Raw genomic sequence first — 72,089 nt, 5'->3', positions numbered from 1 at the left:
CCGGAAAAAATCAATGGCTGCGCTGTGCATCATGGCACAGGGGTGCAAATACTAAGCTGCAGCTATGTGAGTCTAATCCTGTGTAATTTACCCTGCCTTCTCTCCCTTTTGTCTGCAGATCAAGCTAGGCTCCCGCAGACTCTGTATGCTCATAGTGTACGTATAGATAACCTCTGAACTCAGCTGCCAGGCCCCGTGCCTGGTTTCACACTGGCAGAAGCTTGGAGTCATTTTACTGAAGCTAAGGAGACACTGAGCAGCAGCTAAAGAGGCAGCTGTGGCAGCCACAGGACCTGTCTGCTCATGTGGGGAGCTCAGTTCTCTGCGCTGCACCGGGGCTGACCAGACAACCTGTAACACCCGAGTCCAGATGGCTAATTGTCCTCTAGTGCAATCTCAGCCTGAATTTCCATACATCGAATTTTTTTCTCTATATTAAGCATTCAACCCTATGAGCAAAAATTCCACAAGTTCTTTATGCATGTGCTGGGCCCTCTGCCTTATGGAAATTCATGATGCATTATGAAATTACTAGCGGAAGCCATCCAGAATCAACAGGAACAACAGGTGAAACTCACTATTTCCCTTGTTTTACTGCTCTCTTATGATCTCTCCTTACTTTCGTGATTAACACTGCTATTGATCTCTTACTGGCTAGCATGAAGAAAACACTATTGGAGCTGGCAGGTTCTAGTGATATATTTGTCAGTCTGCCAAAAGCTCCGCAATAGAGCAAACCTACCAGGTTTGGGGTTTATAGTGGTTTTTTCCAGTGGTGCTAGCCCATACCCCATCAATGTGGTACCAGTAGGACAATAGTAACGATAATGCTGGGGAAGAGCACATTGACTAGAGACTAGTATAGGAATCATTTTTATATCAGTTGCCTTTTCTGCAGTCCTGCTTGTGAGGTCCTCAGCTGGTAGCAAAGGGCTCTGCTGGGGACCTGATGGCAGTGGTGTTGCTGGTGACAGTGAAGCCATGGAGCTGAGCAGCAGTGGGTGCAGAGCTCACTTCTGCAGCACCCACTGGGTCAGCCCCCCTCACTGCTCAGATAAATCTGTTTACAGGCTAAAACTTTGCAAGGTCCTTCTTCCTACAGGAAGGAGCTCACCAACTTGAGGTGCGTGCACTGACCTTCATCCAGGGTTTTCTTTCCTGCCGTCCTTCTGGTAATTCAAAAAATCAAATTCCAAGACATAAGTCTTTTTGTAGGATTGGAAGTTCACAGAAGTCTGTGTTCTCCATACTCCATAATCTGGGTGCGAAGGAGCTGCTCCAGCTGTGCAAGCTGCAAAACAAGTGCCAGGAATGCAGGAAGGTGCTGTCAGAGCATGTTTTCAGGCAAGGCTGTTTGTCTCCTCATGATTCCCAGGATGTAACTCAGTATCTCTCATTTCTTTCTTACATTCACTTGTGCCACAGAGGAGGTCTTGGCTGGGCCAGCTTTGAGATCAGGATGGAGCTTTTACACTCACTTCCTTGTCCTTCTCCATTGAGAAGCAGGACACTAGTCCAACTTTTAAACAAGCAAGATGAAATTATGCCTCATTATCACAATTCTCAATATATTATTCAGTATAAGGTAACATTACTGAAGTTGTTGCACTGAAGAGGAATATATGTGCGATTTTTTGACACCCAAGGCAAACCAGGAGAGAGACACATGGCTGGATGATTGAGAACTTTTGCTTTCTTACAGCTGTGGTGTCTTGAGCAGCTTCTTCCCCCAGAACCATTAGTGATCCACCTCCTTGGCTACATTTTGGTGGTAAGGGTTTGTTATGGCTGACAGCTGACAGAAAGGAATGGGGAGAGGTCTGTGGAAAGGAAAAGCCAGACAGCACATTTACAACACTGCTTTTAGAGCGCTACCTCCCTTATACACTTTCTGCATTGAAAAGGCCCAAATCTGCCCAATACAGCAACATCCAGCTAGCACCAAAAAAAACCCCACAAAGTTTTAGGCCTAAGCATCAGTCATACATTCATATAACATCATCATACCTCTTAGAAGCTTGTCAATAGAAAAGTCCAGCAACATCATAGAAACCCTTTTACCACAGCAACAGGAAAACTGTTAATAGATGTGTGCTCCAGAAGGTTCTATAGACCATCTGCTCCACTGTGTGATACAAGAACAGTAGTAAGTGGAGGAGGCTTCCCCATCAGGGTGGCCAGGCTGGGGTTAGTGTGGATTTCTCCTGCTGACATAGACTTTGTATCAAAGATGTTGTGGTATAGAATATGGTCCTGCTGTCATCAGTCGGTCCCAGTGCCCCTGATAGCTTTGATAGCTCACTGAAGTCAGCTTTAAAATGTGGCATGAAGGTGATTCCATGAGTGGTCCAGCCTGTTCCAATACAAACAGGTGGCTTCAAAGCAGTCAGAGGTCTGGTTTCATCCTCGGCTGTCTCATAGAATGAGAGTGCCTTCATGAGATATTCTTCAAGTAGCACGGATTTGTGCACCAGGTTGTGGAGGGGTTTTGATAGATAAAGATCTGTTGCTGAATTAGTCAGGCTCAAAGGAATCTCAAGGCTGCTTCAAGAAGCTGAGAACAGAATCTGCTGTGAGAAAGAGGGGCGTTCCTCAATCAGCGGGGTCCTGGCGTAGCGTGAAGCATCGGACGTATCATCAGTGAGACTCCAGTGCATGGACAGCCCATGATACTCATTTAGTGAATCCATGCTTGGAGCGTGGACGCGTGATTAGAATATAGTTGCATATATAAGGAGGCTTGTTTCTGTAATAAATGGCTTTGCGTGATTCACGTTGAATCGGAGTGCTGAGTCCTTTATCGCTCCTACACCAGGTGTGACATTCCTCAGCTTTTCCTTTCACCCCTTCAGTGGTTCTTCACAAAGGCACCCTGAATACCCACTTTTTTCCAGAAGGCACAATGTGCCAGGCCTCTGTGTTGCTGTTGGTAGAGATGGGTGGCATGGCAATTCTGGCAGTGCTTGCTGACAGGTTCGAGTGTGCTCTGATATGATGCTAAGAGCACACCACTGCCAACAGGCTGATCTGAACCCTGCACCAGCGTTTACACAGGGAACTGTCATCTGCTCAGCCTCAGCTCAGCGCGGCGCTGGCCACAAAGGGCGAGCACATGGGGCAGTCCTCGTGCAACGCTGGCGGGGCCAAGCAGCAGCTGGAAATGCATCTCCTGAGCCAGGAAGGTTGTAGTGGTCTTAATGTGCTTTGAAAGGTCAACATTAAACACATACCATGTTGCCAGCTAATGGCATTGTGGTGCCGCAGGGTCATTTCAACACCACAGAACTGGGCTGAGTAAACCCTCTGCCACCCATGCAGGAGAGCTGAGGAGGTTGGCTTTGGAGAAGTTGTAAAAAAATGCATCTTTGGAACGGTGTAACAGATTTACTCATGATCAGCATTTTTTATACAGTAACAATTTGGTTGCATTTTTTTATTGTAGCAGACACTACTCAAGCTCTAATTCTCACAATTTGTTGCAGACTTTTTAATCAGCTTGTGGAAATAACGGGCTCTGGACCCTTGGTGTTCCTCAGGCAATGAATGGCATTACAACAGACACAACATCACTCATAAAATCTAAGCCATGATCAGCTTCTGGCATACTATGAAAATGTTTGTCGATAGAAATATATTAATCTGTAGTAGTAAAACATTGCTTTGTACAGCCCAATATTCAGGATTATTTAAAAATATTAATAAATGCGGGATTGATGCAGGGAGGAAAACTACCCTCATTTCTTTGGAAATATTATGAAAGTTAAATTTTACTTTCCTGGGCTTTTGCTTGTTTGTTTTTTAAAAGACTGGGGGATTTTGATCCTTTATTTAGATCTTGATATTGAACCACAGAGAACCAAGGGATCGAGCCATTATTGCCTGGTGAATCAGTTCTGTACAGACAGATTTTTTTAATACAGTTAATTTTCTTTTTGCAGAAGCTACTTATGTCTCTCCTTGTGGGGTTTATTTGATTTTTGTTTTGGTTTTTTCCACATTCCAACTCCCCTATAAACCAACTTTATTTGCCCAGTATTACTGATATTCTACTAGTTCTGCAGTTGGCCATAGAATCTCTCAGGAATAGCAGGACAACTGCATAATTCTGTTTTGGATATAAAAATATGCAGGAAAGATCTACACCAAATGAAACATTTTTGTATTTAATTGTCTGGCCATAGCTCCTATAGCCATCATAAAATTTTGATCTCAAAAGAAACAGCTGGTGCAATAACCTTTAACTAAGTTAGAAAGGGGGAATGTGAATGCAGCCTCATTCTTAGAAAAGATGGTGTGAGAATTGTCCTGAAATTGTACACAGTGTTAAGGTATTTGTTTTTTTCCAAGTGTGAACCAAATGAAATATTTAATAAACATTCTTCCAGTCTCTCATGAAATCTGAATTTTGTTTGGAACAATTGAATAGACCCCTTTCCTGATGTCTGCAGAAGGAGAATAATCCAATTTTCTGACATTATAAAGAAGTGTTCACAAGCCTCTGGGATCCTAGGAAGATATTAGTTTCAAACAGGACCTTCTAAATCCTAGAAGTTCAGAGGGCATTGAAGTAGAAAGATCTGGGCACGAGCGCAGAATTCACCCTGTCAGTACAGTCAATTAATCCAGTGCTACAAAAACTCCTGTTTCTTTCCACTGACTTAAGGGATGCCCAGCACAAACATAGACATCTACACTAGAGATGGTAGATCAGATGCATCCCCACTGCAGAGCCGTGGGGCATGAATTGCCGACCCACCGTCGTGGCCAGCAGGTCCCAAACTGAGGATGTGACCCCACGGGGGCTGCAGCAGCCTCAGGGGGAGGCACCAGCCTGGCAGGAATGCTGGTGTTCACACTGGTGTTTTGTGATTCTGAACCTGACAGAAGTGGAGCTGCAGGTGGAAAAGTTGAGTACTGTGAATCCGGTCCCAAATAGTTGGTTACCCTGATCAAACACAATTGCCCCAACAAAAATGGGAATTTTGTGGCTAACTTAGAAAACAAAAAGCCTCAATTAGATTTCATTGTTGTCCGCTTTGTTCCTCAATGCTTTTGTGGTCATATATTACATGGAAAGAAGAAAACAGTGGCAGCAAGATGTTGAAGTGAGCTTTTGTCTAAAGGAAAATGTCTCCTCGCTAAAATATTCACACAAAGAAAGGGGAGGGAGGCATTTGAAAGCACACAGGGTACACTGAACATAGAATAATGGGACATAAATGGAAGAAAGAAAAGCCAAAGCTATTAAATTATGTTTTGTCTGTCCTTGATGTTGAAAATTGTTATTATTCAGCTGAGTCCAGTCCGTATTTGTTTTGTTTTAATGTCTGGAATACTTTGCGTTTCACCCTAATAATCCACTCTATTCTAAATGTTTATACAGCATGATTTACTACAATGTGGATGTGTAATTATAGCGATGATTAGACAAAACATCTTTGACAAGAAAGGAAAACAGTAGTTAATAATGTTTTCCATCTGTTTGGTAAAACCTCACTTAAAAAGAAGGAGCCCCTTAGCATATAGCAGGGTCCAAGGCAACACCTATGCGAGTACATGACAGCAGTATAAATGCCTAATGAATTCATTCTGATCATTGCTCACACATTTTTGAAAGCACTACCATCTGTTTTATAGATAAATATTACAGTAATTAATGTCAGCACATGTTTATATTATATCATTTCCAGAGTCTTATTTTAGAGTTAAGACCTTTTTCTTTTCAGGGAGAATAACAGCATATTTTAAACTATTGGCAGGAAATGCAATGTTATTAGGATAAAATGAGTGAATTTCAATAATGGCTCGCTTCTTTATTGGAAAACTTTAGAGCATTTAATGCTTCTGTTCTTCATTAAAGGCCAAATACTGGGTCAGTGCCTACTCATGGAAAGCCCAAAAGAAACTTAAGCACTGGTGAACGAGGCAAAACTAGAGTGGATAATACCATGAAACCCCTGAGCTCCTGAAACTGGTATTTTAAGTCCCTGTGGCACCCTCATGATGACAGGGAACCGAGGGTTTTCCGATGCATCGCACTGGGCACTCTGGCTGCGGATTAGCAAATAATCCAGGTTTAAATTAAATGCATGGATTAGCTCTGGTGGAGTCACATCCCCACAGAGCTTAATCATTTCTTGCTGTTTATAAGGTCCTGGCATTGTTTTCTTCATCACTAACAATGCATTTGCCTCTGATGCATTACAAAAAAGCAAAATATTTTCTTTAAAATGTTGCTGCTTCCCCATCCAAAATACTAGGATAGGTGTCTGCAACAGTGCAAGCCAAAATAATTAATCTGATTCTTATTTAAGGCTTCTGCTTACATGATGTGCCAGTCAAAGGCTTCGTGAAAAACCCACCGAAGTCAATGTAAAGGCTTCTGTTGACTTCTTTGGGCTTCAAATGAGGATTCATCTCTACTTGTACTCCAAGAAAAATATGTTCCAGTTGCACAAAAACACGGATGACAGTCCTGAAACATAACTGCTTTCATTGTGCTCATTATAACTTTCTCTCCAAGTAAAATTGAGTCACAGCTGAACTTCACTTGCTCTGTTGCCAATACTCCATGCACCTGTACAAGTACCTGCTATTTGAAAATCTTTGCTTAGTGACCAACATCGGTGAAATTTGTTTCTGATATGGTTTCAGTTACATCTCTTGTTCCCTTTCTAGATTCCATGCTGCCAGTCCCACCTTTTGTATGATTATTCACATTTCACTTTTGCATGGTTTATTAGCATCTTACATTTACTTGATTTTCTTTTTTTTCTTTTTTTTTTTTTTTGAGTTTTTTAACAAGAACCACAGCAGATGCTGCAGTTGCTGAATCTAGCTGAGATTTAACCATCTCTGGAGAGACTTAAATCTTCTAACACTACTCAGTACACTCTGAGCCGCCAATAGATTTTCCTGGATGTCTTCCACCATGGATTCCACTTAAGCAAGGTTCCTAAGTACCCATCTAAGTTTCCAACCAAGTCGTTGCTGCTAAGATGTCTTGCAAAGAAAGCTCCTCCATGCTTATTTCCATTAGAAATAAAGAAATAACTGGAAAGGGTGAAATAATCAGAGACTAAAAGGGGAATGAGAAGTAAATCGCAGCCCTCTCTACTTGGAGAGTGAAACAGTTTTCCCCTGAATATCAGTTACCTGCTGGCTAAACTGTCTCTAATTGCTGGGTGCTTGGAAGGGCTTCCTGTGGGATTATGTTCTCCTGGAGGACACGGTGTCTAAAAGTTCAGTAAGGTATGGCTGAAACACACAGAACTCAAAGCACTAAGTGGGAAAATACGCACAAGGATCTAATCTTCTATACTTGAAAAATCAGAAAAGTTACCATAATTTTTTTTTTAAAAAAAAAGGTCAAGAAATCTAGCAGCACTCTGCCAAAGGCCACTGAACTAGCCCATTGCTTTCATCCCTCTCACATGCAGTAAGAGAAAACAACCAGCTTCCTGTCCCTCTGTCTCTTCATTTCCATAGTGGTGATGGCGAGTTTGGAAGAATAAAGTCCAAAAGGACTGGAAAGCCAGTCTAAACTTCAGAGGGGCTTTGCTGTACAGGTACAAAGAAGCAACCAACATTATTTTGAAGATCATTTTACAGTCAAGACAGTGTGATGTGGTTACTGGTGACACCATGGGACTGGATTCCACGGCCTAGGTGTCTCCTTTTATTCTTCCTGTATTTGTGTGCAGAGAGACCAAACCACAAAATTCACACTCATACCTAGAGCTGACCTATTTTATCTTCTGAGGGAAGGTGAGGGAAAACGTCAAAGTTTCAGGAAATGGGCTTGTGTCACAACTGTGAGTCTTCTGCAACATTTTGCTCAAGATTTAAACTGCTGCCAGCCATGAAAAGCGTTCAGCTCTGGAGTTATGGAGCAAGCTTTTAAATACACATTCACCTACCCTTTATGTCCTTCTAAGTCTCTTTCCTTTAGAGGAAGTTGAAACATGAAATATTAAATGTTAGACAGTAGCCCCAAGAGTTAGGGACTCCCACCCCAAGACGGGGTGCAGCAGCTGCTTAACAACGAACAATTTTGAGCACAAGCTTAGAGCTGGGGTTAGAGAAGGGTGTCATGTACCACCAATACAGCTGGGGGATTTGGGTAGGTGGAAAGTAATGACATGCCTGGCTTTTGGCTACAGGACTGGTGTTGAGACTACAAAAGTAGTTTAAGCTCTCTGATAACCACAAGCAGGGAGGGTCTCGGTTTTAAGTCATCTAAAATACCGTGAGTGCCTTCCTCAGTACAGGGCTCCTGAGCATAGGCCTGGGATGCTCACTCAGGCTGCTCTGATGTTAGAGCTCCATCTGTCAAATCACCTGTGCCATTTCCTAAGCTTATTCTCTAGAGATTTTCCAGTTATGTAGTAACTTGGATTAACTCTGCCCATTGAAAAGGCTACTTAGAGACTGCATGTAGGGTCCCTTGGTTACAAAGGAAGTGTATTCCTTTGTTGATATCAAACAAGGTGCATGCAAAATGTATCACAATGATCAATGAAAATGTTATGGCCATGTTTTGCAAACAGTGTGTGCAAATGCAACAACTGTTATAACCTTTGGCACTCCTATGTTACACATATAAAAAGTAAAGCAGGTTAGCTTTTCTGACTATATGATTTTGAGCATCTCTAGTACATGAAAAAAAAAACAACAGAGAAGAAGCAGAGAAAACAGGGAATGTACTCAAATTGTAAGGAATAAAGGGTTGCTTCTATAAGTATATATAAACATATTAGGCATGAAAGCAGAGTCTGGAGTAGAAAATCCAATATTACACTTACAGATCCAGAAGACCTTACAGTTGTTTTACATGCTTGCTTCTATTTCAACTTCAGTTTCTCTAATAAAATAAAGACCTGGGATTGGAGTCGTAAGTAAAAACTCTCATTTAACAGAAAAGTCTCAACTATGAAAACCACTAAATGCAGCCTAAAAGAGTTGTCTTCTTGTTATTTCATTTCTCAAGTTAAAGAATGACAGGAGAATGATCCAGCAATTTCAAGGTTAGCATTACCAACTCTTCCTATATCACAGCTGCTCTCTCTTATTTTCTGAATAGGATATGACTGCGCACTTGTTACTGTTGTACTTCTGTATAAATCTGTTGATTTATTTTAACAGCACATTGAAAGAATAAGCAGGACATATGACAGTGTCTGAAGACCACAAATGTGCTGACACCATTGATAGAAAGGGTATTCACGTTGGTCTTTTACCCTTAAGTCACAGAAACAGGTTGTCTCGTAAACACAGCGGAAGGAGATCAGCAAGTTGATGAACACAGCAAATTAAAAGGCCATTTGCTGTAATCAGGTGAGAGGCTATTAAAAGGCGGGTGTGCAGTGCCAGAAAAGTGGGGCAGTTTGGAGCAGCCCAGCGTTTTTAGGGAAATACTTTTCTCTAAGGTGTTATTATGCCGCTATTGTTAATACAAAACGATATTCAATTAAAGCTGTCTGCTCCCTCTGTTCCTCGCAGTTCCTGCACGACCGAGGAGAAGAAGAGGGCTGAAACCAGAGGTGCTGCACCCTAAGCCAAGGGTGAGAGAAGAGCAGAAATTCCTTCAACAGAAGGGAGTGGAATCATCTCCCCAGGTCATCTGTTCAACTGAGCCCAAGCTGCCTTATGGTTCACACCACGTAGATGTTGGCAGGATGGTCTGGAGCAAATCAGGACACTCTCCAGGCAGGGAAAGGCAGGAGGAACTGCTTCAATGTTAACCTGATAGACGGAGTTCAGGTCTCCTGAACTCTGACATCTTAAATATTATTACCAAAGGATGGCTAAAGAGACCAAGAAGACAATGGAGTTGCTTCTGATCTTATACACATTGAACTTATTCCTCACAAAATATGGTATCATAGAATCACTTCGGTTGGAAGACACCCTCAGAATCATTGAGTCAACCATAACCTAACTCTAGCACTAAACTGTGTCGTGGTTGAGACGGACAAACGACATAGACCAAGTCCTTCCAGGATGAAAGTAGTAGATGCCATTTATTACCACAAGTGCGTTTTTATACAGTTTTGCCAATTAACGTGTCTCTTCATTATTGCTTACAAGTTACAGCAGTAACATCTCATTGGCTAGTTTTGCTATCATCAATGTTACTCTCCTACTCCCTTCTCTCTCACGGGTACATCCTTAACATCTCCAGATACTCCTTTACTCCCATCTTTCTCACAGGTAGGCCTTCATATCTTCAAGGCTAATTTCTGTTCCCATGCCCTCTGTCAGGGAATTCACGGATTCACCGTAGTCCCCCACAAAACCTTGTCTCTAAGAACCTTGTCTAAACATCTTTTTAAACACCTCCAGGGATGATGACTCCACTACTTCCCTGGGCAGCCTGGTCCAGTGCCTGCAACCCTTTCCATGAAGAATTTTTTTCCTAATATCCAACCTAAACCTCCCCTGGCACAACTTGAGGCCATTTCTTCTTATCCTATCACTTGCTGCTTGGGAGAAGAGACCAACACCCTCCATGTCACAACCTCCTTTCAGGTAGTTGTAGACAGCGATAAGGTGTCCCCTCAGCCTCCTTTTCTCCAGGCTAAACAGCCCCAGTTCCCTCAACCGCTCCTCATCAGACTTGTGCCCTGCTAAATTCATGCTGTCCCTGGCTCAGATGTCACAGACCTACTGTTTGTTGTAGAAGTAGATAAACTTAGTCTCGTTACTCTCAACTACCCTGATGGAAGAGTATATTCAGTCCTCAGCAAGCCTTAGTATGCTCGTAGTATTTTAACTGGACCGAATGGCACATACATCTATCTCACAATCTATGTGTGTGTGTCTTTATCAGCAGTTTGAGCCAAAGAATAAGACAGCCAAAAAAAAAATAAGCCTTCTACAGAGCAGGCATGTTCTAGAGATGGGAACAAGTGTTCCTGGAGCCTGTATTCTCAGAAGGATGGATAGTAAATCATTTAAGCCATCAAGGGAAGAGCTGAGCCAACTAAATCAGTCAGGATGGTAATGCTCATATTATCAAGCAGCCAAGAAAAGAATAGAAGATTGTGATTAAGCATTTGATGAATAATTTTGCATCCCTCATCATTAAAACAGACTTTTGAAATGGGGCTTTTCAAAACTTTTTTTGGGCGGGTACATTATTTTTAGACTGTACCCCCTAAATTTTCATACATTTTCAGGCTGTTCCCTCTCCGTCAGTGGAGATACCTCATCAGCAGAACACACATTCTCTTAATTCTCAGTATTAGAGTGTCCAAAAGATTTATATTGCCAATATTAGCAGTTGATGTATTTTTTTCCTCTTATACATTTTCCACTGGTTTTCATAAAAGTGGGTTTGTATTCTTCTACTAAGATCCTTTTCTTCTGCTGAGAGGAAGAGATTTAAGATAAAAAGGCTCAGCGTATTTTCATTTTCTGCAAATCACTTACTTAAAAAGACTTTGACACATGACTTTAAACTGCATGGAGGCATTCAAGTAATTTGTAAGAATTATAATCAGAGATATACATGAGCCTCAAGAAGAAAACGTGCATTATAAATACACAGTCTTGGTTCAATGGTGTTCTGAGCATCCAGAAAAAGCAGAGAGAACTTTGTACCCTGTGAATTATGCAAACACCATGTACCTGCTCTGACCTCAGACAAAGCATACAATACCCTATTTAAAAAGCGACAAATATTATTTAATATAAAAATACAGCTTTTGAACAGATTAAGAGTATTAGTGCTATCATTTTTTAACTAACCGGTTGCCTTGCTTGATTTTCCATTATTTTTACAGGCCTTCTGCCAATAAATCACTAGAAATAAAAATGAGGCACACTAGAAACCGTAGTACTATGCATCTATTTTGCCACTGTGTAGCAAATAGGTATAATCCATCATCTCCAATACCCCTTTCAATAGTATCCTTCATATTTCAAATAATTTAATAGTCCAAGTGACAGTCTAATTCTTTCCTTTGATAGTCAAGATATTTTCAAAGGTAAGTTTTTTCTCCTCAGTAGCACTTTCTGGATTCTCTACTAAAATAGTCTTTAGATACAAAATGCCTTCCCTTTTTTTGGCCAACTTGAGGAATGTTGGAAAGACCTGGAAAAGACATTTTCATTTTTCAGGTCTCTCCCAAAAATCTTCACAATCTTCTTGTCATTTCTATTCCTTTTCCAATCCATCTGATACTGGATCCTCATCAAATGCCTGAAAATATTTAGGTAAAATGTTTTGTCAGTGGCAGCCTCAAGACATTATTACAGGTTGTGGGCTGATTCTTCCCTCCTATCAAGATCCATTAATGGAAAAAGAGTATTTTTACTAGCAAAAGGCCATGTATAGCTGATTTGAGGGATCTGGGTGCCATCATCCTTGGTGGAAAGCACATGGAATGATCTGAGCATATGACCGCATACTTGAGTAGTGTCAGGACCTCTGTATTGCAAAGTCTCACTGCTAGTTTGTATAAATAACAAAAATCCCACTGCTTAGTTCTAGGAAAATAATCAAGAAAAGAAAAATAATTTAGCAATGGAGTATAATTTGCTCACTCAACACCATTTCAGCTCTCTCCTAGATCATTACTGTAAGCTGACCTACTTGAATCCTTCTGAACACATCTATGCCAAGGAGAAAAACTGGCCCTGAATCTATTGTTTGTAACTTCTCTTCATAGTGTAGGATGGTTTAATCAAGTGTGTTTGTAATTGTGTTAACAGTACGATTGCTTTGAAATGTTATACACAGCTAACATTTGTGGTTCAACACTGATACCCAGGGGACACAGAATGCTAAATACTTGTCATTCTCTCAGGAAAAGCAGATTCAGGACAGTGTGTGCTTCCCATCTGTGCCTTGGAGTAAAGTCGCTTTTCTCTATCAGTCATCAGCTCTCCCATGCCTGATAATCCAATACATTTTGCTGTTCTTCGCTTAGGCATGGTGATGATTGCAGCAAGCAAGAATTCAGTGAGAAAGTGAGAGATTCGTGTTTGTTGCTGTGGCACTTCATGTAGCTCGCCTTTATCTTCCTAGTGCTGCTGCCGAACGGGGATTTCACGTGGCAGCTCTTTTGAAACACCGTACTGGAAAAATCCTATGTATCCTATTTGTCAAGACCATTTCCTTTCTGCAGCTGTACAGTGTCAGTGATCCAACTGCAGCAATTGATGTTGATATAGCCGCACAGTGTATTGTATTTATATAATAACGGTTCAGTCCAAGAATCCCAATGATTCTCACACAGAGGCAGCAAAAGGAAAGCACTGGGAATTCGTTCTGAAGTTATATAAGTGGTCTGACAAAAACTTCACTGAATAAACAGCCCCTTTCAAGAAGGATGAGCTTGCAGTGCTTCTTGTATCAGATAGCAAAGCATCCAAGAGGACAAGAAGTTCAGCAGCACCAGAATGAAACGTTTGAAAAGAAAAACAGGAATGGAAAATATTGCTGGTTGCCATGTGGAATAGTATTACTATGAAGGCTGCCACTTTTTCACCTCTCACTTGTAAGCTAGCAGCTTTAAATTTAATCTTAGATTTTTCCATTTTGAATTCTGCACTTTCTGTGAAGAAAAAAAAGTACCCTTCCCTCAAAATAAAATGTTATGCTGTAGGAGCTCAGGCTCCTCACAATTCCCCCACAGATATTGTAATATTCTTGCTAATATTTGTGTGCTATCATCCATTCACTCATGTCATCACTAACCAGGCTACTAACTATGACATTATAGTACGCTTTTAAAAGTCACTAAAGGTATGTGGTTTACATTAACCAAACACTTCACATATTGCCTGAGCAAGAGCTTCACAACAGGATCTGCACAAGGTTTTATACCACCCTTGGCAAGCAAAAAATCGCTGACCTTCTAAGCAGTCACAGCACGGAGTACCCCAGAGTCCCGTTGTTTCCCAAAACCACCCTCAATATCGTAGGTGCCTGTGACAGAGCCCTTGAGACAGTCACAGCAGCTTCCAGTGCTGCCGAGAGGCAGCGAAGTGTTCCCAACGCCATCAGCGCTGGTTATTTCCCTCAGCATTCAGCGCTGTGAACGTCGTCCTCTGTGCCCCCTCTCTCCCCCAGCACCTGGCCAGCGGGATTTTGGAGGAGCCGGAGGTGTCAGCGCAGGGGCAGCAGCACTCGAGGCTCCCCCGGCGCGGCCTGAGCCGGATCCGCCGCCGGGGCCACCGCCGGGCCGCTGCTGCCACCGCCCGAGCCCCGCGGGCACTGCAGCGCACAGCGGCCTCGGCCGGGAAACGGGCCGGGATCACAGGATGGTTTGGGCTGGAGGGACCTCTGGAGATCATCTAGCCCAACCCACCTGCTAAAGCAGGTTCACCAGAGCAGATCACACAGGAATGTGTCCAGGACATTTTTTAATGTCTCCAGAGATGAGACTCCACAACCTCTCCGGGCAGCCTGTTCCAGTGCTCTGGCACCCCCAAAGTAAAGAAGTTTCTCCTCATATTCAGTGGGAACCTCCTATGCCTCAGTCTGTGCCCATTGCACCTGTTGTTGAGCATCACTGGAAGGAGTCACTCCCACAAGGTCACATAGTTTTCCCTGCACATAACCTCATTGCCCTGCTCACCCAAAATACACACCAGGCTGAACAGTGACACAGAAGAATGCGCAGAGTCCCCAAGAAAACTACCACAGGCACAAGAGTTAAGATACCCACCACCAGAGCAGCCACCTGTCCCAAGCCTGACTATTTATTAGTCACCTGTGGCATTCAGCCAAGAATACCTGTGATTGAGATCAGCTGAGATGCCTCTACAGGTTATGGCTTCAGGTGACTGGTATTAGAAGAGCCTTCCATCTTCTGAATTAAAAAAAAAAATCACCGTAAAGGACACTATATGCAGGATAACACTGAACCACCCAGAGACTCTTTGGAATAGATGAGCATTAGTAGGCCTGATTTAAAACCTGGTTTCCCATTTGTTGCCTGAGCATCACTAGGAACGGTACTAAAAATTGTGACTGAAAATTTGGCTTTCTGACATTCATGTCTTTGTTTCAACTTTCAACCATTCAGTTGTATGCACTAGAAATCTGTTGTATTATAAAAACTAAAATTCTCATATATTTTTAAAATTTAAAGAAACTCGGACTCTTAAGAAAAAAACTGGTGAAGTGGCTTGATATTTGTGATAAAAGCATAAAAAGTGGCTATCTAAAGTTCAAAAATAATGGTAATTGTTACATGTGCTGTACAGATATTGGGGAACATAGCTTACAAGTTCAAAATCAATATCAGATCTTAATGAGAACATATTTTAACGCTTTAAGGAAATACAAAGATTTAAAGCACTATTCACCCCATGCTCACTCTTCCAGGTCCTCCAACTGGCTTCCACTCTCAGAATTAGATGTGAACAAAATAAATGTTTCTGAAATCTCCCATTAAGGACACCTGCTCAGTGGCACTCTTTCTTTTCCAGTGCCAGAAACAGAGACAACAAATCCTGTTTCACGCCATTTCTACCATCTCCTCCCAAATGACCCTTCTGCTAATGTCATTAATGGTCACTCAGAAAACATGCAAAGGCTTTGCAGAGTTGACCAGATGCTTAAAGGGAACAAGACGAAGCAACCATGGAAAGAGAAGGTAATGGTGTGCAGGAGGAGCACCTCTGAGGACTCTGGAAAGAAAATGTTTCTCCTCCACAGCAAGAAGCTAAAGGCAGGACTTTCCCTCTCCCAGCTCCTTTTTGAGACACATTTTAGGTCATATTTTAGACTAAGCTAATGCTCAGAGAAACCCCAAGGTTGTGACATCTCCCGTGCTGTAGTCTTGAAACCATTTAGAAAATCATCTACAAGGGAACAGTTCCTGCAGGCAAGCAAACTGACCATACTCTTAGTGGCACTCCTATTCATTTTTTTATCTATGGGCAGGTGGCAATGGATGCACAGCACTTCAACCTAAAATCTCAACCCAGGAAATGAAATTAATTATTAGTCGCTGCATTTCTCCAGGATTTTTGCTGTCTTTGGGGAGGCACATGTAGGGGGCACTTATGCTTTTTAACTAAGAGTTGGATTGTCTTTGTTTCTGTGTAGAAGACTGAGCAGTCAGCTGAGAAATGACAGCTCTCTGTGTAAAGAAGCAGCCAGCAGAGAAAGCACAATACCTTACTTGATGTGTCCTTACAGGCACTTTGTAAGCATTACCAATTTGACTTTTATAATTATTTTCTGGTGAACTGTTATGGCAAGAAGCCCAGCATTTCCATGACCTCTGCCCAAACTGTGAATTCTCCCTGACCTCAGGAAGTGTTGGTGGATTTGGGCCAAGTTCTGTGACAGGATTTGTGTCTGAAGTTAAATCAGCCATTTTCTATTTTAATTACAGGCCATGGCGAGCTGTTTATGGATTCTGTCGTCCAACCATGCTGCTGCGGCTTAGGCCTTGAAGTGCTTCGTTGGGACTGCTGACAAGAAATATATTGCAAAATCCTCAGATGATCACTTCACAGGAGCATTTCCTCAGCACTGGAAATGAATTGACTACATCTGGTCTAATTCACGCTTCCAGCAATTCTGATTCAAAGCTATGTGAGGACAAATTAAGAGGCTTGACTTAATTTAAGGATTTTTTTTTAAGTAACTCTAATTAAGTCAAGATAGGAAATTCTTACTCTGAGTGTTCGCACATACGCTGAAGTATGTGCAGCTGTGAAGGAAAACAGATTCAGTTACTCTCAGGAAATAGCTCAAGATGGTGTCAGAAGCCCACTTCTTGCATCTTTGCTAAAAATCCCCATGCACCTTGCTTTCCTAGGGGAGGAGCACATTGGGGGGAACTTCAGGCACCGTGGCATGGCCTGGGACGGGACATTTGAAGACAGTGGAGCTGGGCCCTTTCTCCAGCTGCTGGGAGCATGGAGACAGGCTGGTCTCAGCATGCTCCACCACCCAACTGAACCTCTCCATGTTGACCCTGGGGCTGCCACAGACACCGGTTGTGTGGAGCCATGGGCTTGCAATTCGGCAGCCACAGAGCCCGTTTGCCCTGCCTCAGCCTGGAGATCCTGCAAGTTCCTGCACCAGATCAGCTGGGATGCCTTTGGGAAACATTCCCTGAGAGACGCTGTCCTGCCAGTTGGCTGGATTATCTCTGAGAAATATCTCCTTAGTTGGCAGGAAAGTACACATATTTCATCAGCTTAGTGCAATCAGAAGCTGTCAGCTTTGGGAGATTTGCTCTGTAAATAGATGACTTAGGCAGCAGGAATTAAGAGGGGGAAAGCCAGAAGTCATTGTCCCAAAACATTTGCTCCTCTCACTGTAAATCTCACAAATAATTGTTTCTGTGTGGGAGAGATGGATGTGTATGTATTTCTAACATTACTCTTGCAACTTGACTACCATCATGCATACCAGGTGACTCAACAGCAGTAAAAGATGGATGAACTGAAAGCTTTGCATGGGTGTCACCTTGTCTCTTGCCCTTTGGCATGTAGAAGTACAGACAAGACGCCGAGTGAGGCTGAATGAAGCAAGGCATAAATACATTTGTCAATACAAACGTACATCTCTAAGTCAGTTCTGGCTTAGGGGCCCAAGTCACTTTGGCATGACTGAAAACATGACTCGAAGATTTACAGCTGCATTTGGAATGCTGAGGGTTGTGAAGCTTTTGAAAAGTATTGGCACAATCTTGATAGAGCGAAGCCCTTAACTGTGTTGTGGTCCCTCAACAATATGGCAGGATTAGTACTGACAATAACAAGAAGCAGAAAGAATAGACAGGCCAGAGGCTTCTGTGCTGAAAATTTTAAGTAGCAAGCAGCTACAAGCGTTGCTTACAAAGTCATTGCAAAGCCTGGAGCATGAGACAAAATGGATCTTTCCTCCCTGTGTCTGACCTGCGAGCAGCAGCAGCCTGGAGGAGACAGCGACATATTCACTCCTTGCTCAAACTGATGTGGAAAGTCCTCTGATTTCTGTTTCAGTTGGCAGCAGTTTAAGTCTTTTCCTTTAAAGCAGAAGAATCAAAGACAGTTATTGTCCATCTAAGGTCATGATGCACTCCTCTTCCTATTCAAAACTAAGATTTCCATCTTCACCATAAGCAATTTCCAGGTATTTCCATGTCTGTCAGAGAGTAGGCTATTTAAAAGTTTTCCACGCGTATCTTCTGTTTTGCCCTTGTGAGCCGACTGCAGGGAACAGAACCAGCATTCTCTCTCTTTTCTTAGGTAATGCCAAAGGGAATGTTGTTGCTCTGCTGTTTAGAGAAAAATTAAATTCTGAAAATTTCACTTTACCATAGAGGAAAAAAAAAAAAGTCATGTCCTCTCCCACCTCATACTTTATTTTTTTTTAAATCCAAAATACAGTGAAAAGAATTTGATTTCTGTTGCTTTTGCTCATTGTGCAAAAGTGTATTTGCTACTTCTCTGAAACGTCGGGATGAACATCTGGTTTTGGTGCTCACCAGTCTGCCAAGTCGGGAAGCTTTGAATATTTTGCCAAACCACTTATCCAGCCCTGAATTCATAATTAATATTGGGAAAATCACTAGGGGAAAATGCAAGCAACTGCAGACTATGTAACAGCCAAGGTCAATTCTTAAAGGATAATTTTTACTGTATTAGTTCTATCAATGTGGTTCACAGACAGCTGCCTCTGGTTCGTAGCAGTATATTCATATCAATGAGCTGCTTTAAAAATATGCAGCCAAATAGTTTCATAATGAATGTACATTAGTGAAATAATTTGGGGAAATAAAAACAGATTTTGGAACTGAGTCATCAGCAAGTGACAAATATGAAACAAAACAAGTTGCCTCAATGTTTTAAGAAACCAAATATAGAGCTTCAAAGCTTCCAAAGAGCCACATAAATGAAGAACAAAACTATTTCATGAAAACAGACAGAATTACAGCAAAGAGGGAGATATCAAGAAGCAGTGCCATGCGTTAGGAAAAGCTTTCTTTACCCTAAGTGTAATTAAGTGTTGAAGCAGGTTACTGAAGGGTGCTGTGCAATTGCTGTTGCTGGCATTTTTCAAGGATCACGCTAAACAAGTATCCGCCAAGGAAGGTTTCTGGAGAATAGGTTCTGTTTTGGATTATCTTTTCGGATCTCTTCTTTGATTTTTCCTCAATATGGTAAACAGAATTAAAAATCCTGGAACAAATCTCTCGTACCTTCCCACGCACTGTCCAGAGCTAACTGTGCTTTTACTTAGAGGTTTTATAGTTGTTTCTCTTGCTAGCCCCTGTCAGCCTCCCATCTTATTTTTGCTTCCCTGGTTTTGACGTTTCTGATTCTAGCCCGTGTTTTCCACGTTTACTTTTTCATTTGGCTTGTCTGCTCATGGCAGTTACCTCAAACATCAGCCATCAGATAAAGTGCTGCCAGGGCTTCAGTGGCAAATAAACATCAGACTGTGAATTAGAAACAGAAAATGAGCCTTACGGAATTAAAAAAAAAAAAAAAAAAAAAAAGGAAAGCAAGCAAGCTTCTGACATCTAAAACGTTTTAAGAAACTGTTTCCTAGAGCCAGCACCTCACCATCCTTAAGCCCAGCTCATGGGCTCCCTAGTGTGGGGACGAAGCACAGCGGGTGTGACCGCAGCGGAGTAACCGCAGCAGTGCGACCGCAGCGGTGTCCCCGCAGCGGAGTAACCGCAGCAGTGCGACCGCAGCGGGTGTGACCGCAGCGGAGTAACCGCAGCAGTGCGACCGCAGCGGTGACCCCGCAGCGGCGCCCCCGCAGCAGTGCGACAGCAGCGGTGACCCCGCAGCGGCGCCCCCGCAGCAGTGTGCCCGCAGCGCAGCCGCGGCGCCCAACGCCGTGCGCGACTTGCCCGCTCCTGCCGCTGCCGGCCCGCGCCCGCCCCCTGCTGGCCGCGCCCTGGCACTGTCGCCGCGGGGGGGGCGGGGCGGGCCTTGCGCAAACGGGTCCCTGAGCTGGACAGCGGCCGTTTGTCCCCGGTGAAGTGATGTGGCTGAGGTGTCCCCAGCGCTCTCCATCGCACTGAGCGGGATGTCGCAGCTGCAGCCAACGCGCAGCGCTTGCGGTCTCGCGTCACCCTTCCCGAACTGCGAGGAGGATCAAAATCCTTTTCTCTCGCAGTTTTTGATTGTTTCAGCACGGATGGTGACTTTTTGTCATTAACAAATGAAAAGAAAGAGGGGAAGGGAAAGGAAGGGAAGGGAAGGGAAGGGAAGGGAAGGGAAGGGAAGGGAAGGGAAGGGAAGGGAAGGGAAGGGAAGGGAAGGGAAGGGAACAAAAACCAAATGAAAGATAGCACTGAGAGCAGAAGAAAGATGGGGGCTTCTGGCCATGCGGCTGAGACATCTGCCCACAGATCTTTTCAGGCAAGCGGGCTTGAAGTCAGAGATGGCTTTAACTTTGTTTAATGTGGCACACAATGTAAGCTGGTCTATTCATCTGTCTCCTTGCTCTCGGAGACCCAGCCTTTTATTGCATTTTGAACATTTCATTCTGTGGGTTTTGTCCTTTTAAAAGGAAGTTTGCCAAATACATTTTAGACAGATAATCAACATATTAAGGTTTCTGATGCAAAGCAGGTTTTAAGAATTTGCCTTTCCTTGCAAGACAGTCCAGAACCATGCAGGAATTAAAATCTTGTGGTGCCACAGGGAATATGTGAATTCCAGGGCTGCCAGAGTAAGTTTCCTTGAGGTTTCTGGGCAGTTCTACTGAGGACAGCTCAGGAGAAAGTAGTTCACCAGCTGGTGTCCAGGAGAGCAGTAGAAACCTATGGGATCTCCCAGAGGAATGATGGAATCCTCACAGATAGAAGGGAAGATGCGCATGGTTGAACACATCACATTATGCTCCTTTTACATTCAGTGGGAAGTAACAAATATTTTAGTTTCAAGCCCTGGGCCCATTTCTCTATGTGGACTTTATTTAGGGTTACTTGCCATACTTCTCCATTGACCTGAAGGGAATCTGGAAATCTGGCTCAGACCAGGAGATGAAAGATAAGGAGGGGAGGGGTGGGGAAGGCCCTGGGAACTCCCCACTGAAAGGAATGGGGAAGCTTGGTGCCTTCAGAGTAAAAGAAAAACCGACTTCCTCATCCCAGCCTTTCACAGAAATGCCTCAAACAAAGAAAGATACAGCCCACACCGCATGGTGCTGACTCAATGAGAAGTGGTGACACTTGCACTGTTTTCAGCCTTGCTCCTGAGCACAGCCCCGTGCCATGCCTGGCTGAGCTGTGTCCCTGGGGTTTCACTGTGCAGACCCCAGCACACCAAGTTAGCCCTTGCCCTAACATGTCCCACTTTGCTTCTTGGCAGCACTTGTTCTCATTGTCCTGTCCCATCGAATCTAGCTGCTCTACTTTGTGGACACTGCAAAAGTTGCAGGGGGAAATAACATTTTAGGAGACAGATGTAAGCAATGCTACGATTACTGGCAGCAGTCACTATTTTCAGGTTTCCGCTCTGTTCCATAAAAGCAACCCTAACCGTTCAACAAATTTTATTTTAATGCTTGGATGTTCTGCACCTGTTCTTTCTCTTTATTTGACAAATATAGAAATGGAATTTAAGTTGAGCAAAATGCCAGTTTTTTATTTAGCTTTTGTATTTTTGCAGCTGCAGCCTCTGACTTTGAAGTTCAGAGCTAGCGATGAAAGAGCCTTTGACAGTTCAAGAGTCTGTACTTCCCAGCAGCAGAAACATCCAGACAGGCCACAAGTTTTTTGCAATCAAACAGGTACTGTGGAATGGGCACTGGGACAGTCTCATAAATGATTCAGGTAAAGAGCAAATTATGCACAGATGGAGAATTACATCGCAGGTCAAAAAGACTTGGGGCTGATATTCAGTGTTAGTGCTCAAGGAGGAGTAATCCTCCTTTTCCGCAAAGTGTCTATTACACATCACTTCAGAGTTTCAGAGTTTCAAAGAGAGTTTCTCTTTGAAAGCGTGTTTCTACAAACTCTTGGGTTTTCTTCTCTTTGTGTGCTATTGCTTTTCTGAAAACAACAGAACTTCAAGATTTTTGCACATTGCTCTGTGTCCCAGGCAGTGTTGAATCCCTTCTGGTTCGTTTAAATTCAGTATTTTCTTTTCCATGGTTTCTAGTACTGGATTCAAGCTGTGGAACACAACTAGGACATTTAAAAGATGAAGGCAGACATTTCTTCTGCTGAGTGCTAAAACCAATTATTTCTGAAAAGCACTAGCAAACTTAGCATTTCTATGGGCAAGTAACTAAGCAAGTCCAGAGAGAGCAATTTCTTCATTGCATTCAGCTGCTCAGCTGTGTTTTCTATTGACAATTTGAGGTATTTATTTAAAGTGCAGAAAGGATAAATAATTCCCATGCTCCTCTATAGGGATGAACAGCCTGTATTTGCATAAAACCTCATTTCTCCTAAACCTAGCCTTGTTCAGTCCCGTACTGTCCCAAACTCGCCCACTTCCTCTTGATTGCATAGAAACTCTGAAAATTGGAGGTTTCACTTCTTCAAAACTGTGCCACACAGATATTTAAAGAGCTCAAATATTGAACAATCTTTTCACTGATGTGATGTACACATCCTCAGAAGCAAATTTAATTAACCCCAGTTGATTTTTAACCAGGTTAGTCTTCAGAGTAAGCACTCGTGAAGACTGCTCAAGTAATGAATGGTCAACTTGATGAATAGACCAGAAGTTTTCTTGTTTGAAACTGAGCTGTGTTTGCAACCACACTATGGACCATCTGTTCCGACTTACCACACTAGTATTTGTAACATATAATCTATAAAATACAGCCATAATAGTCAGTCAGAAATGTCGACAAGAATTATCGAAATTGTTCCTACCACGATGGCTTTAACTGTAGCATTCAACAACTCTAGCATTTCCATAGATTTTAATCACTTCTGTGTATCTCAGGGGATACATGTCTCAAGTTGTAAAACACCTCTGTCTCTCACCCTGAGACTATTGACTTTATGACCAAAAAAAAATGGGTCTGTATGTTTGGTCCCCATGTTACAAATTCCAAATGTCTTGCTGCTACACGTGTGAAGAACACATGACTTCTACAGTATCTTCTGCCCATCAGAGAGTGTCCTGGGATTTGCTGCATATTCATGTCTAGACTAATGTTATGTAATAGACTGCCTTAGCTTACGGAATTATTTGATAGACTGTTCTTATAGAACTTGTTTAGAAACTGCTTTTATGGAATTTGCTTAGCATGAGTAGGTTTGCTTAGACTGCAAGTTGCGAACTTTTGAACTTTCTGCTTTGTTAAGCAAAAAAGGCCTCAGAGTGCTTCAAGCTATTAGATAAGGGGGACTGCATCCCTGGAGATAAGTAAAGGAACAGAGCAGGTCTAAAAGAAGAGGAAACAGAAGAATGTTTTGGTTATTGCCAATAATTCCTTTTTCTCCAGCTGCAGGTGCAAAATAGCAACTGAAAGACAGGACTTGGATTGATGTATAGACTGGTTGGACAAACAGCTACCCACAGAGATAAGAAACAGCCTACCTGAATAAAATAATGAGATCCAATGAAGAATGGGGAGACCAAAGACTCTAATTTTCAAATTGTCCTGGAGTGCCACACGGGGAGTGGGAGTAGGGGTATAATTGCCTAAGGTTATGTGTATCCAAGGTCCCTCTTCAGGAGTCACCCAGCTCTAGCTGCTCTTTGCTATACCTTGCAAATGAATTATTTATTTTAAGAAGAATTTCTGGAATCCATGCTTGAGTCTCTGCATCAGGAAACCTGGGGAAAAGAGGCTTCCTTAACATCTAAACACCAGCTAATGAGGAGCTCACCTTTAACTCAGAAACCTCTTTCTGAAAAACATAACCTTTTGTTTGAAGACTGGGTCTATTTTATTCACTATTCTGTTGCTGAAAAAAACAAACAAAAAAAAAACATAAAACAAACAAAAGGGCAAAAAAACCTTGTTGCTAGTCACAGGTCAGCTCTTGTGTTTCTAAATGTTAGGAGCCATCCCCAGGAGTTTTTACTCACACTGTTAGCTGTGAGTAAAAATCTGTTAGCTTCAGCAGGTCTACTCAGTTTAATAAAGGGCTTCTGTCTGCTGTAATGCAGCTTCAGGCAGCAAATTGTACACAGATTTTTCTGTAGATGACATTTAAGGCAACTCAAGACCTCATCCACTGAAATTATTTGAAACAAGGTTTTTTTGGGAAAAAAAAAATCATATTATTTATGGTACATAGCCTAATATGTGTACATGCACAGGTGTGCACACAAACAGCCACCATTAATCTTTGAAGAACTGCTTCATCTTAAAATCAGCTGCAGTCCCAGCTTGCAGAATTCTCTTTTCACAACCAGGTCTTGCTTAAAGGAATGCTGACACAGCAACTATGGCACTGCTTAGAGGGTGGCTTCTAGATTTGGGAAAAGGATTGCAGCATCAACAAGTACATTAAATGTGGGTTTGAGCAATTTCCAAAGCAGAGTCATTCTGCTGAATTTGCTCTGTGAGATCTCAGCCTCAAAGGGACTCCGCGTTGTCCCCTCAGCCACGTGGAACCACAGCAGCCACTGCGGGAGGTGAAGGCACTTGTGCAGTTGTTCTGTGCCCTTGTGCCCGTGTAACAGAGGATTTTATTAAATAACAGCCGAGAGGTGTGGAACTGTTAGTCCAGAAACGGCATTAAAAAGAGATGAGGAAAGTTTCTAAAATCAACTGTCCAGGTAATTACACAAGAAAAACATCCTGTCATCACCACTGCTACCAGTAGCACTTCCAGGATTTAAAGCCAAGGAGATTTACCAGACAAAGCACAGGTTAAACTCCTGGAAACCTGAGGAACAACTATCTATATGCTTACTGGGCAGGGTTCCCCAACACATGAAAGCCAATGTTATTTGCTTCAAGGAGAACAGATTAGAATCTCCATGCTATTATAACAATCTGATCTAATGTTTTAGATCAGAGTAACAGACTTACTCATTAAGAAGACAGCTCACACTGTGCACATTTTTCCCTGTGTGCATAATATTTTTATATTTGATCTTTCCAATAGTATTTCTATCCTCTTAATTTTCTGTTTCCAGAAATTATCAGTTCCACCATCTATTGGCTTCATTACTTAAAAAGCAGAATAACCAGCTATTTTCTCCTCAGTTCACGTGTGGAAGTAAAGGTACATTATGTCAATATGAAACATCGCATTCTTTGGATTTCCTAATGGTTTGGCACTAAATTGCATCGATGACAAGAAATTACAGTTCCACACAGGAACTTCTTCTTCATATTATGAATACTGAGAAGAAACTCAACACCTGGATGAAATCTTCCTTTACTTCTATATGAGAAATATAAGGGTTTCTTTCTGAACCAGTACTGTGGCTCAAGTGGTTTCGTCAGTTGCCACCCATGTCAGGGACAAGCTGCTCTTCTGCTGAGGGCTGATACTTGACACGAGTAGACTTGACACGAGTAACAGCGTAATGGATTTTTTCTGACATTTCCCCTACTCAGCCCCCTGCCCACGTGCACAGATTTCTGCCAAATGTAGGCCAGAAGGCTAAAGATTTCCCATCCATGCCTATGTAGGTTGAACTTCTGTGAATATTCAACAAAATCAGTTTGTCTGTCTCCAAAAAAGCCCTATGTGAGCTAACTTACCTGGATTCCTCCTGCTGCCAGCAGGGAAAGCAGGTATTTTAGAGAGGGGAGTCAAGTGATAGGACAAGAGGAGGGGGAGGTTTAGATTGGATATTAGGAAAAAATTCCTCACAGAAAGGGTTGTCAGGCATTGGAACAGGCTGCCCAGGGAAGTGGTGGAGTCCCCATCCCTGGAGGTGTTTAAAAGGCCTTTAGATGAGGCTTTTAGGGACATGGTTTAGTGCTAGAGTTAGGTTACGGTTGGACTCAATGATCCTGAGGGTCTCTTCCAACTGAAATGATTCTATGATTCATCAGGCCTCATTCAAATTTATTTAACTTTTTTTTTTCTTGAATAGGATTTATTTTTCCTTTTTTGGGGGGTGGGGGGGAGAGTAGAGGCATTAACTTCACATCAAGGATGTCACTATCTGTTAAATTAATCCTTGACAATGATACAAGAATAGGTCACCTTGTTTCTTCCAGAGTCACACGCTGGTGTCAAAATTGTCAAAACTAACACTGCAGCTGAAAAGAGCAGCCTGTCTGCTCTGTGTGGTGTGTCAACCATTCTAATCTCTGCTAGGGATTTAATACAAAGTACAGTTCTCACCCCAGACTAATGCAGAATTAGTTGTTCTGGGCTGAATAAACCAACTGAAGAGGGCCTGTGTTTGAAGCAGTAGATTAGACTGTCATCTCTTGATGAATTTCAGGTCATATATAAAGTCACAGGTAATGACTGCATGCATGGAAATTGTGTTCTGTATTTGACTGATGCCTAGGATTTGCTTTTAAGTTTACAATAGAAAAATGCTTTCTTAGAAGTATGAAAATGGTGTCTTATAGTCAGATTTGAAATTGAATATAATGCTCTGATTTTTAACCAAAATACATTTAAAAGTATGCTGGAATTTCCAGAACTGGCTTACTGCTACATAAGTATCATTAAATTAGTCTCTCTGGGTACTTCTTCTGAAAGTGTGGGATAGGTCTTCCCTTAGAGCATGAAGGGTGGTCGAAAGGGACATAAGAGGTAGAGGGAGATCAGTCACAGACTTCTGCATTGATCACTCTTTTTCATGAGGTTCTATTTAATGTGGTAGTGTCAAATGTTCCCCAAGATTTGAACTAATGGAGATGACCAAATCCATCTACCAAAGAATTTCATAGAATCACAGAATCACAGCACAACTGAGGTTGGAAGGCACCTCCAAAGGTCATCTGGACCAATTCCCTGCTCAAGACAGGACACCTACAACCTGTTGCCCCACATCATGTCCACAAGGCTTTTTAATATCTCCAAGGATGGAGACTCCACAACCTACCTGGGCAACTTATGCCAATGCTTGGTCACTTTCACAATAAAAAGGTGTTTGCTGATGTTCAGAGGAAGCATCCTGTGTTTCAGTTTGTGCCCATGGCCTCTGGTCCTGTCACTGGGAAGCACCGAGAAGAGCCTGGATCCATTCTCTTTGCATCTTCCCTTCAGGTATTTATATACATTGACAAGATGTCCCCCAAGCTTTGTCTCCTTCAGGCTGAACAGTCCCAGCTCTCTCAAACTTTCTCTTACGTAAGATTCTCCAGTCCCTTAATCATCCAAACAGCCTCCAGTGTCTGAAGAACTTTGCTGTAGCTCTCCAAGGATCCTGAAAAATTTTTGTCTTGTTTTGTTACTGATGCCACCATTTCTTATAACTCTCTCTGAGGTCATAGGTGCAAACACTAAGCAGCAGACTCAGGACTGCATTCCACCTGCACCATAGGAACAGCCTATCAAGTCAGATACATCTTAATCTGTTGACTACATTGATTAAAATATTTACATAGATAGATATCCATTTAGGATACAGCATTTTAATTTTGCAGTGATAATCAATGTATTGTGCAGCAAGAAGATATGACTGAGGGAAGCCACTATCAGCAATATTGCCATTATCAACCAAATACCTACTCTGGGATGTTGTCTGAAGAAGAAAACAGAGGTTGGCCTCATAAGATCTTGGGGTTTGGCTGCCTGGGCTCAGGGCCAAGGTGGTTTAGCGGGGGCTATGGGTAGAGGCTCCCAGTGCCACTGCGGGGAGGCCATGGCCACAGCCATCTCTGGTTTTGGGGAGCAACTTGTAAGGTGAGGTTCCATCACCCCTGCTTCTGCCAGAGCGGTGGCCACCCCTGGCTCATGGTCCTGCCACAGCCTGGCCATGGCCCCTGATCCCAGTGCAGATCACATGCAGTCAACACGTGTGTTACCAGGCATTAGTGATCCAGGCAAAACAAGAAACAGACATCAGTTTACTTGCAGGAAGATGAAGTTGTTAGTTCAGCCTGCAATCTCCTTTTATGCAACAGGGAGATGTTTTAATGAATTACCTGAGGCCGAAAGCAAAAAGTGCATCCATGAGCACATTTTCCAAAGAAGCATTAGGGCTCTTTGCCATTAATTCTGTATTTATGTCACTGCTGTTAGAACATATCCGACTAATTGCATTTATGGTTGTACTCAAAGAAGGGGAGACAGATGTTTTAGTAGTTTGGCTAAATGTTATATCACTTCAGGCTCTGACTGGAAAAATTAATAGTTTTCCAAGTACTGTGCCCGAGTCATGATTATCTTATTACAGAATATGCATCCTGCTAATGGGATCCTTCCTCTGATAACAGGATTGAGAGTTTGGAGACTGAGAACTCAGAACCTTTAAAAATACACCCCATGTAGTTATCTCTATCTGAGATTAATTGCAAAGACCAAACAACGTTGTCACTAAAAGCCTTCTGTTAAATACAGATACAGACTTTTTCACATGTAATTTATCTAATTACAATTCACATTTTGAGCAGAACATCATTTTTCAGGAGTAAATGACAGCTACAGCTTTCTTCAAACAATCACATTTGACAGCAGCTGATGACGAAAAAAAAGCCTTTTATACTAATTCAGAGGCATAAGCAAGAACTGCCAGGTCCTCTTTGTGTGTTCCAGTTGTGATGTCTGGTAGTATAGAACAGCACTGAGGACTTTCTCACTGCTCCTACAGCTTTGTGGGTTGCTTCTGTGTTTTTACAGTCCATTCTGTTGCTTGTGGTGAATTTTCCATCTCCTCCAGTTGGTTCCTGCTTTCAAAATATCAAACATATCTCTGAGCTTCTGTGTCACCTGCGTGGATTTTCCAGGCTTTATTTGTGGTGATGTGTCCCACGTATTTGTCAGACACAAATGAAAGCATAGGCAGTGCTCTGCCATTGCTGCGTTACCCTGCGTTACAAAGTGCTGCTGTCAGAATAGTCAATTCGAATTGCCCAGGCTGCAGCTGAAACTCACTTTGCCAGAGCATTTTTCAAGATCAAGTTTCTCACCATACTTTTGGGGGCTGGCAATAGTCTTGTTTTTATTCAATTATTCTGGCTTCTGGGACATTTATGGCAGACACGTACAAGCAGTCAAAACCAAAATACATAGAAGATATGAGCTTCTTCAGCAATACTGAGCAACCTGATCTGGTTGAAGATGTCCCTGCTCATTGCAGGGCAGTTGGACTAGGTGACCTTTGAAGCTCCCTTCCAACCCAAACTATTCTGTGATTCTATGAATACCTCAGAATACAATTGCCATCAGCAGATTATGAAAAGCCAGCTTTCACAGCATTAGCAGAACAGCGATTACTTTGGCAAGAGGAAGCCAAACAGCAGCACTGGCTGCAGCCAGCAAAAGTTGTTGCTTCAGTCTCACAGAATCAGACCTGTCTTTAACAAGACTAGAATCAATAGGTTCAGTTACAACTGCAAAATGCAGAGATGTATGAGAGATCCTCATCTCTACTTAACAACACAACTCGGCTGCCTATATACATCAGCATATGTACCAGCTGCAGTTGATGCTGGGGGTGCAAGACCTCGAGTCAACCTGCTTTGCATGACCCTGTCAAACTCCGGCTCCCTTCTCTCTTTCCCATTTCTCCTCCAGTTTCACAAAATCATCTCCATTTCTGCTTCCATCAGCATAACACAGTAGCGGCTTACAAAACACAGGGTGGACGCCTTCATTTTGGAATGACAACAGATCACTCTTTCAAATGTAGGTGTATGGAAATTGTGCAAGAATGGCAAGGAGGTTAAATGTAAATACGCTCAAGTGAAGAAAAAGCACATACATCACACTTATTGTTTTACTGACCTTGTGTGCTTGACAAGTAGAACCTCTGTGTTAGATAACATAGGCCTGTAAGAAACTGAAAGGTACCTCATAATTGTGCCTGAGATTCCTGCTTTATTGTGAGAAAGAGCAGAAGGCGGTGCCTGCCTGAAGCCTTGAAATACAGGCGAACAGAGCAGTCCAGCCATCTTCTACCAGGGCTGAATTCTGCAGCGCCTGCATCTCCGCTTGTGTCACCTCTGCCCGGGAGCTTAGATGCTGTTTCAGAGATCCCCCAGTAGCAAGGTAACAAAAATAAATTTGCTCTTCGCAATCGCATTCGTGGCCTCTGATTTCTTCTTGCAATGTGCCTGTGTTGGCTCACACAGTGGGGCATTGTCAAACAACTGTGTGTTCAGCATCTCTAAAGCAGTAGTAAGATCACCTATATAAAAAGTATATGAAAATTTTCAATGTACTTCATGTGGTTATGGCTTAATTTTTAGATTATCAAAGAAAATATATGGTCAGAGTAAAATGAGCACAATAGTAGAAGCTTATTGGGCAAATAAAATTATTTTTAGAGAAATGCACCTAAGGGCCTTCACATTTAAAAACTTGTCTTTAAAAAATCTAAACAAAATATTAAAAAGTCCAGAAACTAACAACTAACTAGCTTGAATACATTTTTTTTAAACTACATAGTAACGTGTCTCCTTACATAGTCCAGTCATCGGCTTTCAACTGCCTTCTACACAAGAGGCATTTCTGTGTCTCAGCCAAAGCCCTGGCTTCCTGAAATCCAGCAGGCAGGAAAAAACACCTCCTGCTGATCCTTTTCCAGCATCCAGTGTCAGCCACTCATGGGTCCTTAAGCCCTTCTGGGACTCCTCCCCACCACCTGCCTGCCCCATGGGCTGAACCATGGGCTGCTCCCTTCACAGGAGGCCTCTTGCATGGATATCTGCCTCTGCTTTTCCCCTGGGGCACCGTGAGGTCATCTGGACCAACTCCCTGCTCAAGTCAGGACACCTAGAACCCGTTGCCCCACATCATGTCTAAAAGACTCCAAGGATGGAGACTCCACAATCTACCTGGACAACTTGTGGCAGTGCTTGGTCACCTTCACAATAAAAAAGTGTTTGCTGATGTTCAGAGGGAGCATCCCATCTTTCAATCTGTGCCCATGGCTTCTGGTCCTGTCACCGGGCAGCACTGAGAAGAGCCTGGCTCCATGCTCTTTGCACCCTCCCTTCAGGTATTTACGTTCATTGACAAGATCTTCCCTGAGCCTTCTCTTCTCCAGGCTGAGTAGTCCCAGCTCTCTCAGCCTTTCCTCACAGGAGATGTGCTGCATTCTCTTAATCATCTCTATGACCCTTTGTTGGAACCTCCCATATGTCCATGTCCTCTTGTACTGAGGAGCCCAGAACTGGACACAGCCTCACTAGTGTTGCATAACTTTTCAGGCAAAAAGTTTGCTGTTTTACAGGTGGGACGCATTAATTACTCACACAACATTATTTCAGATGGGCAGGATGACACAGTGCAACATTAATGGTGCCGCTGCCTCTGGCAAGTTGGGCATATGGTGCGGTACAGAAACAGTCACCTGAGGCAACGGAAGCTTCTGCTTCCTTCCGTCACAGTGTTACACCAGCACGGACATTGGCAGCAAGGGCTGTTCACTCAGGTTGCTTTCCTGGTTCACACATCACACTTGTCAGTGCAATTCTTGTGACTTACAGCCACCTTTGAATTAATGGCAACTGGCCTTGGCGTCACACTTTTTAAGGTGTGTCCCTCAAGCCATCAACTGAGCAGAGACTGATGTCCTGAAGTGTCTTCCAGCCTCTGTGTCATAGTTACAAACATACCACTAGTCTACCCCTCGTGTGGGAAGCAGCTCCTTTATGTTACTGCTGTGACCTCACCATCAGTGCTGCAAGGTTCCTTGTGCTTCTGCAAAGCAACAGCACAGGCAACGAGTACAACAAATGTGCATTTCTCTGCTTTGTGGGTTGCCTGGTTATTGATGAGGTCCTGCCACACCAGAACCATTCTGGATTTAAAATCCTCCCTGTGCATTTCTGCATGTGCGTATGTATATATACACATGTAGACTTAACTGCTTCTCATTTCATTACCATGCTTCTCTCCAAAACATTTGGGCAAGGCCACAGGGGTCTCTGCCCATAAAGAACCATAAACTCAGAATGATTCAGGCTGTAAGCAACACGGCTGAAGTGGTTGGGAACAACCAGCATGTACTTTCCAAAGGGAAAAGGTGCCTGTCCACGCTGATTGCCCTGAAGAAGGAAAAGACTGGTTCTGCGGATGAGGAGAGAGAAAAAATGTTATTCAACCTGATTCCATCAAGGCTTTCAGTACATTTTCCCAATGTATCCTTGTAGTCAAACTGATGTGAAAGAGATTGGAAAAGAGGAGTATAAGCTGGGTGGAGTATTCACTGGACTGCCAGGCCCAAAGGGTGATATCAGCAGCGCAAAGTCCATCTGGCAGAGAGTTATTAGCAGCATCCTCCAGGCTCTTTATTAACAGCCCAGCTGACAGGACAGAGTCCTCCCCCAGCAAATTCATGGAGGACACCAAGTTAGGTGACAGAATCTGGCATAATGCTAGAGTTGGGTTACGGCTGGACTCGATGATCGTAAGGGTCTCTTCCAACCAAAATGATTCTACAGTTCTATGATTTCAGGGGGATCTCATAGCCCATGGATACTCCACGCACCGAACAATACTACCAGAGCTACAAGGGACACCTCAGGGTGGATGATAATTAGGTATAAAAGGGGGAAACAATACAGGACCCTGTTCCCACATTAAGAGACTATAAACAAAGTTTTCTTCAGTGTTTTGGGGGAAAAGTCTATATTTTATCACTGGGGTAAAATAAAGGTGGATAGGATAAGGAAAATTTAAACCGCGAGAGCAGATGAGGGGAAAAAAAATTAAAACAAGACAAAGATACACTTTAAGTTTTGCTTTTTAAACTTTTTTATGATTCTTGATTATTTGGATCTCATAAAAGATGGTTAATTAATAAAGAAAAACAGTTGTTTACTAGATGCTTTGCAGTTGATAATTTTTTAGCATTTTTGAAGACAGAAGGAAAAAATTGTTTCATGTTTTGAGAGGAAACCTTTGAAATTCACAATATCTTGAAGTCTTTCAAAAGGACACATATTTATACACATTTGATAATATTCAAAAAAAGAATCATACATTAAGAATATAAAAATGAAAAAAACATTATAAACTTATGCTGCTTTACATGTACATTCATCAGTCAGAAATGCAAGCACACCATTTTCTTCAAGAATTTAATACAGTTTAAAAAATGCGATGTACATTGAACATAAAAATTTACCAAATTACACTGTATATGTATTAACCTACCTAATTCCAGATTAAAATACTGAAAAATGAAAGTAAAAATATTGAAAGTAACAAGTCAAACAACTGACTGAAATTAAAACAGCTAGAACAATGGCAGAAGAACCTGGTGTGGGTTTTTCTGTGTCGACAAATAAGAATGCTTTCAGCATCACCAGGTGACCTACCCTGTCTGCAATGACCTGTTCTGAGATACTACGAGGTGTCCAGGTGTCTTCAAAGTTCTGCAGTTCCTCAATAAGAACTCCTATTAGGTTGGACATTAGGAAAAGATTCTTCATGCAGAGGGTGCTGGAGCACTGGAACAGGCTCCCCAGGGAGGTGCCACGGCCCCAAACCTGACAGTATTCAAGAAGCATTTGGACAAAGCCCTCAGACACATGGTGTGAACTGTGGGGTTGTCACATGCAGGGACAAGAGTTGGACTCGATGATCCTTGTGGGTCTCTTCCAACTCAGGACATTCTATGATTTTAGAGCCAGCTCCCATTTTCTGCACTTTCAACCACATCATTTTTTTCCTCAACTATTCCATTTGCATTGCTTTTCTCTTCTAGAAGAACTACTAAACTTGACAGAGTTGCGTGAGGATCAAGCAGTTTAAGAAGAGGTATGTCCACCTTCCTCTCTTGAAAGACACGGTTCTGAATTGTCATAGCTAACATAGAGTCTACGCCCAATGATGAAAGTGGTGTATTCATGGTTAGTTCATCTGGGCTCAGTCCAGTGAGGTCACTCACCAGTGAGGTAATATAGTCTTCAGATTTGATTAAGGCAGTATCCTGGACCTGAGTTTCCTCAAAGGTTTCAAGCTTGTTCCTGAATTCTTCAGACATAAGTGACTGGAAGCGACTTTTGAGTGAAATAATACGAGCAAAAACATGATATAATAAAGCTTCAAAGTTTAATTTGACGACAGCTTGCTGTGGGTTATTTGTAAGTAAGCTCTTCCTCAGATAATCATGAATTTCATGCACTTGCAGAATGTCTATGCCCTTGGATTCCAGAATGTTCTGAATATGGTTTTGATTGAGCAGTATACCGAGGTTCAAAGCACCCCAGTTAATGGATTGGCCAGACAGCCCACAGTTCCTCCTGTAGAGGCAGAAGACATCCAAGAAGGAGTTTGCAGCTGCATAGTTTGCTTGGGTAGAATTTCCCAGAAAGGAAGTAACAGAGGAGTAGCACACAAAGTAGTCAAGCTCCTGGCCTCTGGTAGCCCAATGAAGATTTAGGGTCCCTGCTACTTTTGGGTTCAGCACTTTCTGAAAGTCAGCCAAGTTCAGAACTTCAAGATGGCCATCGTGTAAAACAACAGCACTTTGAAACACACCTTTGACTGGGCTCCCTGCAAAGATGTTCGTGATGGACTGGAAAGCTTTCTCAACGTCCCTGGTTGAGGTAACATCACACTGCACAAACACTACTTTGCTCCCTTTATACTGCTGCTGCAAAGCATCCATCTCTTCTTGCTTCTCATGGCTTGGAATTTTCCTGGAGAGTATTGCAATACCCCCTCCTCCATTCTCAGCTATGAATTTCACTGTTTCAAAGCCAAGTCCAGTGAGCCCCCCGACTACTATGTAAACAGCATTCTGCTTGAACAATTTCTTCTGGGATTCGTACAACGGTATATCTGAAAGCACAGTGATGTCCTTCTGCCTTCTCAGTACAGCAAGTGGGACGGATTTGCAGGTAAAATAGGACATGACCGAGTTCATTCTTTCAAAGTTCTCAGTCTGCTGAAAAACAGAACCTGATAGATGTCTAAACCGTTTCATATCCATGGACCTGATCCACGCATGCACAGTCTTTTGCAATTCCTTTAGAGATGCTTTCTGGAAAATGCTGGTAAGTGTAAGGATATGAAAGCTGATATTTTCATGATCAATGTCGCTGACATTCTGGATACATTCAGACTGGCGACTGCCACACACTATCACCACATCTTTAAGAAAGTACATGTGGGCAAGGTCCTCCTGAGACAGTCTGCTTACTGGAGGAAGAACAACAAGGGCATTGCATGATTTTATATACTGGAGCTTATCAGGAGTGGGCCTTGCAAGTACTGTTCTCCAGCCCATCTCTTCTGCTGCCGCAGAAAGAACATGGCACAAAACTGATGATGGTTCTGTAGAAATAATACCCAGTGTTCTGCCAGGTTGTCCCTTGGGTAACCTCTGATTTAAGATTTCCCACACAATGATAAAGTATGACATACAGGGGACATTCTGAAAGCATGGGAATTTCTTTACATTGAAGCAAGCTGTTCCTGGAATCCGAACTCTGGATGACGCAGCGGCTGGATAACATGAAACCACGTGATCTCCCACTTTAACTTTCTTCACATCAATGCCTGTTGCTGTTACCGTGCCACTGAAATCAAGAGCTAAAAGTCTGTGTTTGTCTACTGCTTGTGTATTCCAATACAGTGTATTGCCAAAATTATGACTAGAAACACTGATGGGAAAATAATCTTCTGAGTGGAGACATATTTTATCCAGTTGAATTTCAACACTCCACTTGTCAAGCTGAGTAGCAGGGCTGGTGGACAATTCAGCAGACAAATCTTTTGCTGTGTACGGATCAGAAGTGTGCAAAGTGAATGTTTCCGACTTCTGGAGAGATCTTACACGTTGGCTGTGGTCCGAATCTACAAAAGGTGTGCGTCTGATTTCAGCCACGTAAGTTCTTCCTTGGCTGATGCAAACTTCTGGATAGTCCACAACTTTGTACTTGACAAGAACATCTGCTAGCACTGAGATATCCAGGGAACTGGAGGAGCTGAGGTCAATCATCTGAAATGTGACATCTGGAACTTCAACAACACAAGTTCTGGTCATGCCATGCAACGCAAACCCACAGTTAATGTGGTCTACATGTCTTTCTGTTGTTCTGTAGGTGATAACTCTGACTAAACAGCGGGACGCTTTCTCTCTTAATGCCACAATAACTTGGCGATAGGCTTCACAACACTTTGCCAATTGGTCTACCACTTTGCTTGGGAAATCTCCATTTAACTTTTGAATTCCCCACAAAAACAGAATTTCATCATAATCCTCAACATCTGCTCTCATCTTATTCTGTGCATGGCCTTCCAATAGGGCTTCCCAGTCTTCATACATAACATATCTTGAATCAGGATGCAAATATTTTTTGAGCTGTTCAGCTATCCCAAATTTGTCAGCAAACACTAGGACTCTGGGCATAGCCCCCAGATGTCCAGTCATCTGTGAAAGAGACACTTCTTTCCACTTGTTTTCAAACATGAACTCATTCTCCCTGGAAGATTCTTGTTTTGTGAAAATTATGGCAACACGCTTGAGTTCAGCCAAAACAGACCCGTGTTTGTCCATAAAGCATCCACAGACCTCTAGGTAGTTCCCAATGGATTTGCTTGTTCTCATGTATATCATCATTTCTTCCTCCAGTGGACGGAGCACCACCAGGCTGCCGATCCCTGAAGGAAACCCTGCTCTGGACTGGAATGTCCTTGAGGTCATGAAAGCAGTCATTTGCAGAAAACAGTCGAGCAGCACTGGATGGATATGGTAACTGTACATCTCTTTGATGGTCTCCTTGTTCACCTTTATGCTTGTTATAGCTTCCTTTAGTTCCTGGCAATAATGCACATCACTGAGCTGCCTGAATATGGAGCCATACTGAAAGCCAACACGAGACAGTGCTTCATAAACCGCCTCTCTGCTAACCACTGACCTGCATCTTCGATAGATATCTTGGCAGGAGATGCTGCGTTCTTCCACCACAGCTTCAGGCCCCTTTGTAACTTGGCCTGCAGCATAAACTGCATTGGAGGAAGAGAGTATCTCAAAGGCTGTCACTGCTTTTTGCGGACTCAGCTTGATTCTCAGGACTTGGGAATTCTCCGTGAGAACACACGGTGCGGAAAAACTGATACTCATCCGGCAAGCACTCAGAGGCACTCTAGGTCTTGAGCTGCTCATCACAGAGGCCAGACCAAGCTCCACATAAAAAGCACCAGGGACTAAAGCCACACCGTTGTTCTTGTGCTCGTATAAGTATGATGTCGTGTCCTGAGACAGCAGGCAGCCAAACTCCGTGTTGTCACTGTTTATGTCATAAATCAAAGGATGACTGCAGCTGACACCTCTTTGGTTTGCTTGTTGGTGGATATCCAGACAGGCCATGAGTTTTTTGCGATCAAATTGATACCGTGGAATGGCCACTGGAACACTTTGATACCCATTATAAAAGTGCTGCCAGTTGGGATTGTATCCAAGTTCAAACAGATCTCCTACCAGTGTGAAGAGTGTCTGATACTCTGCATCAGTTTGCAAAGAGGAGAACACTTTGGTGCCTTTTCCTAGAGTTTCCATTATGCTTCGTTGCAATGCTCGGTGAGGACTTATTTCCACAAAAAACACATTTTCCCTGTCTCTAGCTGCTGTTTTGATGGCTTGAGAGAAAGCAACAGGCTCACGAGTATGCCGAGCCCAGAATTTGCCCTGAGAATAGTCATTTTCAGAAGCAGCCACCCCAGTCAGAGTTGAAACCACTTCAATTTCCCCCTTCTGTTTCTCTAAAGGATGTATGTTGTCTTCCAACTCCCCAAGTATCATATCCATGCTGGGGCTGTGGTATGCAACTGGAACATTTAAAACATGAAGAAAGATGTTTCTCTGGCTGAAAACTTGAGCTAAATCTCTCTGCACAGCATCCACAGAGTCTGAATTTCCCGACAAGGTGCAGGAAACTGGGCTGTTGAAAGCTGCAATGCACACCTTTCCTGAGTAGCGATGCAAATGTTCAGCGATCTCTTGAACGGGGATGTTTCCAACCACCAACATTCTCCCGCCGGCAGTCTTCGCCTGCAGCCTGCTCCGGTGATAAACCACTTTGACTGCATCTGCCAGGGACAGGTACCCAGCAAAATGGGCAGCAGCAACCTCCCCTACCGAGTGGCCAACAACAGCAACTGGTTTAATGCCCCAGTATTTCAGAAGGGCAGCTACGGCAACTTGCAGGGTAAAAAGCAAAGGCTGGGAAAGCTCTGCATTCAACAAATCCTTTGGGCTGTGACCTTTTGCTGGCAGGAGGCTGATGGGAGCGTGTTTCTGAAAAAGCGCTTCTATTTCCTTACACTTGTCTCTGAACACTGGCTCTGAGCTCAGCAGTACCTCACTGAAGTCCTTCAGCGTTACGCCGTTGCCACAGAACACAAACACCAGCTGTGGTTCTGCCTTTGACATGGCAAGTTCAGTGCTCGCTGCCGACATAATCTGTTGCTGCAAGTGTCGCAGAGAGTTTGTGACAAATGCTTTTCGGTACCTGCAGTTGGCATGGCTTCTTCTGCAGGCGGACGTATAGGCCAGGCTGGGGAGAGTTATAGAGTTTCTTGTGCTCAGCTGGTCAGCTGTATCGGCCATTGTCATATGAAGGGACTTACTTGATGCTGCTGACAGCACAACTAATTCAAGGGGCCTCTTAAAGGCAGGAAGAGGCTCTGGCTGCTTAACCTGCCTGACTACGATATGCGCATTGGTTCCTCCAAAGCCAAAGCAGTTGATGCCAGCTACTCTTCCATACTCACTGGATTCTTCCCAGGGCTCTACAGTTGTGGGAACTGCGAGATTTAATTTCTCTGTATCGATGCTGCTCATCTCCTTTGAGTAATGCAAGGATGGCACAATCTTTCCATGGTGCATCATCAGAAGCACTTTGATTAACCCTGCTGCTCCAGCAGCTGACTCCGTGTGGCCAATATTTCCCTTCACTGAACCAATTTTCAGAACGGAAACTTGTGAAGACCTGTTTTTACCAATGACGCTACCTAGGCTTTCAGCTTCGGTAGGGTCTCCAGCGGCAGTTCCTGTACCGTGTGCTTCAACGTACTGCACAACTGAGGGATCAACATCAGTTTCATAAATACTGCGCAGTAACTTCTCTTGCTCTGTTCGAGACGGTCTTGTGATTGGAGTAATGGACCTACCGTTCTGATTTACTGCACTGATGTGTATAACACCCCAGATTTTGCAATAGTCTTCCTTTGCCTGTTTCATAAAAAGGTAAAATTATCTTTAGTAACCTGATGCTTTTTCTGTATAGGAGAAAACAAAGCAACAATACGCAGAACAAGACTGACTATAATGCTAACTTTTAAATGCGTGATCCCTTTCTCATGCTAGGAGAAGTGCATCAATGCTTAATGCTTAACAAACGCTTTGTTCATGTTAAACTTGAACTGGAAAATTATTTCGGGAGTAATTATTAGAACTGGAGACACCAATTCAGGCCAGCAACCAGTCTCACTTTAGGCTGCCTCACAAGCAATCTTACCTTTTTCAGTGGTTTGAGGAAAACAACACCACAACCTTCTCCCCTTCCATAGCCATCTGCCTTTTTGGAGAAGGGTTTGCTTATTCCCTCTGGAGAGATCATTTTTGCTTTAGTGAGAGACACAAAGGTGCGCGGATCTATTATGCAGTTCACTCCACCACAGATTGCTGCCTCACAGTCTCCTGGAGTGAAATAGAAATATCCTCATGCTGAGATGTCCAAGATGATAAACAGAAACAGTACCAATCCTTATTTCTTTCTGCAGCATCTCTTCAGTCCCATTACCTGATTTAATTGCTCGCCAGGCATAGTGCAGGGCAAAAAGAAAAGACGAACACGCCGTGTCAATAGCCAGTGATGGTCCAGTCAGATTAAAGGTGAACGAGACCCTGTTAGCAGCAATGCTCATGGCTGTTCCGGTACCATCATAATGATTTATTTCACTTACTGCTCTGCTTGTTACGATTTCATAGTCTCGATTCATAAGACCTGTAAAAATATCAAATACGTGTCACATGAACCCGAGCAAAAAAGGGATGTACAGCTCTGAAGGTGCCAGCATGCAACCCTTGAAATTTCTACCTGCACAGTAAATGACAGACCTTTCCCAATGGCTGAGCTCACTGTATGATGCAGTTAAGCTCTGTGTAGCCTGCTTAGACCCCTGTATCTCAGTCTGAGAGTAGTTGTTTTGGTTCGCTATGGGAATATGTATTAAGAAGCTGTAATGAGAATAGCAGGGATATAAATGTAGAGGACATTACCTTCAATTCCTCAGCTGTTCCAAGTTAAAGGCCACAGCACAAACCACATCCAATGCTTTTTATTTATCTTTGGTTTGGTCACTGTGATCCAGTAAGACAGAAATAGAAAAGAATAACGGGGTCTGTGAGAGGAGTTGCGTCCTCTTTCTGAGAACACATGCTTGAAATACAGTGGATACCCAAGTCCATGGGCGTGTGTGATAAATGCAGTACATCTACTTGGAAATCAAGGAATAGCCTGATCTGTGAAAGAGGAGCATGACTCAGACTAGAAGTTATTCTAAAGAGTTTACAACTCCTCTTTAAAGAGACAATTACACCTGCAAATGTGCTGTTACTTTACCTCCTTGGCAAAATAGAGTGGCATGGCATGGCATGGCATGGCATGGCATGGCATGGTGTGGCATGGCATGGCATGGCGTGGCACGGCATAGAATGGAATGGAATGGAATGGAATGGAATGGAATGGAATGGAATGGAATGGAATGGAATGGAATAGAATAGTTCAGTTAGAAGGGACCTACAATGATCCAACTGCCTGACTAATTCAGGGCTCACCAAAAGTTGAAGCACATTATTAAGGTCATTGTCCAAGCGTTTCTTAAACAATGACATGCGTGGGGTATCAACCACATCTCTAGGGAACCTGTTGCAGTGTTTAACCACTCCTTCTATAAATATTAATAAATGCTTCTTGGCATCGAGTCTGAACCTCCCCTGGCGCAGCTTTGAACCATTCCCACATGTCCTGTCACCTCCCTCCCCTCTTTCTCTCCTCAGGAAGCTGTAGAGAGCAAAGTTCACCCCTCAGCCTCCGTCTCTCCAAACTCAACAGACCCAGAGACCTCAGGACATCCCTGTCACCAGCTTTGTTGACCTCCTCCGGATGCCTCCTTTTAAATTGAGGGGCCCAGAGCTGCACACAGTGCCTTGGCAGCCAACTAATATCTGCATGAGGATTTCTGCCACTTTAAAAGGATCTGAACCCTCACAACACCTTAACCAATGTTATACCAGAAAACAGTACATTGGACGAAAGTGTAGGCCTGGCTTGAAGTATCATTCCTTGGAAGGGTTGCAGAAGGTAGACAGTTTAACTGTTTCCTGCTTCATCTTCAGTGACTGAAGACACTAAGATATGTGAATCATTTAATGAACTCCTAGAGCAGCAAAAAAATAACCTGTAGTGCCATAGCACAGCAGCCTTAGACCTCCAGTGCTAGATAGGTACATAAAGTTCATGAGGGAGTGCTTCAGCTTTTGTGAGGTTGAAGTGTCCTTTCTTTACCGTGAAATCTTCATCTTACCAATAAAAACACCTGTTTTGGTGCCACTGACAGCTTCTACAGGGACTCCTGCATCCTCCAGGGCTTTGTATGTGCATTCTATCAGTAACTTCTGTTGCGGATCCATACGTTCAGCTTCTGTATTATTAATCCCAAACAGGTGGTTGTCAAATGCATTAAACCTAAAACACACAGACCAGAAAATTGTACAACATATATACAACATGCATTTACTTCTAGACTCAAAGTACACCATTTTTTTGCAATTTCATTAAAAGCAGAGCAGAAACTGATGCTTAGGCCTCAGTTGCCATTTATGAAATTCAGAATCAAGAGGTTATAGGCCAAAGATGTTTTATGTTCCACCACAAAGTATGTATGCTTACAATTATTCTGCATTTCAGAGTTATAAGCCCACTCCTAGAATCTTGTATTCACATGGCTATTCCACTAGTACCAACAGGACTCCGCAGATTATGAAAATTTGCCTTCTAAGTTATTTTAAGGCTGTATGGGCCAATGGCTTTACAGTTTAAAATCGTTAAATGGAGCATAGCTCAGAGACTTTACAGAGACACCCATACTTTTCTAGTAATAAATTTAAAATATTTAATGTGTGTGTTTGTCTTTAAAAAAATCTTCACAGTATGTCCACGGTTACAAATGACCCAGTCCAGGCTTAATCTTGTATCCCAAGATCAGATTTTTATGCCCTTCTGTCATTTCTTGATTTCAGTAGAGAATTCAATATCTAAAATGGGACTAATCACTGAAGCAATTCTGGGTCCTACGATTCAGACCTGCTACGTATTAATCTCAGGGGATAATAAGATTGCTTCTGTGCATTTGAACTTGTCATCTGAATAAAGGTCTACAGCCTGAGGAATTATGGTGAATGTGGACTTCAAATAAAAGACACCTATGTTGATCTTACCGTAATATGCTAGTCTTAGAATTGTGATTTGCATTAATGACAGCCCCATACAGCTGTACTCATATCTCCCATATCCCATATCTTCGCCTGATGCTTGTGCATACATAATCTGTCATATTATAAAAGAGTGACTCAGAATAAATAAAATGTTTATTATTTAAAGGCATGGGAGTATAAGCCTAGAGAAAAGCAAAATTACCGTGAAATTAGGAATAGTTAAGTTTTACAAGCACACCTAACACTTAAATTATGCATAAGATCCCCTTCCTGACTTTCTAGCAAAACCTGACCTCCCTACTTTGTCTCTAAATTGTCACACCAGCACGTGAATTAGAGCTACTTGTTTTCTCAGCCCATGGTGTGTATGTACATACTAGTTTGATTATGTAATCGAAGGTCGTATGTGTTCTCAGACATGTACATATGTGCTTAACATGGCCTGTGACTAAAATTGCTCATCGATGTCACACACCAGAAATTCCCGCAGTTTGACAACTGCGTGTTCATCATGCAACATAACGAAAGCCGGTTCCTTGGTCCCATTTATAAGCTCTCCCTTTGGCTTGCACCCTCTGAAAGACTGGACACACTGGTCTAAGCACAAAAAGAATCAGCGGCACAGCAGAGTATTGGACTCACTCATCGAGAAGAGCAGCTCGTGTTGTACATATTTTTCCTGGCTTGTTATCATCTGGATCATACCACTCCTTGGCATTAAATCTCTCAGGGGGGATTTCTACTGTGCAGTTTTTGCCTTCCTCCAGGACTTTCCAGAAATTGTCAATTCCATCGCCTGTTGTACAAAGGTTTCAAGTAGATTAAATTATATGCTCCCCCTCCCCATGCTGAATCAGAAACACACAGTTACAAGAAACTCCCATGTATAAATCTAGGTTGCAAAAGGAGAATCACCAGAGAAAGAAAAGATCATTCTTTGGTAAGAGGAAAATGGAAAGGCATGATTGATCCCCTCGCTGCTTGCCTAAAAGCAAAGGAACAGATACGATGAGGTCTTTCTGTACCTGTACAGCACCACTTCTCAGGCAGCTCCACTGGCTGCAACAGGTCAGCTCTGCATATTCGGTCTTGAAGACAGACGGAGCTTACAAATACCAGGAGAATGTCAGAGGCATTGTCCTTTGTCCCTAACACTAAAAGGACATCTAAATCAAAAATAAAGCTATGTCTATATTCTCTGCTGACACAGTGCAACAGCTCACCACTGGAATGTCAGGGTCGTTGTCCTTGCTGGTTGAGATCCAGAGCTCCAGCTCCAAGAAGTGACAACATGTCTATGCCCTCTTCTTAGCCCTGAAAGCAACTAACATGGCATCCACAAGCGGCCCACATTCCTCCAACACATGGCTTGCACCAAATCAGTGTTCAATGCTCTGGCATGAGCCTGCTGCTACATACTTACTAGCACTTCACCACATTCAGAACCATCCATGTTTGCTCAGTTAGCTGTGGGCCACACAGCTATCGCTGTGACACATAAACCTACTGAATCTTGGACTAAATGAAGCCAGGAACTGAAATGTGGCGAGGGTAAGAAAGAACACAAGGAAAGGGAGAGACCAACATGGTCACCTTTAGGGCTGAACACCAACTTCCAAGGACAGAACTGTATTCCACTCCCTGGATTACTTCTGCATTTTTTAAATTGGAATCTACCTAATGTAAAGAGTATGGACAGTATAACAGCAGCAGCCAGAACCTAGAAAGCTCTCACAGCTATCTAAACATCCCCACTCATCTAATCTCAATCAAGCATCTAATCTCAATCAACCATCTAATCTCAAAATATAAAGTTAACCGTCACTTTCATAGGGCCTAATTGTAACTAAGATTGTAAATATGAGGCTGCTGTCTTTTATTATGGCAAGCAATATCTGTTCTTTACTGATGTCGGCTTCTCATCTTGTACAAGTAGCAGTATTTAGGTGTGTATATCAGAGCTGTATTTATTTAGCTCTGCTCTCTTCCGGGAGCTTTCAAGGTGATCACTGCAATAAAGCAGGAAGCTAGCTTTTAGTAAGACTCAACCTATTTATCCTACAAGCAGAGCTGGTGATCTGTCCTGTCCCTAGAGATGCACAGTCCTGCAATCATGCACAATCGTCCAGCCAGTGCATGGGCAGAAAGCTCAAACCGTCCCAGACCCATCCAGTTCATTTGTATGAGTTCCACGTGTGCAGCCCAACGCCCTGCCCACAGCCAGCACCACACGTTTGTCTGTCAGTGCACAAATTGGAACCCATTAGTTACCACCATAGCATGACCTTTTAAAAAGATCCTACAGGTAGCAAGGCAATGAATTCTACGAAAGTTAAAGAGGAATGTGTGGTTTTCCTCCACCTCCCCATGAAGGAGTGACTGTGCTTTTCAACAGTCACTCAGCAGCCTGCTTTGCTGTTACCCAAAACTTACCTCCAGGGAAGTTGCATCCTATTCCCACAATAGCAATTTCATCTCCAGTCTCCATCTTCATCTCCTGGGCTGCACAATACAGATAGAAGTATCAACCAGATGAAAAAGTTATGCATTTATCATTAAATAAATATTAGGTTAAAACATCAACTTCCCACAAATACACACATTTCTTCAAAGCTTGGTTGATCTTGAATGATCTATTGCTGGTTGTGATGAGAAATGACACTCCCACAGGTGGCAGGAGCTGTGCGGTCTTTTTCTTGTTGTCTTGACTTTTAGAGGAAAATTCCTGACTAATTCCTCTGACTCCCTCTGACACTCCTTTTTACTGTCAAGCTCTGCTACTGAGGCCACCAGCTGATCTGCTCTTGAGCCTCTTCCTAGATCAAGCTGGTTTCTCTTCTTGCCTACAGAAGTGAATTGTACATTGACCAAGGCACATGCTCAGCTCTATCATCTTTATCCTATTCATAAAGCAGATCTCCCAGACTCTGAAAATTACCAGCTAAAATCAGACCGTGTAAACAGGCAACAGAAAATCAGGTACCTGAAGGAAGAAAAGATGTGTCTTCCACACACTAGAAAAGTTCTTGGAAGGAAAACCTTATTCCGAACTCTGCTTTACTGGACCCACAGGCTGCTCAGCTTTTGTTTAAATCAGCTTCCTCTGTAGTCAGAGACCACGCCCTACTAATAGGCTGAGTTTCTGGAATTTTTCTGTGAGGTTTCTTACTCAAATACGCATGCTAAAACTAAAGAAGGAAACGAGTCAAGGGATTAGTGGTCTCAAAAGTTCAAAACCACTTCCCAGAAGCAGTAGCTTTTTGACTAAATCAGGTTTTACACCAGGACAAGAGGAAAATCTCCATCTTATCTAACTTTTAACATTTAACAAAACAATAAATTGGAGATATCTTGCCATGAAATAGTCCATAAAAATTTTATGTTCTTAGGAATATGAGTTAAAGGACTCTGTCTTTAAACAACTCAATTCGGTTTGCTCTTAATATCAACAAATCTCAACTAGAGTGTAAAGCCCCATCTGTTTGTTGGAGGCACCATTTATGAAAGCAAAGCACAAACTCCCTATAAACTTAAAACTTGAGTTTCATGTTTGATTCCATAGCTGTATTATTTTACCAAGCAAGAGAGATTAAATATGTGAGCACAAAAAGTCTTGCCACAAGACAAATAGTCCCAAAATACTTCTCAGTCCACTAGGACATTAAAAGCAATATTGACCTTTCTTTCTAAAGACTGGCACCTTCTCAACAGCAAAACAGCAGAATATTCAGAAGTAACATCTAAAGGGATCCAGACCAGCAGTCTCTGCTAGATGCCTTTTTAAACTCTTCCTCATCTTATTTCACCCCAACAACCCAAACTCATCTTCTCGTCTTACTCTGTAATGGAAACAGTGTTGGATGAGCCAGGAGAGATCATATGTGGCTAATGTTTTCCCTTATCGTGGGTCCCACTGTTCCCAAAAAGACAGCAAAAAACCACTGTGCTGAGAAGAAACAAATTTTACTGGCATGGAATAGCTTTATAACCTGCTCAGAAAAGCTCGGATTCTGCTCTCCATTTCATAGTTGTAAATCTCAGTCCCTCACTTTTCTGAATTCTGAGGTCATGGGAGCTATTTAATTATTTCTTTAACTAAATTATCCTACTTCCCTGATGTCATTACTAGGCTGATGCACAAGATGGCTGGCCTGAAGCTGACTTGAGAATCCCCATATTTTACATGTGTCTAAAGAGTCAGTGCTGGTACCATTAACATCCCCTGACAGAGCAGAATGTGGGTTCATCAGGTGAACTAGGAATACACTGTGGAATCTCCATTACATTTTCACAATTACCACCTGAAAGCAGTAAATGTTAAGCCATATCTTGAGGTATTGGTTAGGTATTGGAAAGAATATTGAAATGAATCCTGCACAACTGTAGCCATTCATTTCAATGCAAGCTAAACCAACCTGAACCCCAGTGACCCAAACACAATACGAACATTAGTGCAGGACTAACTAAGAAAGTGCTGTTATTGTCATTGGTTCAAAACTTAAGACTGGTTCACAGTTATTCATGCATTGCCTGGGTGATGATGACTTGCACAAGTTTCATCACAACTGAAGTATATTCATAAACCAAAAGTAAAGCAACGATTGCTCAATCCTTCTGAGCAATGCCAGTACAGAAATAGAAACTAGATACGGAAGCACATGTAGCAATAATGGACTATCATGGACATGGACAACTATTTATAACTGAATTATAAGAAGTTGGTTTGTCATCAAGTTCATTACACATTTCATCTAAATTTAAAGGTTAAAGTCCAAAATAGAAACAACAAAGACCTGTCATATGGGTGGCACTACATTTGCTTTGTTTCCCATGTCATTACAGTGCCCATCTCTGAACCAAACCTTTGGTTTGTTCTAACCAAATCTATATCCAATAATTCCAAAAGGACAAATAAAATATGTGTATATTTCCCCAGGTTTTCAAACCAACCATTACATCTTGCCAAGACTGAGATATAGGAGAAATAGCTATTCATTTGTCTAGTATTCATTATTTCAGTCAAGTTTTTCCTGTCTTCTGGTGGGAGAACATGCATGAGCAAAGTTCCTGTGGAACTGGATTTATTTCAGAGGCAACACAGAGAAAAAGCAACAAAGAAAGTATTTTGAAAGGTTTTTAGTTCCAGGTAGATATTAGGACAAAAATGCTTGTGGGTTCTCTGCTTCCATCAGGACAGAAGAGTTACTATGCAAATCACTAGAAATTGTTTTTTCACTGAAGCAGTGCTCTGCCCAGCTATGAGGTGGTGACACAAATATCTCATTCTGCATTATCGTGAAAAACTAGTAAGAATAGACATTGACTCTTGGGAAAAGTCATATCTCAAAATTAGCTTTGTACATAATGATAATGAATGGATATTTATGTGTCATTGAATGAGGGAGCAGTATTTACCTTTTTCATTATACATCTACGAGGTTTTCCAGTACATTATTATTATTATTATCATCATCATTATCATTATTATTGTTGTTATTGTTATTATCATAATCACTGTTGTTATTGTTATAGCATTGATAATGACAGCAAGCACAGCAGGGCTGTAGGCCAGGAGCTGTACTAACCCACAGGGAGAAAAACAGCCTCACCACAAAGAATAATGTGAGTGACAACCCCTCGTTCTTTGTATCAGTGCTCTGCACTATGAAGACAGTCAGGAGGAAGAAAAGGAAGGGGAAGAGCAGTTTCTGACCTCTAAATTATCTCTCTTGGATTTTTTTTCCACTTTAACAGTAATCTATAACTGCAAAAACAAGCCTTCTGTGTGGCAGTAAATGATGCAAAGCTGCCTGCATGAACTTACTGAGAGCCCAAAACAATAACATTTACAGGCCCTGCCCCTTTCAGTCTAACTGTGGAGAGTCTGGTGCCATTGCTGATGGTTTAAACATGGACAAAAGCAACTATTTTCCTGGTGATCAACAGGTAGAAGAGAAGACATGAGATCATAGTGTGAAGATGTTTGCCTAATCTTCCTAAAATGTGGACAAAAAGGATGAAGCACAAGAGGATTCCTCTTCATTTCCTAGAAATGGAACCTGGAACCTATATGCATTGAATAAACACTGAACCTCGGAGGGTCACTGGGTTATATCAATAGAAATAGTCATACTAGAACAAAAATGACCCTTAAATTAACACAGGTTTGGGGCATCAAATGTAATCTGTTGCTCCAGGTGACAGTAGCCGTCCTACTACATATACTTTCCCCAAGCATATGAAAACAATATTGCTATTAGCAGTGATAATAATACAGAATATGAATATGAAGTATTAGAAACTGAGCAGGAAAACTTAGGAAACTCTTGCATTTTGTCTTATAGATCTGATGTTCCCCAAGTCTTGAAAGAGCAGGATCAGCATCAGTCCTGAACTAAGGATACTGAAACTGAAGACATTATTTCAAAACTGTCAAAAGGAATCACAGAATGGCTGAGGTTGGGAAGGACCTCTGGAGATCCTCTGGTCCAATGCCCTTGCTCAAGCAGGGATACCTAGAGCTCCTTTGCAAGGACCATGGCTGTAGGGCTTTCTAATACCTCTGAGGAGGAAGACTCCACAACCTCCCTTCAGGTATTTATATGCATTGATAAGATACCCCAGGCTTTCTCTTCTCCAGGCTGAACAGTCCCAGCTCTCTCAGATTCCCCCTCTTCAAGAGATGTTCCAGTCCCTTAATCATCTTCATGGTCCTTCACTGGATTCTCTCTCCTGTATGTCCATGTCTCTCTTGCACTGAGGAGCCCAGAACTGGACGCAGCACTGCAGGTGTGTCCTCACCAGTGCTGAGTACAGGGGCAGCATCACCTCCCTCAACCTGCTGGCAATGCTTTATCTAATGTAGCCCAGGACACCACTGGCCTTCTTTGCCATAAAAGCACATTGCTGGCTCATGAACTGGGTTCAACTCATTTAACCTGAGCTACCTACATGTTAGGAACGTAGTCTATGCTAGCCATCTAGCTTTCTTTTTCAAAGGCAACAAACAAAAAGCCTGCAGTGGGAAAATTAGATCAATTTAGATGGTTAAAGTTAGATACATCTACTTTCACAGAATCACAGAATCATAAAATGTACTGAGTTGGAAGGGACCCACAAGGATCATCAAGTCCAACTCCTGTCCCTGCATAGGACAACCCCACAGTTCACACCATGTATCTGAGGGCATTGTCTATCCGCTTCTTGAATACTGTCAGGCTTGGAGACGTGATTGCCTCCCTGGGGAGCCTGTTCCAGTGCTCCACCACCATCTGGGTAAAGAACCTGTTCCTAATGTTCAACCTGAACTTCCCCTGGCACATCTTCCTGCCATTCCCTCGGGTTCTGTCATTGGTCACCAAACAGAAGAGATCAGCGCCTGCCCCTCTTCCTCCTCTTGTGGAGAAGCTGTAGCCACTATGAGGTCTCCTCAGTCTCCTCTTCTCCAGACTGAAAAAACCAAGTGACTTTAGCCACCCCTCTCCAAACCCTTCACCAACTTCGCAGCCCTCTTCTGGGCACTCTCTAGTAGCTTTATCTCCTTTTCATCCTGTGTTGCCCAGACCTGCACACAGTGCTCCAGGTGAGGCTGCACCAGTGCAGAACAGAGCGGGACAATCACCTCCGTGCCCAGCTGGCCATGCTGTGCTGGATGCACCCAGGACACGGTTGCCCTCTTGGCTGCCAGGGATACTGGTGGTTCGTGTTCAACTTGCCATTGCCTCTCTGCAGGGCTGCTCCCCAGCCTTTTGTCCTCCATATCCAAACTGCCGTCCAAACTGCCACACCCTGTTTGCCTGTCACATTCACCATGCCCTGGTCTCTTGCACTCCTGAGGGTCCATTTAAATCTCCCACAGCTGCTCCCGGCAATGCCCCTTCTGTGTCAGCCCCACTTGCAAGATCTGCCGCTGCCCAGCGGGTCTTCCTGCATGTCCATGGGTTTCCCCAGCTTCAGGATCCCGCCGCTTTTCTCCTCAACATGTGCTCAGCCGAGGAACTTACCATACCCACCGCTGCGCTCCTCGATGACTGAGTGTTGCTTTCAGTTTTGCCACATTCAAATCTCCTGCAGTGTCTCCTGGCAGCACCCCCACTGCATCAGCCCTGCTCACGAGGTCTGCCGGCCGCTGCGCTCCTCGGTGAATGATGCATGCAACAGAAGAATAATTTCACTATACCTACTCAATATCCTTTCTTACACATGCAGGGTTGCCATCAATTCTTTTTACCATCCACATAATCTGAGATCTGAAATTAGGTGATTATGTAAAAAGACTACCAGTTTCCTCTTCAGAATCACACACAGCTTCTCAGAAAGACATATCACATCCTGTCAAGATCCCCAGCTTTCTCTGTTCCTGATGTTGCATTTATTTATTTCGAAACATTTCCCTGGCAGTTCTACTATTAAGTAATAGAATCTGATATCAAGGGTTATTTTTTTTTAATAGAACATAACTGTGAATAAATAGGTATACTTAGAAGAAAAACAACCCTTGAACCATTTGGAAAAGCCACATGTAGCCTTCATAGTAAATACCAAAAAATGGATTTTCCTTAATATTCAAGAGCAGATAATTTATTCTTTTCTCCAGCATTAAATTATTGAACAATTAAGATTTTTAATGCAAAATTAAATTGTGTAAATTTAAATCTAGCCTGTAATCAAAACAGTAACAACATAATTACAACAGAAGCTCTCAATTTGACAGTAAACAAATAGTACCTTGAGGCTCAACTAACAGCTCAATCAACTGAAAACTGGTCATGGTTTCACCCCAGCTGGCAACTAAGTGCCATGTAGCTGCTCACTCCACCCTGGTGAGATGGAGGAGAGAATTGGAAGAGTAAAAGAAAACTCATGGGTTGAGATAAAGGCAACCATGGACTTCAGCAGGGCTAACTTTGGCCTCTTTAAGGTCTTGCTTGGAAGAATCCCATGGTTAGGGCTCTAGAAGGTTGGGGGTGAAGAGAGCTGGTTAATATTCAAGCATCACTTCCTCCAAGCTCAAAATCGAGGCATCCCTGTGAGGAAGAAATCAAGGAAAGGGAGTAGGAAGCCAGAGTGGATAAGTAGAGAGCTCCAGTCAAATCTCAGGTGGAGGAAGGATGTTTATGTAATGTGGAAAAAGGGACAGACCACTTGTGAAGAGTATAAAGGGGTTGTTAGAGTATGCAGGGATGCGGTGAGGAAGCCTGAGCTCCACTTGGAATTAAATCTGGCCAGGGATGTCAAGGACAACAACAAGGGCTTCTTCAAGTACATCAGCAGCTAAAAGGAAGATTAGCAAAAACATAGATCCACTGCTGAAAGCAGTGATGGAGGATACAGAGAAGGCAGAGTTACTGAATGCCTTCTTTGCTTCTGTGTTTACTGCTCAGACCAGCCCTCGGGTATCCCAGACCCTAGAGACAGAAGAAAAACTCTGGCAAAAGGAAGACTTTCTCTTGGTTAAGGAGGATCAGGTAAGAGATTGTTTCAGCAAACTGGACACCCACAAATTCATGGGCCCTGATGGGATGCACCCACAAGTCCTGAGAAAATTGGCAGATAATGTTGTTAAGCTACTCTCCATCATATTTGAAAGGTCTTGGAGAACACGAGAGGTGCTTGAGGATGGGAAGAAAGCCAGTGTCACTCCAATCTTCAAAAAGGGCAAGAAGAAAGAAAGCTTTCACAGAAATTGCATCTTCTGGCAATTCATAAGGGTCTTAGTGGAGAGACAACCATATAACTCTGTTTAAATATACATAAGTATTACCAAAGGGATTTTCTATCTGGCCAAATGTGCAGGTTGCTTTGCCAGTCTTGTAGGCAGCAATATCATATTTCACTATTCTAAGAAACTTCACATACGTTCACACACAAGACACACACACACATCCCAAACATAAACCAGCTCATGAATTGAGCCATATGTTACCCAACAGACAGATAACTAATGTCAAATGAATTTAAAAATTCACTTGCAGGATGTCAGATACACCAAGGACACACATTCATATTCACAGTTAAAAAAAAAAACAGTCAGTGAACATATAAGTAGGCATGTAGATAAACACTCCACTGTAGTTACCTCTGGGACTCAGCAGCAGGCAGACTAAGAAAGAGACAGAGCGTCTTGCTAATAAAAGAATGCCTAAGATGTATTATCTATTGTAGTCTCCCAGCCAAGTAAACTAAGATCACACTTCTGCAGTTCAGGGTACACTTCCAGCATTTCTTTATAATTCTTATCAGCACTGTCTCCAAAACAAAGAACAAACAGGTGAACAACAGCCCAGGGGAAAAACTATTGATGACTCTCCTTTCACCTGTGGGCTTGCCTCCCTGATTTCTGGCTTCCCTGAAAACATGACTAAATGGAATGTCAACAAAAGATGTAGAAAATGCAAGTTTTCATAGGATCACAGAATGGTTCTGTTTGGAAGGGACCTCTGGAGATCATCTGGTTCAATTCCCCTGCTCAAGCAGGGACACCTAAAGTTAGTCAGCAGAGGGCTGTGAAAACAGGAAAGTGGAAGTAAAGCTCCAAAACACATCAGTAATGGGACTAGAACAAATTTGACTTAATTAAAACAGACATTCCCTGATATAAATATCTGCATGCAATGACCCTTTATTTTCTACACTCCATGCTGAAACTCCATCTCACAAAGCATGCGTTCATGTACCATTGTCAACAAGAAGACAGCACAGACTGGATCCAAATTAAGATATCAAGAGCTATTTCAGGAAACAAACAAATAAAAAACTTGCTTACCCAGCAATCATCTAATGTGGGAGTTGAACTGACAAGATGCCTCTGTCTTCAGCATAAAAGATCCCTGAGCCCTTGTTGCTGTCCCCTTCACAGACAGAAGTGCTGTGGGCTGAAAAAGTGAGCAAAACATTCTAGACAAGCCTATGAGGCTCTCGACAGACACACTAGACACTCCTATGAGTTCAATTTGGTTTAGCAGGCCCAGAGCACACCTATCTCAACCAACATAGGTGGCTTATTTCAAAACACAGCACTGATGACATCCATTTAGCTTTGTTCTGGTTCACATTGGAGATGGTGACACCCATTTTCAGCCATTATCCAAAGCTAATAAATTGTTCACTATAATGAGGTTCCAAGTCATCTGTCCTACAATGCTCTCCTAGGCACCAGGGAATCACTAGGAAGGTTTTGTACCTTCTACCTCGAATTATTTTGCTATTTGAGCTTTTTACTGTTTCAGATAAAAACCTTCATCTTGACTGGGAAGCAGAATCAATCATTTGCTCTCTACAACTACCTGAAAGGAGACTGTGGCATGGAGGGTGTTGGTCTCTTTTCCCGAGTAGCAAAAAAGAGAACAAGAGGAATTGGCCTCAAGTTGTGCCAGGGAAGGCTGAAATTGGATATTAGGAAACATTTCTTCACAGAAGGGGTTGTGAAGCATTGGAACAGGCTGCCCAGGGAAGTGGTGGAGTCACCATCCCTGCAGGTGTTTAAAAGATGTATAGATGAGTCTCTTAGGGACATGGTTTATTGCTAGATATAGGTTACAATTGGACTCAATGATCTTAAGAGTCTCTTCCAACCAAGATGGTTTTATGCTTCTATGATTTTAACCTCCCAAATGAACACCCTGGCCTCTAGGCTGTAAAGCCAAGCTCCTTTGTGCTTGCCCTTTTGGTGGCCTCTTCATTCTCCTTATGCAGCCACCCAGCTAAAGGACTCATACCTGTGCTCTCCCCTTCCTGGACAGGGACTGTAACCAACAGGATGCTCTTGAAGAAGCTGGCACCTCTCTACCTTGTTGCTCTTCACTTCTTTATAATTCCAGCTACCCATCTGCAGCCTGAAGTTAGCTATGCAAAACATGAGATAATTGGTGCCACTCAGAGTTGTCATTCCCTATTGTTTACTGGTAAGCAAGACTTCTTCCCACTCCTTATTAAGGCGTTGTTGTTGTTCAGCCTTCTGAGGCTGCTGTCTCCTCATCCCATGGAGGACTGTAGCCACCTACCGTTAGCTTCTGGATTCACTGCTAAAGGCCTTAAAACTATCAGCAAGGTGAGTGCCTGCCACCAAAGTCTTGAACTGGACCTGCCTACCAAATGACAGTTGATCCCTGTTTCTGGCCATAGTCTTCCTTATAAATGCACAGTCCTCTTCAGCAAGCAAGGTCGAAATGACACAGGTGCCAAAGGTTTTGACTTACCCTTCCCTTCTTCCAGTAGAGTCAGTGGGGTCTACCAACAGAATTCAGACAGTGCTGGGAATATCTGGAAATTTCTCCTGTGGTGGGACCCAAAGTGCAAGACATAATTATGTTCTCCTGCCCCATATACAGACAAGTTGTATACACATGGTAGAGGGTTCTGAACAGGTACAGCTAGGGAGCAATTCCTCTGAAAATTCCCAGTTCGCTGGGCTGGTTTTGCCTGGGATGGAGTTAAATTTCCTCACAGTACATTTTATGGGGCCATATTTTGGATTTGTGCTGAAAATAGTGTTGAAAACACACTGATGTTTTAGACTACTGACCAACATCCCTTCTGACATTATGATGGTCTGACAACACTCAACATTTTTCAGGAGTTGACCACAATAAAGAAATATCTCTCTGTGCCAGATTTCCAAAGTCGGCAAATATAATGGAATTGGGCCAGTCGTGTCCATCATAATCTGAAATTGCAGAGCTCAATTCCTGCTGCCATGACAAAGCTAGACAGTCATTTTTCTTTACGACTGGTAAGACTCACAATACAGCCTGACAGTGACATGCACCAGCACAGAGCTCTGCACAGAGCATAAAGACTTTTAGACAGAAGATGGGTGAGCAAAATGCTGCATGTGGCCTATAGATACGCAGTAAAGGGGAAGATCTCGGTGCTTCCCTGTTTGTTTTTAGCTTGGCAGTCACCCTGCAGTGGGTCGTCAAGGGGTCTCAGGCAAAATATGCAGCAGTTCAGCAAGTTTGGCTTTTGGCTTGTTAAATGAACATTCTTGACCCCAGGTTTCCAGTAGCACAGACTCAGACACTTGTGCTTAAAAAAATAATTGTTTGGATGTCACAGCAGGAAAACAGCTCGAGCTGAGTGCCTCTGGGGGAGGGACACCCAGACAAAAGAGGTTTGGGCTTACAAACCCTTACAATCTATGCACCTACTCTTCACACACTGTCCACATTGGTCCCATTAAATTCTGGGTCTAAGGCCTTCTTTTTTTCATATTGCATTCTCTTTCTCCAGGGGTCTTTTTATTCTTCTTATCTAGAACGTTTGCAGCCTCTGCTGACAGAGCTTCCTCTTTATCTCCTGGTTCTGGTCTTCACAGTCCCCTGTAACCAAGCAAACAGATTAAGATAAGTTCACAATATTCAGCCTGGAATTCTAACAAGCCTGACTACTCATGCTAAGTTTGGCTACTCATGCTAAGTATGTTATTCAAACGAAAGAATATATTTAAAATAGTATAATACCATTAAAGACTTAATTTAATTACATTTATTCAGCAACTTTTTTTTTTGTATATATGAATTCTCTTATGGCTCAAACCTCAGCTGATACCAATGTTTTTCTGTATAGCACACCACATAAAAGAAAAGAACATACAGCTTCCTCACAGTGTCAAAAATTCAAGGGCAATTCTCTGTCCCAGTCTGCGGTGGAGCTTTTTCTGGGCCATGGTTATGAGTGTGACAGAGGCTGGACTGAAGACAAGCACTCTCTCTGCTGCACTAGGAAAACACAAAGAAATCACATTGTGCTGCCTTGGAGACCTTGGTCTGCCCTAAACGAAAAGCTTTCTCTGAAGGTGAAGTTGTACCATACTTTGGTTTACAATTCTCTGGGGCATAACCTTCCAAAACATTCATAACATTTAGTGTTGATACAGATAGATTTAAAGTGCAAAACGTCATAAACTTACAATTGCCTCTGACCATAAATACAGACTTTATACCAAAGTCACATAAAAGAGCTTCCCAACAAGTTAGTTGATTATTTATGATTTCTTCTGAAAGACAAAGTTCAAAGTGTCAAGTGAAATGGTATTTCGTGATAAATTACATCATAGAAAATGATCCTATGATCCTAAAAAAGTCATGACCTAATCTCCAGCACCCACATATTTTCCTGAATGAAAAAAAAAAAGAAAAAAAAAAAGAGGAAATAAAAAGTCCCTTTGAAACTCCAAAAATCACAGAGAAAATCCCATTCAGAGACAACTATGTTGCTCCAAAAGAAAGCAAAAAGAAGATGCTACACACTTGACCTAATAACCATCCCCCTAAGGAAAGATTACCTTGCTTATCCCTCAGCAGGGAACTCCCCACCAGCTTATGTTATCTTGTGTATTGTGCACGACAAGAACTTACTGAGAAGAGCAATCACAAAGCTGAGAAAGGAAGACAGATAATTACAGATGTTCAAGACGGCTCTGGGAGAGGAACAGTAACATATTGCTGTGCCAAAACTAATTACTCCTTTGGTCTGCCTGCCTGCTGCAGTTCTGTTCCACATCAAAATACAGTTGTCCCCAATAAGGAAGAATGGGTAGGTTTATTAGTCTTTTGCTTATTGTTTTTGTTTGGTTGGTTTTAACTCGGTCCATTCACATTAATGCATGAGACCTCCAAGCGATTTGAAATAGAATAATAGAATCATAGAACGGTTTGGATTGGAAAGGACCTTCAAAGGTCATCTAGTATAACCCCCTGCCATGAGCAGGGACATCTTAAACTAGATCAGGTTACTCAGAGCCTCATCCAGCCTGGCCTTGAATGTTTCCAAGGATGGGGCATCTACCACCTCTCTGGGTGTCATGGTTTAACCCCAGTCAAAATTACAATAGCTGATCACGCAGTCTCCCCAGTTCCGAGCAGGGGAGAAAACTGAAAGGGAAGGGAGAAATCCATGGACTGAGATAAAACAGCTTAATAAAATGTCAAGGAGTCATCCCAGTTTAGGCAAGCGATAAACTCCACACGGACTTTATTCTAGCCAGAAATGTTTAGCAAAGAAAACCAACTAGAAACGGAGTTTATGCAAAATCATTCGGCAGTCTGACAACATTATAAAACACAGGTACCAGTTGAGGCTAGTGTTACTGTACGATCACATAAGAATAATGATGATCCACAGTGTGCACACACTCACAAAAACAAGAGGCCTCTTTCACTTAAAGATACCCAGAAGAAATAACCATTTGCCCAGGGTGGGCAAAGGCTCACTCAAGGATATAACCAGAAGAAAATAACTCACCAAGAAGCAGATGAGGGCACTCAGTCCTGGGAAGGCTCCTTAGACGAGATCCGTGATCTCGGGAGGGCTCTGTTCACAGCCCCACTGCTCCAAGAACACCACCCAAAGGGGGTCTTCAGTGGGGGCCTCGTTTTACGGCCTGGTCAGATTTGTCTTTGGGCATTGCAAGCATAGTCCAGAAGCTTCTCAGCTTCCCTGGGCCTCAGCAGCTCCTTGGCTGAGGACCCTGACTAATGACCGAAGGTCCCGCTCCTCCTGCTCCCCAAGCCAGGGTGGGGGTGGGGTGTGGAGGGGGATGGTGAACGTGAGGAGTCACCCTGCCCGGGGTGGGGAGATGTGACAGTCAGCACGGACCAAGGTGTGTACGTGAGGACAGGCACAAAAGGTGCTAAAGACCCATCAGCTGCCTTATTGCAAGCTCTGGATCTCAATGGGAAATGTGCAACTGCCACACAGAATAACACTAATGTAGTAATAATAATTTTATATATAGATACCTATTAAATATATGTATATGTATATATATGTATATGTATATGTATATGTGTATGTGTATGTGTATGTGTATGTGTATGTGTATGTGTATGTGTATGTGTATGTGTATGTGTATGTGTATGTGTATGTGTATATATATAAGGTAAGCGATACTCAATGCAACTCTTGATGAACTCTGCCCATGCTGAGCAGCCATTCTCAGTAAGAGAGCACCCTGGTCCTGAACAGCCGATCACAGGGAGAGAGAGAGAAACGGCCAAAAAGGCTCAGAAGCTGACTGCAAAATGGCAAAAAGCTGAACTAAAGGCACTCTTGAATGGAACTCAACCAGAACAGAGCTGAATCACAATGGGTCTAACAAACCAGAAAACCTCTAATTAAATATGAAGCAGGATGCTATAGTTTCACAGCAAATACCAGTCTCCTCATCAAGCAGAGGAGCTGCAGCCACTCATCCTGTCAGTGCTCAGCAAATGGCTGTTTCACAGAGTCACTGTGCACTCCCAAAGCAAGAAAGAGCAGACCTTCCATGTGAATAAACCTCTGTTAGTTCTGGGTCCTGGTGCCAGGTTATCTTAGGTGTTTTCTTTGGAACTGTATGCTATAAACAGATAAGCAGGCCTGGAGGAAACCAGGAACTCACCTCCCATCTGGTTGCCATCATCAGCAGGCCACCATCATTGCTCGTTTGTGTGCATTTTTCTGAAGACCCCAGGACATGCAATTCTTTCTTGCACACTGGCTAGTGAGGACACAGAGGGCACAAACCTTCCAGCTGACAATTAGACCGTCCACTTCGGATACAGGGGTTTGAAGCGCTGCATTCCCCACCCCATCTGCAGACATGTCACCTCAGGGCCATGGACTGTCACTGCCTGGCACAGGTAGCAAAGTCCAATTGTTTCACCCAGGCGTGCAGGCAAACAAAGGCAGTAGCCAGGCACCCACAGAGCACTTCTGCCTCATCCAGATGGAGGGAGAGGAGAGGAGAGAGAGGAGAGGAGAGGAGAGGAGAGGAGAGGAGAGGAGAGGAGAGGAGAGGAGAGGAGAGGAGAGGAGAGGAGAGGAGAGGAGAGGAGAGGAGAGGAGAGGAGAGGAGAGGAGAGGAGAGGAGAGGAGAGGAGAGGAGAGGAGAGGAGAGGAGAGGAGAGGAGAGGAGAGGAGAGGAGAGGAGAGGAGAGGAGAGGAGAGGAGGAGAGGAGAGGAGAGGAGAGGAGAGGAGAGGAGAGGAGAGGAGAGGAGAGGAGAGGAGAGGAGAGGAGAGGAGAGGAGAGGAGAGGAGAGGAGAGGAGAGGAGAGGAGAGGAGAGGAGAGGAGAGGAGAGGAGAGGAGAGGAGAGGAGAGGAGAGGAGAGGAGAGGAGAGGAGAGGAGAGGAGAGGAGAGGAGAGGAGAGGAGGAGAGGAGAGGAGAGGAGAGGAGAGGAGAGGACTTTCCTGTCATCATTGGGTAATATGGCAGCAACAGTAAAGAACAGGTTAGTCAAATTTCCTTCAGAAATGGCACAGACATACCTGATGCTGCATTATGGTGGAAGGAATGGAACAAAAGATTTCTTGATCTCGCTTTTTTATTCCAGGGTCCAGTGCATCTCACACAATTGGCAAAGCACTTTCCATGGGCAGCCTGTGTACAGAAATGCCCCTCTGTCCTGGTGTTCCAACAAGAGGGGCAGGAATAAGCCATATCTGCCTTGACTGAGAATTTGAAACTACAAACATTTATCCATGGTCTAAGCACAAAGTTCTACATTTTGAAATTGAAAACCACAGCACTTTCTGATACTTGGTTGTGTCACACCTCACCACAGAGCAGAAGTCTACCATTGAACTCAAAAAGTTTATGACAATAGACAAGAGAATTTCAGTCCTGAGCTTCCTGAGAGACGACCTAGGTCACACTCACATTCAGAGGGGGGGTTAAAATTTTTCTAGTCTACCCCTATAGTTGTAAGAATCAAATTAAAACTTTTTTACAGTAAGGGTGGTCAGGTCCTGGAACAGGCTACTCAGACAGGTTGAGGAGTATCCATCTCTGAAGATGTTCAAAAGCGGACTGGACAACATCCTGAGCAACCTGCTCTAGTTGATCCTTCAGCCAGGCAGGTTGGGCTAGATCTCCAGATGTCTCTCCAACCTGAACTATTCTATGGTTCTGTGAACTTAATTTTACTTTACAAAGAATTTATGACATTCCAGTTTCCCCAATTTTTTATGAAAGCAGACAGCTAAGCAATCAAAGAAAAAACGTCATTTCTTGTTTGTGAGCTAAACATTCCAAACGATGGAACAAATAAGCTAATTTCTGACAAAGTTTTCAAGAAAGCAGGAAAACTCATATGAAATGCTATCTCATGGTATTCTATTACAAATAACATGATTCTAAAAGATCTTTGCAGTTGTACCTGGAAATCACTCTAGGCTATAAGGATTTCTTGAAAGGACAGAAATCACAGAGATAATTTCTGCCTATGAAACAGAGAGCAGAGAGGGATTTTCATTAATGCATGCTGGAAACAAATGCTCACAGAGTTGAGAAACTAAAGTGTGCTGAGTTCATTGACACCTCTTCCACCTTATTTCATAAGAATCTACACGTTAATTTTAAGTCTGCGCCAGTCTGCGCCCATCACCTAGGCAACCAAACATGAGTCAGCCGTGTATGAACCACAGTGTCGACAACACAGCCTTGTGGTGGTGATGGCTGACCACACAGGAGGCTGAATTAGCAAGAGTGTGGCCAGCACTTCAAGGGAAGTTATTATCTTCCTCTATTCAGCACATCAGACCTCCTTGGCAATACTGTGCTAAAGGTTGGGTACAAGAGAGATACCAGCCTACTGGAGTGAGATCAGTCAAGGGCCACCACGATGTCTGAGTCCTGGAGCACACAATGTACAGAGCCAAGAGAGCTAGATTCAGTCTAGAGAAGACCAAGAGTGAGGAGGATCTTCTTGATGCCTTCGGCTATGTCATGGGAAGGTGCAGAGAAGACCGAGCCAGGACAAGGAACAACTATCACAAGTTGTATCAAGAGAAATTCCAGTAAGATATTGACACAGGCAAAAACTGTTTACTGATTCAAGGAATTTCTGTGATTGTAATTTATTTGCCAATTAACAATCTATTAATTACTGACTCTGGTATCAAAGAAGGCTAAAAACAACCAACCAGCTCTTAGGAAAAACACCCTTGCTTCCCTCCAGACACCTCTTCCCTCACTATTTTTGCTCCTCAGCCCCTTTGGTGAGGCAGTGGGCAGCACAGGAGAATGGGGCCACCACAAGCATGGTGGTTCCTTCACTGGCAGCAGCTTCTTTGAGTTACGTAGCTCCAGCAGCCCCTTGGCTTCAGCCCCTACCAAGACATGGTTTTCTTTCTTTCCTCCTTCCTGCTTCAGCCTGGGGTTTTTTGTTGTTCTTTTGGTTTGTTTTTTTTCCTACTTCTCCTTCTGCTCTGGCCTCATTTCTCCTTTTGCTTGGTGTTTACCACCCTTACTCTAAGATGTTTTCACAGAGGTGCCACAGGCTCCGCTGGAGAAGGGCTCAGCCATGCCCTGCAGTGTGTCCACCAGGGCTAGTTGGAACTGGCCATGACTGGCTCAGGGCAGCCCCTGGCCTCTCCTCACAGAGACCACCCCTGCAGGCCCACTACCAAAACCCTGCCAATCATGAGGGGAAAAAAATCACTACGAAGACAGTCAGACACTGGAACAGGTTGCCCAGAGGCTCTGGAGTCACAGTCCTTGGAGGTTACTCCACACTCAGCTGGACAGAGCCCTGAGCAGCCTGGCCTGACACCCACCACAGCCCTTCTCTGAAGGGGACCAGGATGCCATGAGTGTCAGTGGGCCTTTCCAACCCAAATTATCCTGTGATCCTACAAAATTGTTTGAATCACTTCCAGTCTCAGTAAATGTTTGGAAGAGACAGGAATACACAGACAGACCGAAACTTGCTTGTCTCTGCATTACTGAGGACAGCCTACCGTTCAAATGAAATCATTATCATCACAAAGTTTCTAAGCAAAAATGACAGGGAGGCACAGATAGAGCAGGAGACAGATCCTGTTGTCAGCAGAGAGAAGCAGCTGAGGAGGCAAACCGAAAAAGAGCTTTCAAACACAAAAGGTTGCAAAGTGGGGTGTCTCACCAGCCAGGTACACATTGTTTCTTGATTTCAAAGCGCTGTGCAGAAAGCCCCATGCACTAGAAACTGTATTTGCTCTCCCTGCCCTGCTGTCTCTTCAGCCAGGAGCTGGTTCAGTCCTGGGGCCATCATGACATTCAAGCCATCACCAAAGCCTTGTCTGCACCTGTGAGCCTGAGCTGTGCCTGAGGGAGATCTGGGTTGAATTCTCCTTCTTTCTCCTTGCTGGGTAAAAATGGGTCAGTGGGCCCTGCTGGTGGGAGAGAGAAGGCTCTAGCACCTGGGGTTGAGGGAGGGATTGAACCCAGTTCTGCCCTCCTGGGAATGGTCTGACCGTGGGTGCTATACAACAGGGGAGGCAACTCAGCCACCTGAACAGGACTCATTTGCTTGTCTGCTAGCTTCTTAGAGCTGCTCTTGACTGGCTTATGTAGGCCTGAAGTGGATGATGTATCTGTGTAGGCACATTCTGACACCACCTAGAGCTGAGACTGTTGAGGATATTAGAAATGAATTGATAGTATTTTTTGGTCCCCACAGGTCTTGCAAAGACGTTAACTACAAGCTGCCTAAATGTGGGACACCAGCTATCCCTCTCAGCTTTCTGCTAGGCGTCTGGTATATGTCTGCTTTGCTTCTCACCATTTCGTTAGCATCAGGAAATACAAAGAAGTGTGATATTGTGAATATTTACCTATGCAACAATATTGGCAAACAGTAGTTCACTGGAATCTCCAACAAACAGAACATATCCATCAGGAGAAAGGTTGTGCCTCCATCCACAAATAAAGCTTGACTTGCTGGAAGTCCTGTAGTCCTGTTCCTGGCCCTGCCTCAAGGAGTATTTCAGATTGTATCTTACTAGAAGTCAATATAAAATGCATGGACTAGAACCCAGATTCTTGGAGAGAAGTCTGGTACATACCTTCTGCTTGAAGATGACTCTGAATTGAGAGTTGGTGGAGCCATCTTCCCATGCCATCAAGTCAGACCCCCAAGGCTCAGAAAGAGTTAACCTAAAGGCACCTACCTACCTGTGCCCAATGTACTGAGTACCCTGACTGCGGAGCTGCTGCCACCATCCCATTTCCTGCCTCCTGATCCTTACCAGAGCTTGTCTCCAGCTCCCAAGGAGCCAGAAAGAAACTGGACATGACAAATGGTTGATTTTTATTTTCTCCCTTGTTGAGCTTAAAAAAGTCAGTAACCCTTTATGGCTGGTTTTTCACAGTGAAAGCATTTAGCTGGACAGCGTCTCTTCACGTCTGCTGTATCATCACAACCTGGTCCACTGCCAGGTTATCCTAAAAGCCTTCTTGGTGTCTGGCCATCGGGATAGATGTGTCTCTGTAGTTTATTCCCAGACACAGGTCTATTTTTCTCTGGAGTTTTCTCCATGTAAGAGATGCTACCTCTTCCAGCTGGGTGACTCCTTGACAAGGAGCCTGGCTGGCTGGCTTACGCTCATGGGTGGCAACCCTGTCTCCTTAGGATGAGAGAGAAGTAGTACCTGCAACTTTTCTTAGCAAGTACTGGCAGGAGAGTAGAGGGTTGCTTCTTTCACAGAAGGGCACGAAGTGACTTGTGATGAATTAGCTAATTGGCTAGACACCTCTCCAGAAGTATCACACCTGAGCTTAATGTTCTCCTTGGCCAGAGGATACTCAGATCATTGTCACCAAGAACACCAGGCTGCAGGGTATTTATTTGCCGGCTTGCAGGGCGGCAGAACCGGGCGCCGGGCAGCGCCCAGCACGACGGGCGCTGTGACGGCACCGAGGCCTCGGCAGGACCTGAGCCCGGGGCGCGGCGGGGGAGCCTCGTGCCCCCGCCCGCCTGTGCGGGTAGCGGCGGCGGCCGCGGAGAGTCAGAGCAGGGGAGGGCGCGGCCGCCTGCCCCACCGAGCAGCGCTCATTCGCTCCGCGGCCCCCGCGGGCACAGGGCGGCTCTGCCCCGGCCAGGAGCTGCTGCCGGCAGCCCGTGTCCCCGACTCGCCCATGGCGGAGCCGCCGCACCCCGCGGAGCGCTGCTCCTGCCGCAACACCAACTGCCTGGAGCGGCCGCTCAGGCGGCTCTTCCGAGGGCTGGGGGGCGCCGTGGCCGCCTGGCCCTGGCCCTTCGTGCTGCTGCCGCTGCTGCTGTCGGGCGGGTTGGGCGCCGGCTTCGTGTTCCTGAGGCAGCGGCAGGCGAACGACATCGAGGAGCAGTTCACGCCGACGTGGGGGCCCGCCAAGGCCGACCGCGACTTCGTGCAGCGGTTCTTCCCCACCAACGACTCGGAGCGCTTCTCCGCCGCGCGCCTGCCCACCGAGGGCACCTACGCCGCCTTCATCGCCGTGGCGACGGGGAACGGCTCGGTCCTGGCCCCGGCGGCGCGGCGCGACGTGCTGCGGCTGGACGCGGTGATGCGCGCCCGCGGTTACGAGCAGCTCTGCGCTGTCAGCAACGGCACCTGCGCCATCCCCAACCCGCTACAGTACGATGTGACTGCCCTGGAGAACCTCACCTTCCCCTTCAGCGGCGGCTTCTTCCTGGGGACCGTGCTGGGCGGCGTGCAGACGGACCCCGACGGGCGGGTGCTGTCGGCGCGGGCGCTGAGGCTGCTGTATTACCTGCGGGAGGACGGCCCCGCGGCGGAGAAGAGCCGGCAGTGGCTGGAGAGCTTCTTGCTGGAAATGCCGTCGGAGCTGGCGGCGCTGGGCATCACCGCTGTTCGGGTGAGCAGGGGCGGGTACAGCCGTGCCGCGGCCGCCGGGACCCGAGATGCCCGGGCTGCCTCATCGCCGGAAAGAACAGGAGATGGTAGAGGGAGAAGGCGAGGAGGGCCCGCAGGTTGCGAGGGCTGTGGAAATGCGTTAGTGCTAACGTGATGTTTAGCATTGCCTGTGTGTGTGCATAAAGACTAAGAAAAAAAAGTAGAAATGCTTCATCTTTCGTTGTTGTTTTAACAACAGGTGACTTACTTTACCTCGCTGTCCAGACAACAAGAGTTTGAAAGAAATACCAAGAGGGTGATCCCACTCTTCTCCATAACCTATTTATTGACAGTAACATTTTCAGTCATCTCTTGTCTAAGGTAAAATGTCTTCTAAGCTGTAGATCAGTGAGAAGTGACCGCTGCTCTTCTTTACCTTGCCTAAATTGGTTCCTACTTTTGTCAAGTGAAGTCATTCTTGAAGCTGCAGACTTCAGGGGACATTTAGTAACAGGCAAACAAATTTATTTCTTTGCTGTTTCTCTCCTATTTGTGCATATTTCCCAACTGCTTAAATGGGCCTCATGATAAGTACCAGATGAAGACCTGAATAACTGTTCAGTTCAGACATGCACAGCTTGAATGTTCTCTGAAGCCATCAGTCATTTCTGTAGTCCCTGCCTCATAAGAATCCTTTCTGTAGCTGATGGGTTTGAATCTATTTAAACAACTGAAACAACCCCCTACTCTTCATCTTTTTAAGATGTCTGAGGTGCTGTTGCTTTGACCCTGAAAAACACTATGCCGAACACTTGTGAAGGGTTGATGAACAGGTTCTACTTTACCCTCTGTGAGAAAGGGGCCAGAAGCATGATCTAGACAGCCTGGTAGGAGCAGAATTCTGCACAAGTACTTCTGTTGAATAAGCTTACCAGCTGAACTCACCATATCCAGTGGAGACACTCACCAAAAATGGGCATAAAAGTCAAACAGGGAAGAAATTTTGCGGGAGGGAAGAAATAAAAGGTGCTATTGCTAAGGTTTTTCTACCACTTTCTTGCTTCATTTGTAGCTTCTGTCCTCATCCTGCCCGCAAGATGCTATAATAATGCTTTGTAAAGATCAGTTTTAAAGGGGAAGGAAGCAGGGGAGGGAGGAAGAAGTGTACCTGTTAAGATCCGTTTGCACTTGTTTCTGCCACTGCTCAGTTAAGGTTCAGATAGATGATCACTGGCTTCAGAGATCACCGCATGTCTGGGTACAGCTTTAGGTGTTCTTCTTGCTAGTAGAGTCTGAGCCTTAATTGCTGTCCACAAAGAACTTAGCCTGCCCCTTTCTTTGTGCTGGTGGAAGGGGAACCATTGTACATTTGACAACCATATGGCAGCGTTTGTGTGCTGTGCTTGAGAAAGAAAGGTGTCCAATGGTGGGCTTGTTGGTTTAGTGTTTGCATCATGCCCATCAGGCCACACGATTTCTGGATATCGGCTGTCTCACGTACAGTCATTCATGAGCACAGTCATAGCAAGGGTAGTTCCACAACCCACACTTCTTGCCTTGGAAGCTAGAGGTTCTCTTAAAATTCAGAAACAATCTACAGCCTGGAAAATATTGCTTATCAGTTGAGAAGCAACTCTTAGCCGCTTCTCTTTCATGGGGAATCCTTGAGCCGGCTCTCAGGGGTGTCTTGGCAAATGGCTGGCAGCCAATCTGTCTGCTGAGAAAGCTGCTCTGCACAGCACTTACTGCCTGGGAGATGCTTCCGTACTACACTGATACACTACACCAAGAACCTGTGTAAAAGTCAAGAGCTTCTACAAATTCATCATTTTTTGGGTCACCCTAAATCTAGACTCTTAGGGGTAGAGCTGATGTATCTTTATCTTGCCAGCTCTCTTGTTATTGATGCCAAGATCAGTACACATCTTTACGCTTATGGATATAACTGGACAGCAGTAATAATGTATTTAGCACCTCCTATATAAATTAATCTAATTCTGACAGCTGGGAGCTCTCCTCACAAACAGCAGCTTTCCTCAACAGCTCTTTTCACATACAGGCTGTCGTTGTTATCTGTGCACTTCTCATGCCAAACACCTTGCTGAAATATTTGACATGTAACTAAGATGTTCCTTAAAATATTTTCAGACTGAGCTGTATAAGAAATAATGTCTGGCTTGCGTGCTGTGGAGTGGTCTCTGCCGGTTTAGCTGTATTAAGCAGCTTTGGATTGCTGCTCTTCTGTGGAGTCCCGTTTGTGGTCACTGTAGCAGGCGCGCCATTTCTTATCCTAGGTAAGTAGACAAAGCAAGTCAGATTCAGGTACAAAGACTGAAGTGGAGTTAAAACAACCTGACACTGTTAGTCTTTCATGATGTGAGCATCAGATCCTACGCAGTTTCATCATGTAGTAAGGAGAGGAGACGCTTGGAGGTGCAGCCTCCTCTGAGCTCCCACAGGCGGGTGAGCCGCTCAGCTCAGGGCACCCACGCTGGGGCTGGAGCCGGGCTCTGGCACAAGGGCAGCTCCTCCCAAAAAATAGTGCTTGCTCTAGTTCTCTTGCTGAGGTATGAGAACTATAAATGACAGGGTAGTAAGGTGAGCACTTCTGGCATTGTTCTAGCATCCCTGGTAATTTAGCCATGGTGATTAATCATTTGTTTAACTAGTGCTAATACTTGCGGTGAGCTCAACTGGTCTTTGTCACTGCATTCCCCTGTATTCTCCTGGGTTGACAGAAGCTTTGTGTCACACCAGATATCTAATGCAAACGCTCCTTAGGGCATGCATTGTCTCTTTGTTTCCTGCATAGTTGAAATGCATTTGTATTTGCTTTTGTTTGGTCATCAATTGCAGAGGCTCTAAATTTCAGAAAGACCCTTTTGTATACCAGGGAAGGGGCTTAAGCCAGTCTCTTCAGATCTTTATGAGGAGTGAGCAGACTTTTGTCCTCCTTGCATTAGACCAAAAAAATTATCAGCCTGCTTGGTTTCCAGCAGCAGCTCGACTCGCTGCCATCCAGCAACAACTTTTGTTGTTGCTTGTGCTGCTTGTGCTGCTTGTGCTGCTTGTGCTGCTTAATTTATCTTTGCACGTTTACTGGCAATTGCCTATTGAGGCAGCAGGTAGTGATTTCATCTGTTCTTTTATGCTCAGCTATATCATCTGTGCTTACTCTGCTGTTCACACAGTCTTGCTTCCCCTTTTTGTGTGATTAGATTTCAGGGAATAGAAGAGCCCTTGATAGAGTAACATGGGCAAAATACTGAACGGTCTCTGATTAAAATCTCAAGAGTTAGCAGAGCTGAGAGAAGCACATTGGCTCTTCTTTCTAGAACTTGGGCTCTCTTACTCTTGTATCTTAACAAAAGTTCTAGCCTAGGACCCAGTCTTCCTGACAGGGTTTCCCAGGACTCTGATGAGTAATGTATGCAGGCACATCAATACAAATGTGAAGATAAATGAATAATAAATCATAAATAAATGCTTAAAGATAAGCCGGAGAAAAGATAAGTGGAGAGCAGAAAGCATGAAAAAGTGTACCACTGGAAAAGTGGCATCATTGTTTTCCCATGTGACGGCAACTGTTCTCCCTGTCTGCTGAATGCAGAGCAAGAAATTATTGGTCTAATTTGCTGCAGTGATGAAGAAATTCCGGAGATAATGGGGGATGCTTCCAGTGATAAGGATAGTCACGCATCAGAGTAAGCAATGTACATAATCACTGGACAGCTGGACTCCAGAGACAACGCATGTGTCATAGTTGCACTTGCTGTGCTCAGTCCTTCAGCACAGCAGAGTGACAGATCAACAACCCATCAGCTCACCAGGAGTTTCTGAAATGTAATAAATTCAGCTACCCACAAAGGAACTATTTTCCTGTATCTGTTTAACTCGTATCAGCACTACAGCAATGTTAATAGCCTAACTTTCTTTTTCAAAATTTTGTGCAGACTTAAATGCAATTCATTTTGCACTTTTGTTGGGTGTTAGTGGAAGCAGCCATTTGCCATGCAGCATTAACTTTTTGTCCTCCTGCAGGAGTTGGTGTTGATGACATGTTCATCATGATCGCTTGCTGGGAACAAAGCTCAAGAAAAGAAGGTAAATCAAGTGTTAAGTCTCGTCTGGCTGAGACCTACGCCGAAGCAGCACTTTCTGTGACCATCACCACTTTCACAGATGTTTTGGCTTTCTTCATTGGAATCTGGACTGCCTTTCCATCAGTGAGATCGTTTTGCCTCTACACAGGCACTGCTTTTGTCTTCTGCTATATATATACCATGACCTTCTTTGGGGCAATTATTGTATTAAATCATAAAAGAGAGCAAGGAAACAGACACTGGCTAACTTGTATGCCTGTGGGCGATAAAGATCGGGCTGAGGCGTCTTGCTTGTACAATGCTTGCTGTATAGGCAAGTGTTCTGGGGAGTCACCTCAGCCAGAAAGTGAACATCCAATGAGCATATTCTTTAAGAAGTATTATGGTCCTTTTTTTACAAATAAATGGATCAAGCTACTTGTGGTGCTGCTGTACGGAGCATACTTGGGTGGCAGTGTTTATGGATGTACTCAGATCAGGGAAGGCATCGATCTTCGAAATCTGGCAAGTGATGACTCTTACGTTATTCCATTCTATGATGACCATTACAAATACTTCTCAGTATATGGACTCAGGGTCATGGTTGTCATTACAGAAAGCGTAGATTACTGGAATGAGACTGTTCGTCTTGGCATTGAGAACTGCATGCAGAATTTAGAGGGCATTTCCTATGTAGATCAGAACCTCTCAGAGTCATGGCTGAGAGTTTACACAAGACTTGCAAATGGTGGTTTGATAAATATAAATAGTCAGAATCTCTTCATTAATAACTTACCTGTACTGTTCCAAATGGTTCCTGGTGTTGAGTGGGACATTAACAAGACTCAGGATAAAATAGAAGCTTCACGTTTCTTTATCCAGACGGTGAACGTGACCTCAGCTGTTGATGAGAAGAATCTTCTCCGTCAGTTGAGAGAGACAGCCAAGCAGTGCAGTGTTCCATTAATGGTGTATCACCCAGCGTTCATCTACTACGATCAGTTCCTGGTCATAGTGCAGAACACCATTCAGAATATCATCGTGGCCACTGGGGCAATGCTCATTGTCTCCCTTTTGCTTATTCCCAGCCCGTTATGTTGCTTGTGGGTGACTTTTGCCATAGTTTCAGTTATAGTTGGTGTTGCTGGTTTCATGACATTTTGGAACATCAATCTAGATTCCATATCCATGATCAACCTGGTCATTTGCATAGGGTTTTCAGTAGATTTTTCTGCTCATATTTCCTATGCCTTTGTGACATGTGGAGAGTCCTCAGCCAATAAAAGGGCAATTGAAGCTCTGTCCTTGCTGGGTTACCCGGTATTACAAGGGGCAGTTTCTACTATAATAGGAGTAGTTGTCCTGGCTGCAGCAAAAACCTACATTTTTAGGACATTTTTCAAGATCATGTTCCTTGTTATTTTATTTGGGGTTCTTCATGGTCTTGTTTTTATTCCAGTGTTTTTAACCTTTTTTGGAAACTTTGGCAGATCACCCCACGATACTAAATCTAAAAAGCTAGAACTTAGGTTTATGAATGATAAAGATTGTCGAAAACTAAGTTAAATGTAATATATTATATATTTATTACATGTAGGCTAAAATTCAGTGACTTTCAGGGAATGTAAGAAATTAAGAAAATGAAGGACAGAAAAATAAATACAACAGGGAAGCAAAGGCTTCAGAATAGACAGGCAAGAAAAATAACAGAAGAAATAAAAACATACAGAATGGATTTGCATTTCTCATTTTTGTGTGCTTGACTAACACTTAATATTTAAATCCTTTTTTGTGACTTGTTTACTGAATGTATTAGAATTATTATAAGCCCTGACCACTGCACCAGTTTAACAGATTACGTTACAGGTTTGTCAGGCAATGTACACAGGGGGAAGGACAGCTCCCGGGGGTTTGCATTTCCCGCCTGGTGACCTTGATGCTGTAACACAGCCCACGCTGAGCCTGAAGACAATTTTCCCCCAAGAGGCTCAAACCTGGAGGTTTCACAGCAGGATTACAAGAACTCAGAACCGCCTTGGACTGCAATGATTCCTAAGCCTTCAGGAGGCAAAGTCTGCTTAGGCTTCTAATGAGAAACCCTCAGGGATCATAAACGGACTCAGATTTTCTCTTCAGATCTTTTTCTTGGTGTCCTTTTTCCTCACTATGATTAAACATCATGTAGCTTTAAGAAGACTGTGCATAGCTTCTGTTGGCTGCAGTTTGCAAAGGGATATGCTGTAGGTGATGGAACTTGTATGGAACCTCCTGGGAAGACACTGTGCCAGGGCATGACAGGGCAAGGATTCACTAGACGGAATCACACCCTGATTTAGGACAAAGTGAAAAAGCAACTCAGGTCTAAGCCGTTAGTCCTAAAACTATAAACCTATAAATTCTATCGTGTTCATCAGTGACAATGCATCCTGTGAAGTGTTATAGAGCAGAGGAGCTTTCACTGAAATAACAGCTAATAGTGTATTGGGTGGTCTTTGAACCTGTAGGGACAAGACACTGGATGAGAAGTCAATTCATAATTTGTTCCCAGTGTAACGAGCTACCTGTTGGAAATAAACAAATGGTGGTAACTGCTGTTTGTAATTTTGGAAAAATTGGTCTAGGAGATATTAAACCATTCAGTCTAAATCTACAGCTGTGGAATGTTTCTTCTGAGAGACGCAGCAAGTGTGACAAAGCCGGGTCTGCATCTGTTCTGTGGGGGTTTCTGACCAGTTGCGTGAGGCCCAGTAGCCAGGTCCTTCTGTCCTTCCTGCTGTCTCTCTTTATGGGGACAGTAGACCAGAAAACAAGTCATCGAGAAATTAACTTCCAGGAAAAATGAAGTACTGACACTAATTTTCCAAGCAGCGAATCCTAGTCTACAAGCATCAAATATTTCACAGTATCACAGTATGTTTGGGATTGGATGGGACCTCAGAAGATCATCTAGTCCAATCCCCTGCTGGAGCAGGAACGCCTAGGTGAGGTCGCACA

The 72,089-nt window shown here is 43.5% G+C and overlaps 2 protein-coding genes across 2 annotated transcripts; one reads left to right on the top strand and one right to left on the bottom strand.

Annotated features, from left to right (window-relative positions):
• Positions 1–32,863: 32,863 nt before the first annotated feature.
• On the bottom strand, positions 32,864–50,550 carry LOC309436420 (phthioceranic/hydroxyphthioceranic acid synthase-like). The gene is made up of 7 exons (XM_082045584.1): positions 50,439–50,550; positions 44,869–44,937; positions 43,078–43,231; positions 41,526–41,686; positions 39,740–39,943; positions 39,455–39,636; positions 32,864–39,168 (listed from the first exon to the last, which is right to left on the bottom strand). Exons 2-7 carry the CDS (start codon positions 44,927–44,929, stop codon positions 33,610–33,612), a joined length of 6,321 nt encoding a protein of 2,106 aa, XP_081901710.1. The 5' UTR covers positions 44,930–44,937; positions 50,439–50,550; the 3' UTR covers positions 32,864–33,609.
• Positions 50,551–64,283: 13,733 nt separating this feature from the next.
• Positions 64,284–71,671, top strand: LOC309436723 (patched domain-containing protein 3-like). Its single transcript, XM_082046166.1, has 4 exons — positions 64,284–65,035; positions 65,273–65,394; positions 67,162–67,307; positions 69,055–71,671. The coding sequence occupies exons 1-4, from the start codon at positions 64,316–64,318 to the stop codon at positions 70,659–70,661; spliced, it is 2,595 nt and encodes an 864-aa protein (XP_081902292.1). The 5' UTR covers positions 64,284–64,315; the 3' UTR covers positions 70,662–71,671.
• The last annotated feature ends 418 nt before the right edge of the window (positions 71,672–72,089 follow it).

Source organism: Streptopelia decaocto (genome assembly GCF_964273445.1).
Source record: "Streptopelia decaocto genome assembly, chromosome: 2".
Lineage (NCBI taxonomy): Eukaryota > Metazoa > Chordata > Aves > Columbiformes > Columbidae > Streptopelia > Streptopelia decaocto.
The sequence above is the reverse complement of the archived record's forward strand: the minus strand, read 5'-3'. Positions and strand labels throughout refer to the sequence as shown.

Excerpts from the sequence above, each read along its gene's own strand:
- LOC309436723 (XM_082046166.1), top strand. The coding sequence starts at position 64,316 with ATGGCGGAGCCGCCGCACCCCGCGGAGCGCTGCTCCTGCCGCAACACC. Across the intron at positions 65,036-65,272 it reads TGGGCATCACCGCTGTTCGG|GTGACTTACTTTACCTCGCT; the intron begins GTGAGCAGGGGC and ends TTTTAACAACAG. Across the intron at positions 67,308-69,054 it reads CGCGCCATTTCTTATCCTAG|GAGTTGGTGTTGATGACATG; the intron begins GTAAGTAGACAA and ends GTCCTCCTGCAG.
- LOC309436420 (XM_082045584.1), bottom strand. The coding sequence starts at position 44,929 with ATGAAGATGGAGACTGGAGATGAAATTGCTATTGTGGGAATAGGATGC. Across the intron at positions 39,944-41,525 it reads CAAAACAGGTGTTTTTATTG|GTCTTATGAATCGAGACTAT; the intron begins GTAAGATGAAGA and ends ATATTTTTACAG. Across the intron at positions 39,169-39,454 it reads TCCTCAAACCACTGAAAAAG|GCAAAGGAAGACTATTGCAA; the intron begins GTAAGATTGCTT and ends TTTATGAAACAG.